At 48.6% G+C, this 56,073-nt stretch overlaps 3 protein-coding genes across 6 annotated transcripts; 1 reads left to right on the forward strand and 2 right to left on the reverse strand.

The window, feature by feature from the left end:
- The first annotated feature begins 15,099 nt into the window (after positions 1–15,099).
- On the forward strand, positions 15,100–39,447 carry POMGNT1 (protein O-linked mannose N-acetylglucosaminyltransferase 1 (beta 1,2-)). Of its 4 annotated transcripts, XM_007463951.1 has the most exons (23): positions 15,100–15,207; positions 15,987–16,058; positions 30,558–30,728; positions 31,336–31,450; positions 31,586–31,704; positions 32,390–32,455; positions 32,546–32,659; positions 33,440–33,557; positions 33,742–33,840; positions 33,997–34,124; positions 34,776–34,846; positions 35,074–35,149; positions 35,345–35,428; positions 35,518–35,559; positions 35,772–35,830; positions 36,147–36,219; positions 36,302–36,430; positions 36,515–36,640; positions 37,531–37,595; positions 37,771–37,815; positions 38,174–38,309; positions 38,557–38,666; positions 38,766–39,445. In XM_007463951.1, the coding sequence occupies exons 3-23, from the start codon at positions 30,609–30,611 to the stop codon at positions 38,851–38,853; spliced, it is 1,983 nt and encodes a 660-aa protein (XP_007464013.1). In that variant the 5' UTR covers positions 15,100–15,207; positions 15,987–16,058; positions 30,558–30,608; the 3' UTR covers positions 38,854–39,445. The 4 variants fall into 4 exon arrangements, with proteins under 4 accessions (XP_007464013.1, XP_007464012.1, XP_007464014.1 ...); XM_007463950.1 differs by lacking the exons at positions 15,100–15,207; positions 15,987–16,058 and adding an exon at positions 29,981–30,091 and having other exon boundaries at positions 38,766–39,447; XM_007463952.1 differs by lacking the exons at positions 15,100–15,207; positions 15,987–16,058; positions 30,558–30,728 and adding an exon at positions 30,919–31,106 and having other exon boundaries at positions 38,766–38,881; positions 39,145–39,447.
- LURAP1 (leucine rich adaptor protein 1) lies at positions 15,433–26,779 on the reverse strand. The gene is made up of 2 exons (XM_007463954.1): positions 26,496–26,779; positions 15,433–16,064 (listed from the first exon to the last, which is right to left on the reverse strand). Exons 1-2 carry the CDS (start codon positions 26,691–26,693, stop codon positions 15,543–15,545), a joined length of 720 nt encoding a protein of 239 aa, XP_007464016.1. The 5' UTR covers positions 26,694–26,779; the 3' UTR covers positions 15,433–15,542.
- A 2,637-nt stretch (positions 39,448–42,084) lies between the features above and the next one.
- Positions 42,085–45,962, reverse strand: TSPAN1 (tetraspanin 1). The gene is made up of 7 exons (XM_007463955.1): positions 45,819–45,962; positions 43,220–43,426; positions 42,933–43,007; positions 42,736–42,834; positions 42,501–42,656; positions 42,320–42,403; positions 42,085–42,132 (listed from the first exon to the last, which is right to left on the reverse strand). The coding sequence occupies exons 1-7, from the start codon at positions 45,960–45,962 to the stop codon at positions 42,085–42,087; spliced, it is 813 nt and encodes a 270-aa protein (XP_007464017.1).
- Between the last annotated feature and the right edge of the window lie 10,111 nt (positions 45,963–56,073).

Genomic DNA, 56,073 nt, shown 5'->3' on the forward strand with positions numbered 1-56,073 from the left:
GCCCGTACCACACACACACACACACACACACACACACACACACACACACAAAAGCAACAGCTAGAAGGTGAAAGAACTGGGTGAGGATATCAGCTTTTGCCTGCTGGAGAGAGGATTTGGAGTTGAAGTCTAGCCAAGCTAGCTTCCTGCAAGAACAAAAACCATTCTTCAAAGGAACATAACAGAATCTAGAATCCTGGGACATATCATTCTTAATGTCCAGTATCTAACAAAAATAGTGGGCAAGTGAAGAAACAGGAAATGTTATAAGTCAGTCAACAAAATCCCTAAGATGACTCAGATGTTAATTTAATTCAGCTGTTATTAAGTTTCAAAGACATAAAGGAAATGTATGCAAACGAAATACCACTACATAGCTACTAAAATAGCTAAAATTAAAAAGACAGACAATATGTTAAGTGTTGGTGAGGATGTAGAGCAACTGGCACTCATATACATTGTTGGTTGGAGTGTAAAATGGTATAAGCATTTTCAGAAAAGTGTTGGTAGTTTCTTGTAAAATTATACTTACCACATGACCCATCCACTCCACTCCTATATTTATCCAAGAGAGCTTTTATTTGAGAAACAAATGTTTACAAAATAGCCTGTACATGAATGTTCACAGAATCTTAATTCATAAGAGCCCCAAACTGAAAACAATACAAATGTACATCAATAAGTGAATGGATTAACAAATTGTGGTATATTCATACAGTGGAATACTACTCAGCAATTACAAGTAACAAACTTTTTTTTAAAGTTTTTTTTTTTAATCTTTATTTATTTGGCGGCGTCGGGTCTTAGTTGCGGCAGGCGGGCTTCCTAATTGCGCCTCACAGGCTCCTTAGTTGCAGCTCGCCAGCTCCTTAGTTGTGGCATGCAAACTCTTAGTTGCGGCATGCATGTGGGATCTAGTTCCCGTACCACAGATTGAACCTGGGCCCCCTGCATTGAGAGTGTGGGGTCTTAACCACTGTGCCACCAGGGAAGTCCCAGTAACAAACTTCTGATCCATAAAATATGTATGAACCTCAAAAACATGATGCTGAACAATAAAAGCCACACATAAAAAAGTACATGTTGTATTATCCTACTTACATGAAATTCTAAAACAAAATACTAATCTTCATTGATACAAAGCAGATCTATGGTTGCTTGGGGCCAGGGCAGTAGAGAGACTGACTGCAAAGGGTCATGAGAAAAATTTTTGAGGTGATGAAAATGTTCTATGTATTGATTGTAATGATGATTACATGAATGTATACATTTTCAAAACTCATCAAACTGTAACTTAAAATGGCTTCATTTTCTTATATGCAAATTCTATCTCAATAAAGTTTATTTTAATTAAAAAAAACAAAATAAAGACAATTTCAGATCAATAAAAACAGAAAATCATCACCACCAGATCTGTACTACAAGAAATGCTAAGGAAAGTTCTTCAGACTAAAGGAAAATGACACCAAATCCACAGGAAGGGAGATCACCAAAAATAATAAATATGTCGGTATTGTAGGTGGAATAATGACCCATTAAAGACATCCCTGACCTAAACTCCAGAATCTATGAATATGATAGGTTACAAAGGAGAATTAAGATTGAAGATGGAATTAAGGTTGCTGATCAGCTGACCTTCAGATGGAGAGATTATCCTGGATTGTGTGACCCAATGTAGTCACAGATGTCCTTATAAGTGGAGAAAGGAGGCAGAAGAGAGCAGATGGCCTCTAGAAGCTGGAAAATGCAAGGAAACAGATTCTGCCCTAGAGCCTCCAGAAGAGAATGCAACCCTTCTGGCACCTTGATGTTAGCCTAATGAGACCCATTTCAGACCTCTGACCTCCAAAACTGTAAATTAATAAGCTTGTGTTGTTTTACACCACTAAGTTTGGTAACAAATTTGTGTTGTTTTATACCATTAAATTTGGTAATTTGTTACAGTGGCCATAGGAAACTAATACTGTTGGTTATTATAAAAGTCTGGCTTGGGGCTTCCCTGGTGGCGCAGTGGTTGAGAGTCCGCCTGACGATGCAGGGGACACGGGTTCGTGCTCCGGTCCGGGAGGATCCCACATGCCGCGGAGTGGCTGGGCCCGTGAGCCATGGCCACTGGACCTGCGCGTCCAGAGCCTGTGCTCCGTGACAGGAGAGGCCACAACAGTGAGAGGCCTGCATATCACACACACACACAAAAAAAGTCTGGCTTAAGAATTTTTTTTTCTTCTCTTAATTTCTTTAACATGCATATGACATGTTAAAACAAACATTATAGGGCTTCCCTGGTGGCGCAGTGGTTAAGAATCCGCCTGCCAATGCAGGGGACACGGCCTCAAGCCCTGGTCCAGGAATATCCCACATGCCTCAGAGCAACTAAGCCCATGTGCCACAACTACTGAGCCTGCGCTCTAAGAGCCCGCGAGCCACAACTACTGAAGCCCGCGCACCTAGAGCCCGTGCTCCGCAACGAGAGAAGCCACCACAATGAGAAGCCCACACACCGCAACAAAGAGTAACACCCCACTCACCACAACTAGAGAAAGCCCACACACAGCAACAAAGACCCAACGCAGCCAAAAATAAATAAAAATATAATAAATTAATTAAAAACAAACATTATAAACTATATTCTGGGGTTTATGACATATATAGGTATAGTACAGCTGACAACAGTAGCTCAAAGGATTGGGCCAGAGGGGAAAAATGGAACTATACTGTTGCAAGATTCCTGTATTTTATGTGAAGCAGTACAATACTTGTTCTATCATCAGTGAGGAAGGGTGTTAAAATCTCCAACTATGATTGTGGGCTTGGTTTTTTTTAGTTCTGCCAATTTTTTCTTCATGTAATTTGAAAGCTCATTTTATTAGGTACATACGCATTTTAAATTTTTTCTTTTTTTGCCACACCAGGTGGCTTGCAAGATCTTAGTTCCCTGACCAGGGATCAAACCCAGGCCCTGGGCAGTGGAAGTGTAGAGTCCAAACCACTGGACCACCAGTGAATTCCCATACACATTTAAAAATTTTAAGTCATCATGTATTGATCATTTTATGATTATAAAATGTCCCTCTTTTTCTCTGGTAATACTCCTTGTCTTGAAGTTTATTTTGCCTGATATTAATTTCCAACATTCCTTGGATCAGTCATTGCATGCTATATTTTTCCCAAACTTTTACTTTCAACTTATTTTTATCTTTGTATTTAAGTACATCTGTTGTGGAGAGCAACAGTTGGATCTTGTTTTTTTATTCAGATTTGACAGCCTCTGTTTTTTAATTGCAGTATTTAGTGCACTAAATTAATGTAATTAATTATGTATGTAATTAATAATGTAGTTAATGTAATTTTGATAAGTTTGGACTTAAGACTGCCATTTGCTATTTATTTTCTATTTGTTTCATCTATTGATAGACCAAGTGGATAAAAGTTCACCAAGGAGATAGAAGACTTGACCAATACTATCAACCACCTTAACCCAACTGATATTTATAAAACATTATACCTAACAACGGCAGAATGCATGTTATTTTCAAGGGGACATGGAACATTCATCTAGATAAGCCATCTTCTGGGCTATAAAGCAAATCTCAATAATTTTAAAAAATTGAATTCATACAGAGTATATTACCTGGAATTAGAGATCAATAAAAATAAGCTCTCTATAAAGCCCCAAATATTTGGTAGTTAAGCAATATACTCCTAATTAATTTATGGGCCAAAGAAGAAATAGCAAAGGAAATCATAAAACATATTTAACTGAATAATAAAATACAACATAAAAAAATGTATGAGATGTAGGTAAAGCAGTGCTTAGAGAGAAATGTACAGCTTATATTATTAAAAAATAGAGGCTTAAAATCAATGATCTAAGTTTCCACCCAAGAAGCTAGAGAAAGATGAGCAAATTAAAGTAGAAGGAATAAAATAATAAATATTAGAGTAAAATTTGATAAAATAGAAAACAAATAATAGAGAAAATTAATAAGGCCAAAATTTGGTTCTTTAAAAAGATTAACAGGGCTTCCCTGGTGGCACAGTGGTTGAGAGTCTGTCTGCCGATGCAGGGGACACAGGTTCGTGCCCCGGTCCGGGAAGATACCACATGCCGTGGAGCGGCTGGGCCCGTGAGCCATGGCCACTGAGCCTGCGCGTCTGGAGCCTGTGCTCCGCAGCGGGAGAGGCCACAACAGTGAGAGGCCCGCGTACCACAAAAACAAACAAACAAACAAACAAAACTGCAACCTACTATTTGAAAATAAACTAAAAGACACTAAGAAAATGATATATGAATGAACAACATAAATCCCAATTAGAAAAACTCAGCACTTGAAGAACCTAGGAGCAGGACAGGGGTAAAGACGCAGACGTAGAGAATGGACTTGAGGATACGGGGAGGGAGAAGGGTAAGCTGGGATGAAGTGAGAGACTGGCACGGACATATATACACTACCAAATGTAAAACCGATAGCTAGTGGGAAGCAGCTGCATAGCACAGGGAGATCAGCTTGGTGCTTTGTGACCACCTAGAGGGGTGAGATAAGGAGGATGGGAGGGAGACCCAAGAGGGAGGCGATATGGGGATATATGTATATGTATAGCTGGTTCACTTTGTTATAAAGCAGAAACTAACACACCATTGTAAAGCAATTATACTCCAATAAAGATGTTAAAACAAGGGCTTTCCTGGTGGTGCAGTGGTTGGGAGTCTGCCTGCCAATACAGGGGACACCGGTTTGAGCCCTGGTCTGGGAAGATCCCACATGCCGCGGAGCAACTAAGCCCATGCGCCACAACTACTGAGCCTGTGCTCTAGAGCCTGCGAGCCACAACTCCTGAGCCCACGTGCCACAACTGCTGAAGCCCGTGTGCCTAGAGCCCGTGCTCCACATCAGGAGAAGCCACCGTAACGAGAAGTCTGTGCACCACAACGAAGAGTGGCCCCCGCTTGCCGCAGCTAGAGAAAGCCTGCACACAGCAACAAAGACCCAACTCAGCCATAAATTAATTAATTAATTAATTTAAAATAAAAGATGTTAAAAAAAAAAAGAAAAGAAAAACTCAGCACTATCTCAGGCAAATAACATTCAAATCTTCTTTTTTTAAAAAAATATTTATCTATTATTGGCTGTGTTGGGTCTTCGTTGTGGTGCACGGGCTTCTCATTGCGGCTTCTCTTGTTGTGGAGCACAGGCTCTAGGCATGTGGGCTTCAGTAGTTGTGGCACGTGGACTCAGTAGTTATGGCTCGTGGGCTCTAGAGCACAGGCTCAGTAGTTGTGGCACACAGGCTTAGTTGCTCCTCAGCATGTGGGATCTTCCCAGACCAGGGCTTGAATCCGTGTGCCCTGCATTGGCAGGTGGATTCTTAACCACTGCGTCGCCAGGGAAGTCCCCGTTGAAATCTTTTGACCTGAATCTCTTGCCTCACCCAGCATACTAAAAAATTGACGGTGGTCCTAGTGCCTTTCCTATCAAATCTAAAATTTGATCTGCCTTCAATCTTAAAATTTCTTTACTTTGGTGCCCCCACTTTAAGCAAGCCAGTATGCTTTTTTTTAATCCCACCATTCCTTGCTTCCAAGGCCATTTTATATATCCTATGATGTCCCTACCCTCTTGGCCAATTGTTCCTAGCCAAATGCACAAATCAGGTCTCCCTGAGAAATTCTTTCCAAACTTAGCCCCCATCCCATTCAGATGATATATTTATTTGTTTTCAAATGTATGTGTATCTTGTTTTCAGCACCAAACTGTATATTCCTAAGATACGTTGGCATCTGCTCAGGGGCTCCCTATACTGGACTCAAGAAAAAAATCAGTTATTATCTAAGCCAGGGGATTCCAATCAACTGGTCAAGTTTAAGACATGATTAGTTGAAGCTACTGATGGTCACACTCTTGAAAATACGTCTCTCTTTAATACATTTCCCTAGTTCTTGCACATGAGCTCTCATTTATTCCTCCTATAGAACCATTTATTTGTGATATATTAGTATAACTGTGTGCTCAAATAAGTTTGGAAAACAATACTTGCTCTATATCATGTCCTTTTTAAAATGTTGATAAATAACAATATATGTTTCATATAATAAAAAAAAGAAAAACTCAGAAATGAGGTGACAGGTCTCAGGAAAGAATTAGAAATGAAAGAAAAAAATCATTTTAGAAATGAAGACCAAACTAGAAAGTACTCAACAGCAAATAAACACAATAGATAATGCCTTAAATAAATAAAATGGAAAACAAAAAATTTTAAATCAAAAAGAAATGAAGAAAGGTAAAAAGGATTTGAAACACAATGACCAATACTGAAAATAAGTGCAAAGTCTGGTGCAAAGAAGACTAAAATATAGATAGATAGACAGTTAGATAGATAGAGAGAGAGATAGAGTCCCTGAAGAAGAAGAAAAAAAAACCAAGGGAACAGAACAAACACTAAAAACTATTGAAGAAAATTTTCCTGAAATAAAGAAAAATTTGAAGCTACACATTCAAAGATCATACTTCAAAGCTGAGAATATAGTCCCCAAATGACCAGCACCAAGACATTCTAATAAAATGACTGAACTTTAAAGAAAAAAATACTTTGGGCATCTAAAAAAATACACAACACATGACTTAGAAGGGAAGATTAGATTATCATTAGACTTTTCAAATACTTTATGAATGAAGTAACATATTTAAGAGACTCAAGAAAGTAAAGTGTGAACCTAGCAAAAGACTTAATAAGTATAAAGGGCACAAACTTATCAACATGTAAGATCTCAGAGAATACTGTTCCCAAGGGCTTTTCCTGGGGAATCTAGTACAAAACCAACTTCAGACAACCAAAATGAGTAGAGTGACTTAAGGACTGGAGGTGAATATTATAAGGTTACTTGTAGAACTAAAACTACATAGGGGCTAAGAAGAAAAAAGAGTATAGCATATTATGACTATATGCCCTGACAATGTAGATTCACTACAAAGTTGTTTAGTGAGGTGGAGAATGGCAAGTGCATTTGCAAAATACTTTTTTAATGTTTTCAGTAATCATATTGGTGGTAGTATTAATATTGTTATTCTGAGAGTGCTTTGTGTATGAGATAAAAGAAATAAGTAATTATGGAATATCCTATCATCTCCTGTGTCCTTAAAAACTAAGATTCTCAGTATGGAAGAAAGGAGCCAGAGAAGAGATTAAGTAAAAGTTCTTGAGTCTTTCATTTGAATTGAAAGCATCAATATGTACTCCTGAATTATTTTAGTGTGTGTATGTGTGTGTACTATATATATAGTCTATCCACTGAATCTGTAGTTCTGTCCACTGAAAAGGCCTGGCGGTGGTCTTGAAATATAATTTCTTACTTAAAAAACTGAAGGCTTCTTAGAGAAAAGGTTGATTGCAGTCTGGTGCAAGAAGTATAGAAGATGACCCAGGAATATTTTGTCAAACCAAACAGAAGGAAAGCTATCAAAGATTACTAGAGTTGGGACCTCTCTGGTGGCACAGTGGTTAAGAATCTGCCTGCCAATGCAGGGGACATGGGTTCGAGCCCTGGTCTGGGAAGATCCCACATGCCGTGGAGCAACTAAGCCCGTGCGCCTCAACTACTGAGCCTGTGCACTAGAGCCCACAAGCCACAACTACTGAGCCCACGTGCTACAACTACTGAAGCCCGCTCGCCTGGAGCCCATGCTCCGCAACAAGAGAAGCCACCGCAATTAGAAGCCCATGCACCGCAACAAGGAGTAGCCCCTGCTCGCCACAACTAGAGAAAGCCCAAAAGCCCATGCACAGCAAAGAAGACCCAACGCAGCAAAAAAAAAAAAAAAAAGAAAAAGAAAGATTACTAGAGTCACGTCAAAAGAACCAAGGAGCCAGTTTAATGAGACTCCACTGGCCAAAGTTGGGGCACTTGGCAGTTCAATAATGACAACAATTCTAATTGATGATTGAAACCCATCAAATATATAGAAATCCATAGGTTCATAATGATATATATTTTTTTCATAGTGGTATTTTTTAAAGTGGTCAACTTTGGAGGATGATAGGGATTCAATTCATTATCTTCAAAACTGGTGAAAAAAGAATCAAACATTTATTCTGCCTTTCCTATGTGAACCATACCCTCAGAAACCAAATAGTAGATAAGAGGATGTTTCTCTTTATGAAAGTATTTCAATGAATAAATAAAATTGTAGAATTAATGGCATCCTCAACGAATAAATGGCCACTGACAATAAACATCAACACCTGAAAAAAATTGTAAGCATAGAGACTGTATTTATATGCTTCTTAGAGTCTTGCCAAAGTGATCAAATCTGAGTCTGATTCAGCCTCTGGATCCAGCTGCCAATTTGCAGGAAATATTGAGAACACAGGAACATTCAGAACTGCATTATGAGTACGTAATCAGCAAAATCCAGACTGTGGTAAACTCTACACTTCAAATGGCCCAGGTTGTTCAACAAATAAATTGTAAGGAATTAAGAAAGGGATGAAGGGGGGACTTTAAATTAAGAGACTTAAAAAGACATCAAATGTACTAAGTGAAGTCAGACAGAGAAAGACAAATATCATATGATATCACTCATTTAGAATCTAATTTTTAAAAAAATGACACAAGTGAACTTATTTATAAAACAGAAACAGACTTACAGATATTGAAAACAAACTTATGGTTACCAAAGGGGAGACGTGTGGGGGAGGGGTAAATCAGGAGCTTGGGATTAACATATACATACTATGCTGGTTGTCTAAGATAGACAACTAACAAAGACCCACTGTATAGGACAGGGAACTCAGTATTCTGTGATCAGCTATATGAGAAGAGAATCTGAAAAAGAATAAATATATGTATATGGATAACTGAATCACTTTGCTGTACACCTGAAACTAACACAACATTGTAAATCAACTACACTCCAATAAAATAAAATAAAATAAAAAGACATCAAATGTTTTCAAGTGGACAAGACTATAGTATCTAAGGATGTCCCTTTGGATGATAAAGATATAAAATAAAATACAAAGAAGTGAATACTGTAATCAGGAAATGGTTGCTTATCAGCAGAGGAAGGGGATTATAATTGGGATGGGGCACATGGGCAGGACTTCTGGGTGGGTTCTAGTTCTTAACATGGCAGTAGTTATAGGAGTGTTTGCCTTAGAATAATTCATTAAGCTTTACATTTGTTTGGTGTGTTTTCTACACTTGTGCTTTATTTTACAATGAAAACTTTTTAAAAGAATAGCAAGGTGCTCTCTTCGGCAACACATACACTAAAATTGGAACGATACAGAGAAGATTAGCATGGCCCCTGCACAAGGATGACACGCAAATTTGTGAAGCGTTCCATATTTTTTGATGATCCATGTACAAAAAAAAAAAAAACAGCAAGGCAGTATTATGAACAAATTCATGCCAATAAATTCAATAACTTAATTGAAACAAATTCTTTGAAAAACACAACTTACCAAAACTAACTCAAAATGAAATTAAAAGTTGGAATAGCTCTATATGTATCACAGAAATTTAATTTTTTTATCAAAAACCTCCCCCACAAGGAAAACTCCAAGCCCGTATTATTTCACCGATGAATTCTATCAAATACTGAACAATGCTACCAATCTTACACAGATGCTTTCAGAAGACAAAGAAGGAGGAAACACTTCCTAACTTCTTTTAAGAGGCCAGCATAATCCTGATACTAAATTAAAAAAAATTTTATCAGAAAATTGAATAGTTATATTTTATTATATTGAGGAATTACTAATTTTAGGTGCCATAATGGTAATAAAATTCCTTATCTTTTAGAGGTACAAACTAAAACATTACAAATGAACTGGAATCATATCTAGTTTTGCTTCAAAATAACCTTGGTTAGGGGGAGAGTAGCTGAAGGAATAAGTAAACCAGGATTGGCTAGAGTTGATAATTACTGAAGCTGGGTGATGGATGCATGGAAATTCATGATACTATCTTCTCTACTATTGTTTACACTCAAGATTTTTTATAATATAAAACAAAAATAACTACAAATGATTAAAAGACATTAAATAAATAAAAGCTATAAGTTCACAACAATAATTTAAAGAGAAAGCGAAACAAAAAATCATTGAACACCAATTTGCTAGGACATCAACTTACTACTTTGAAAGGGATAAATAAGGGAAGAGATTTATCTTGCCATTCTGGTCTGAACTTTATTTCAGGGTAACCAGATGGTCCTGGAGGATGTGAAAATGTTTTTCTGTACGAAATTAGAACTAATAAAAGAAAAAATAATAGCATTAGGAAATCATCATTTTGTAATTGCTAGTGAAATAACCGATTAATAAAATGGTCATTAATGTATGGTAAAACAATTTGGTGAAAAGTTGACAGGGAACTTTATGATGCAGGATCAGTCTATCACCACCTGAAAATGGAAGAAGCCTGGGACCTGAAATGGGCAGTGAAGGAGAGCCGTACAACCAAGAATACCTGTGCTCCTGTGTAAGTGAAAAATAAATCTTTATTGTGTTAAATTACTGTAATATGGGGCAATTCATTATAAAGGCTGGCTTACTATTTATATATATTAAAACACATAAGCACATAATTATTTATATCTTCAAAGATACATACATATCCAAACACATACTGAACACATTAACGTGTATGCCTGGGTCAGGGAGAGGAATGACAATAGGGATCAGGGATTAAAAAAAGATCAAACAAAAAGAGACTTAGTATCAACAGATGATGAGAGTTCACCGTGCTCTGAGGAGCATGGTTTAACTATTAAGGAATAAAAAGTTAATAATTTAAAAGAGGGCTTCCCTGGTGGCGCAGTGGTTGAGAGTCCATCTGCCAATGCAGGGGACACGGGTTCATGCCCCAGTCTGGGAAGATCCCACAAGGCCATGGCCGCTGAGCCTGCGCGTCCGGAGCCTGTTGCTCCGCAACGGGAGAGGCCACAACAGTGAGAGGCCTGCGTACCGCAAAAAAACCCCAGAAAAACAAAATAAAAGAGAGACAACTAATCTACCCTTTCTAGAGAGAGCCCAGGCTAGTTAGCTGGTAATTATCTTCTACCTTGAGGTGGAGCACAGAATGGTCGTGGAGAGGAGGCAGTGTTGAAGATAGAGCCTGTTAAAACCCTCCATCATGTTCACCAGGGACGTCTCAGGCCTGAAAAGTTCCCTAAACTAAGAATTTCTCCCAAGTCTGACCTTCACTCTCAGCTCTCCTTGGTAGTGAAGATGCAGGAGGCACTTGCCATTCTCTAGACATGGGGCCTGGGCCTGGCTAGCTCCCCTTGGCACCACCTCTCACTCCAGGCCGAAGGAGGCTAGACAAAGCATAGAGGCTCCTTCTGGGTGTGGATGCATCCTCCTGTCCACCCTCCATCTCTGCTTGTGGAAGGCTGAATAGTGGTCCTTCCTCCAAAGATGTTCAAGTCCTAATCCCCAGAATCTGAGAATATTTTACCTTATATGGCAAAAAGGACTTGGAAGATATGGTTAAATTAGGGATCTTGAGATGGGGAGATGATCCTGGATTATCCCAGTGGGCCCAATGTAAGCACAAGGATATGTGATCACAAAGTAATCCTCCTAAGAGGAGACAGAATTAGAGAAAGATGTAAGAATGGAAGCAGAGGTCAGAGAGGAGAAATACTATGCTGCTAGCTTTGAAGATGGAGGAAGGGGCCATGAGCCAAGGAATGCAAATGGCCTCCAAAAGCTAGAAAAGGCAAATAAATGGGTTGCCCCCTAGTCTCCAGAAGAGACTCCAGAAGAGGCCTGCCAACACCTTAACTTTTAACTTAACCCAATGAAATTGATTTCGGACTTGGGACCTCCAGAACTGTAAGATAACACATTTGTGTTGTTTTAAGCCATTAAGTTTGTCACAGCAGCAATAGGAAACGTGTACACTGGCCCTGCTGCTGGGCAGCATAACCTGTTCTCCTAGAAGTGTAAGGTCTGTGAGAGAGGGGAGTGGGGAATCAGAGAAGACTTCCTGGAAGCCCCTGAAGTCAGACTGACATAGGTTCCTACCATAGTTCACTTACAATCTGTTAATAATGCATTGTTTACAGTGTTGCTAAGAATTAAATGGAATAATACTTTAAATTATCTATTACTACCTAATTAACCACTTTTTAAATTATAAGTCACATCTCTTCGTGGGTTTACATTCATTCCTCCATTCATTCAACAGGTGTCACTGAACATCCAGTATGTGCCTGGCACCATGCACAGAGTGAGCCTGCATCCAATGCAAGATCCAAGCGTTTCTCACCTAAGCTGCCACTGAGCTTCCAGTCAGTCCAGTGCTCAAGTTCACCACCCCATCCTAAATGCAGGCTCTTACACTTGCCCATTCACATGGTCTCATCTCCTTGGTGGACTCATCCCAGCCAGCACCACCCCTTATACTCCCAGGCACTGTTTCTGCAGCTGCCAAGAGCTCTGTCATCTCTGCCTTTACCCCGAGCCCTGACAAGTCCCCAGCCCACTTGGAGGATAGTATGCTCCCTCTGCTCATATCTTCAAGCCTCCATTTTCATCCCATTCTCTTTTGTCTCTCTGCATCTCTCTCCCTTTTCACCCTTTTCTTCTTTGAGCTCCTAAACAGGTCCTCCTCATAACCCGGAAAGGTCTAAACTAACAGGAGAGCTAAGCCTTAAACAGTCAGTCCAGAGGCAGGTAGGAGGGACCAAGAATGTGTGCTTACCAGGGTTCCTGGGCCTCTCTAGTAGTGAAATGGAGTCTAAGGTATTGAGACGGGATGTCCAGGCTACCAGGAGTTCCCAGGCAGCCCCGCTCACCCACCTCTGCAACCCCTCAATACCCTCAGATGCCAGTCCAACTGAGCTGTAATCCCCTGACTTTGGAGCTCCCCAACTCCACAGGACCCAACTGGATTTCTTTATCTCTCATCTCCCACCCCTATCCCCTGCTTCTCACGTCCAGGTCTGGAATGTTGAATTCTGCCCCCATGATGTCTGGGCCTACTCACCCTACCTTCCCAGAAAAATAGTTGGTCCAAGATTGATCTTCCTTATATCTGTGGTCCATATTAATGCACCCTTTACCCAATCCTGGTCCAAGGGTCTCTTTCCTCAGAGCCTGTGGCTCTTTCTCTAAATACCGAGCTGCCTCTCTAGGGTGGGGTAAGAACCTATTAAAACAGGGAGAAAATTGCTTTCAGATCCTTTGGGCTTGGGTGGTGACAGGGTGTGGGGGGGAAACAGTCTGGCCAAGTGATGGAATTGTGGATGGACAGGCAGGCAGGCAGGCGGGCGATCTGGGTTCTTTAACCTGAGCATTGTCACAGATTTACCACGGGTGACACTGGTAAAGTCTCTGCCTTCTGTAGGCCTGTCTCTCTAACCTGTCTGTGCAATGAGAGGGCTGGTCTTCTTTAAGGCTATATTTGAGCCTGAAGGTTTCACCCAGCTATTCCAGCAATGGTGCATAATGGTCACAAGAGGGCGGACAACCTCTTCAGCTCAGAAGTTTATAGATTAAATGAATAAGCAAGCTTTGAAAAGGAATACAAGAGTTCCAAGTGGAAAGGTAGTTACCCGTAAGTCACCACAAAATGGCAACAGAGTCAGGGTATTGGGAAAGGGTATTTGAATTCCCAGCCTGAGGGGAGGTCAGGAGCCCCAAGACCTAGAGGGGTAAGGAGAGGGCTGTGGGCAGCAAATAAGAGACTTACGGATATTCTTTAGAGATTTCAATCACTTTGAGAGGAGAGGGGGAAATGTACTGCCCCAAAAGGATTGGGGTGGGGGGTTGCAGAACCAGACTTGAGGAGTTTAGGGGAACTGGAGATAATCAACTTGGCTTCCGTCCCTTCCTCAGCATAGAATGAAAAGTAGAGAAATTGCAGGAGTTATTCCAGGATTTGAGGAAGACTCCTTCAACTCATGAGGGCACAGCAAATAGGCAAGTCTCACCTGACATCCTTTTTTCTCCTTTTTGCCTTCCAATAATCTAGTTTCAGGGCCCAGGAAAGACAGGGACCAACATAGGGGCAGTTACCTGGGGTTCAAAGGGTTAACCTCCAATAATTCATACTCTGACATCAGCCACAGCCTTTGTCCCCACCCTCTCTCTGGGCCTGTCCCCTCCCTGAGCCCCAGGTTGGCAGGTTCCCTGAGTCCCTCCTTTGGTGTAATTCACTAGGGCCCTGGGACCCAGGCCCAGAGCCAGTGCCCTGCTCCCTCAGCAGGTCCGGGGAGTCTAAAGCTTGCTCTAACGGAGGAAGGAAAGCAGCTTTTCCCTCCTACTCTCCCCCCTCCCAGGATGTGGGCCCTAGGACCAAAGAGCCTCTGTCTTTCTCTGCCACACCCCCCATTGTAACCTAGACAAGGGGATTCCTTGTGTCCTGGCCTCAGGCTGGCATCCTAGTAACCAAATGGTGGAAGGTCTGGGGCAGGATGGGGGCAGGGGAATCACAAGATCTGGGAAGATACCTCCCCCTTTTGGAGATCCTGGCGCACCCCAAGCTTCTCCTCCCTCTGGCTCCCATCAGCGTCGGAGAGAGAAAGCTGAGGGACTCATTTGCATATAAAAGGTCTGAGGCCCAAAGTGGAAACCGAGAAGGTGTGGAGACACAAAGGCTGAACCTCCTGGCCGACAGAGTTGGAGCCAGAATACAAGAATGGGGGCAACCCAGGGACAGAGTAAGACAGGGGACTGCGGCAGGGCAGGCCAAGCAGAGTTTTGAGAGCTGTAGGTGGAGGCTCCTGCCAGTTTCCTCCCTAAAAGCACAGATATAGGAATGCTGGCAGCAGACAGGTGTGTGGTCAGAGAGGGAGAGAGAATCCCTAGGATAAAATGAGAACTCCCTGTTTAAATACTAAGAACCTCTCTGAGAAGAAGTACAAACATCTGACTGAGAAACCTTCCTGCGAGGAGGGTGGCATGTTCCCATTCACAAGAAGTAATGGTAGGGAGAATAAATGATATGGTCTCACTTAGCAGCAGGGGCTCAGACACCCCTATACTGACCTATCATCACTAAAAGACTGGTACAGAAAGGCTAATCCGTCCCGGCAGGAAATGACACCACTCACCAGACAGGAAGGGGTGGCTCTACCAACCCCAAAGGCTTCTGGGAGGACCAATCCATGGAGGGTTGGCCTTGAATGTCCATGTCCCTCCACAATCCTCCATCTTGGCCAAGAGGGGAGCCAAGGCTCCTAGATGTTGGGTGAGGCAATTATACCCCCATCTCTTCATCAGTGATCTCACAGGGATGCTAAACCATCAAATCCCAGTTGGGAGGAAAGGGGAAGAGATACCATCACACCTGGAGCCACAGGTCAAGCCTCTAGAGTCAACGTATCCATGAAAATAGCTCTAGGGACCCAATAATTGAAGGAAAAAGGCAGAGCCTACCCAGGGACCAGAGAGATGGTGAGGCCAGATTTCCATGGTAACTGATTTCAATGCAGCCTCTTCCTAATCCCAGATTGAGGGAGAATAAATTTGAGGGAGACCAGGGCCTAGCGATGAAAGAGCCATAGGAGTACAAAAGGGTGGAAGAGTTGTTACAGGAAGGTCACATCATCCTGGCACTGGCCCCAGTACCAGTGGGTCTCAAAGCCCAGCTTGGTACTCTCATCCTCTGGTGGCTCAGGAGGTCCACCTTGAAGCCCCTCCCCTGGGGGCTTCCACACAGCCCTCAAGCTTCCTAGCCTGGTGGCTGTCAGGTCCACCTCAGTCCTGGCCCTCTCCCCACTGGGTATAGCCTTTGCCCAGTCCATCTCGGGACGGGGAGCCCCGGGGGGGCCCTGTTCATCCAGCTCGCTGGGGGCCACTGTGTCCAGGAAGCTGCCAATGGAGACACTGTCCAGTCGGTCAGTGGAGCTGGTGTCTGGCAGGCTGTCCCAGCTGCCTCGCCTTGAACGGCCTGGGCTCCCGCCTGTCAGGCTATATTGGCTGCTGGTGAGGCTGCTGCAGTGGCTGGTCAACGTCCCCCGCTCCTCCAACAGCCAGCGCACTGCCTCAATGCCCTCGTTCAAGGTCACCAGCTGCTGTAGGATCTTCACATCGATGGCTCGCAGGTAAGCCTAGGGGAGTGGGAGAAGGAATCAGTTCCAGGTTCTGGGCCACGGGTTTCCCTAATGTTTCTAGAGGCCTCTACCTTGTGATCCAACCAACTATGCTTCACTTTCAAGAAGCATGGAAATAGAATGGTTTGGAGTGTAGGCTTTAGAAGCAGAGAGACTGCCATTTAAAATCCCAGCTCTACAACTGATTAGCTATATGACTGTGGGCAACTTTCTTACCTTCTTTGAGCCTGGGTTTCCTTGTTTGTGAAATAGGGTAGGTCACTCACCTCACAGGGTGGCTGGGAGAATTTTGTGATGTTGTTTTATAGGCACTGAGCACTGTGCCTGGTACAGAGTAAAATCTCAGTAAGTGTTAAGTATTAAAATCCAATCCTACTGAGATTTGAACTTCACAGATAGGGTATTAACTATTGAACCAGTCCAGATTCACCAGTAAGACTCAGAAGCAGTCATCTAAAGAGTAGCCTCCTGGGGCCTTCCTGGTGGTGCAGTGGTTGAGAGTCCGCCTGCCGATGCAGGGTACACGGGTTTGTGCCCCGGTCCGGGAAGATCTCACATGCTGCAGAGTGGCTAGGCCCGTGAGCCATGGCCGCTGAGCCTGCGTGTCCGGAGCCTGTGCTCTGCAACAGGAGAGGCCACATGGTGAGAGGCCCGCGTACTGCAAAAAAAAAAAAAAAATCCCCTGTTCAAAGAGTAGCCTGATAGGCAGCCAAGTGTTAATTGGGAAGTAGACTGGGCCAAAATGAGGCAGGAGCTGGGGGTGTAAAGAAGGCACTAACCTGGTCCTCCTTCAGGATGTTGGTAGCAGCTGCTGTGGAAGGGAAGGGTTGGCTAGAGCTTCAAAGGGTCAGAATCTCACTGGCTGGGGATTCGGGGCTTCCCTCTACTATACACCAGTCTCCTTGTCTGCACTGGGAGTAAATTTGACTTACTGGGTAATCTCTAGGGTCCCTTCTAGCTCAGATGCACTGAGTTATCTTCCCCAAGCACAAGTGTGAACTTGTCCCTCCTTTGCTCAAGACCCTTTTCAGGCTTTGCACTGCTCTTAGAGAGTAAAATCTAAGCACTTTAGCAGCAGGTATTCAAAAGCCTGTCATAATACAGCTCTTGCCCATCCCTCTAACTTCACCTCTAGCATACTTCTGTGGGAACCCCAGGTCCTGCCACACACAACTTTTAAAATTTCATTTTATTTAGCTTTACTTTTTTTTTTGGCCGCACTGTGCAGCATGTGGGATCACAGCTCCCAGACCAGAGACCAAACCTGCAGCCTCTGTAGTGGAAGCATAGAGTGTCAACCACTGGACCGCCAAGGAAGTCCTAGGTTTACATTTTTTTTTTTTAATATTTATTTATTTATTTGGTTGCACCAGGTCTTAGTTGCAGCAGGCAGGCTCCTTAGTTGTGGCTCATGGGCTCCTTAGTTGTGGCTCGCTAGCTCCTTAGTTGCGGCTTGCCAGCTCCTTAGCTGCAGCATGCAGGCTCCTTAGTTGTGGCATGCAAACTCTTAGTTGCGCCATGCATGTGGGATCTAGCTCCCTGACCAGGAATCGAACCTGGGCCCCCTGCATTGGGAGTGCGGAGTCCTATCCATTGCGCCACCAGGGAACTCCCTACCTTTACTTTTAATAAAAGTTATAGATGTACATAGATTAAAGAAGCAAACAGTTCTCAAAGATTTATTATGAAAAGTAACAGTTCCCCCATTCTAGTCCTAAATCCCACTTTCCAAAGACAGCTACTATCACTTTTTTAGCTGTTTATTTTGGTACTTACCTTCTAATTCCCAATAACTACTTTTTTTTTTTTTTTTTTGCAGTACGCGGGCCTCTCACTATTGTGGCCTCTCCCATTGCGGAGCACAGGCTCTGGACGCGCAGGCTCAGCGGCCATGGCTCACGGGCCCAGCTGCTCCGTGGCATGTGGGATCTTCCCGGACCGGGGCACAAACCCGTGTCCCCTGCATTGGCAGGCGGACTCTCAACCACTGCGCCACCAGGGAAGCCCTACTTATTGATTTTTAAGTTTTAGGTATTTTCTATTGACTTCACACACAATAGAAGTTTAAGGATTTAACTCTTTCATCCTGTTCCCTACTTCTCTGCCATTTCATACCCTTCCCATCTCCCCACATGCCCAATATATGCAATAAAATTAATTATTCAGCATTTACCTTATTAGGATTTGGAAATGCTATTCACAGCTAAGCCATGTGGTTTACTATGGTTACTTTTCCTTTCTTACAACTTTAAGTTTTCCTTTTAAGATAATAATAATTATTATTATTACTACTGCTACTATTTTGCTTAGTTTGGTATATCATTATCAGTAAGTCATCCCTAAACTCTCTCCCAGTTGTCTGAATTTCCCTCTCAAGGCTTTTAAACACAACATATGTTCTATCTATTCCATCTTCTTAGAGGCAGCTCTTTAGGAGCCTTCTGATCTGCTCCAATCTGTCCCTGCTGCACAACTGTCCTCCAGATATCTCCCTTCACTATCACCTTGGGGATTCAACTTTGCCTCTCTCCTGAGTTGGATCCCTGTTTCCTGGATCCCAGATCTTCTTTATTGATTACTCCTTCATGTGTGTGGTGCTTTTCCTCCAGTAACTTCCTGATAAAGTCTGCATAGATTATACCTGCATAGGAGGTATATTTGTTGAAGCTTCACATGCTTTAAAATGTTATTTGCTCCTCACACTGTTGACTGTTTAGCTGAGTATAGAAATCTATGTTGAAAATAATTTTTCTTCAGAATTTAGATCATTGTTCCATTGTCTTCTAATTTTCAGTATTACACTTAAAAAGTCTGATGCCATTCTGATTTCTGATTCTTTGTATGTGACCACCTTCCCACTCTTTCTAGAAGTTCTTAGGATCTTCTCTTGGTGCCCAGTTTTCTAAATTATCACAGTAATTTGCCATGGTGTGATTCTGTTTTCATCCACTGAATTCATCACTTGTTGGGCTCTTTTAATCTGTAAACTCAGAACTTCAGTTCTGGAGATTTTCTTTAATTATTTCATTGATTATTTCTCCTCCAATATATGTTTTTTTGTTCTTTCTGGAAATACCATTATTTGGATAGAGGGCACCCTGAAAGGATCCTCTATTTTTTTTCTCTTCCATCTCTCCCTATATGTACTCTAGTTTGTGAAATATTTCAACATTATCAACCCTTCTATTGAGTTTTTCATTTTTTTCCTAACATGTTTTTATTTCCAAGAGTTGCTTCTAGTTCTCTGAATGTTTTTTTTTTTTGCGGTACGCAGGCCTCTCACTGTTGTGGCCTCTCCTGTTGCGGAGCAACAGGCTCCAGACGCACAGGCTCAGCGGCCATGGCTCACGGGCCCAGCCGCTCCGTGGCATGTGGGATCCCCCCGGGCCAAGGCACGAACCCGTGTCCCCTGCATCAGCAGGCAGACTCCCAACCACTGCGCCACCAGGGAAGCCATCTCTGAATGTTTTTTAAATAACTTCCTGGTTTTGTTCATGGCTGCAATATTATCTCATCTCTTTAAGGATATAATTAATGATTGTTTAAGTTCTTATCTCCCTGAATTATCTCCATTTTATTCAAGTCGCTTTTTTCTATTTGTATAGGTCTATATAGTTAAAGGGCTTCATCAGATGTCTTACAATCTTTAGCTGCTGCTTATACTTCAGAGTGGTCTCTGAAAAGCTGATTGGAAACTCTCTGTGCCTGAGGCTTGCCAGCTCTGAACCTCACTAAGGGTTATTTTGCTAGGATGTTTGATTGGGTAAGGCCTGTAGGTAGTACCTTGCGTGTGTGTGTGTGTTTTTTTTCCTTGGGTTCATCACATTCACTATATTATACCCATCCAGAGAGTATAATGTAAGCAGAGCTGCCAATGTTCTGGGAGCCAAGTAAGGGAAAGGCTGGGAGGGGTATTACATAGCATTTAGTATATTTTAATTTAATCCCTCTTGCTCTCAAACTTTGCTTGGTGTCTCCCAACCTGGAGACCTTTGGTTCTATTATTTTTTAAATATATATTACTTGATAAATGTTTATTGAATTATTCAGGAAATAACTGCTTTAGTCACACCTACAATGATAAGCCAGAAATCAGACCAACTTTGTACACTGAGAAAAATATAGGCACTGGAATTAAACAGACCTGGATTCAAGTTCCAGTTTTGCCATTAATGAGTCATATGAAATTGGAATATTTTTTTCCCTTTAAACCATCATTTCTTCAATGTAAAAAGAGGATACTATCTAATTTAAAGGTTTATTTTCAGAAATAGAAGGAGCATTAACAGGCATAGCGTACTGCCTGACAAGTATTCACTAATCAATAAATGGTAGCTATTTGGCTTTACATATTACTATGGTTAACTTATCTACTATGGCATAAGCACAGAAAATTTTGTACCTGAAATTATTTGTGTTTCTGGAAGAACATCACAACATTTGGAAGAATATTTGTTGACTTCAATTAAACAAATGATTATTGGGTACCTGGATTTTCTAATAATTACAAAGATAATGGAGAAACTCTCCCTGCTTAACAGAAGCTTACAGTTTCAGTAAGGAGATGTGGACATAAATAACTGAAGTACCACAGACTGCACAGACTACTAATGACACAGGATAAAAGAGATCATCTTCAATTATTTCATGCTGGGGACAAATTTATTAACAGTGAAACCATGTAGTCCCTGACCAAACTAAATGTATTAAACAAAAATTTTCATACTAAAAATGCTTCTCCTGCTTTATTTTCTCCCCCCTTCCTTTCCACTTTCCTCCTTCCTTCCCTCCTTCCCTCCCTCCCTCTCTTCCTTCCTGCCTTCCAGTCTTCTTCCCTTCCCCTTCCTCCCTTCCTTCTGTTCTATTCTTTCCAAAACTTACATTTCCAGTTTTCTGTGATGATAAAGGAGTTGTGGGCACTTGGTTGCCCAGTTGGGGAGGGATTCTTAGAGTATGATTCTTTTTTTTTTTTAGTATTTTATTTATTTAGTTTTTGGCTGCGTCAGGTGTTAGATGTGGCACACCAGGATCTTTGATTGCGGCGCAGGCTCTTCATTGCTGTGTGTGGGTTTCTCTCTAGCTGTGGCACGCAGGCTCCATAGCACATAGGCTCTCTAGTTGTGGTGCACGGGCTTAGTTGCCCCGCGGCATGTGGGATCTTAGTTCCCCGATCAGGGATTGAACCGGCATCCTCTGCATTGCAAGATGGATTCTTTTTTTTTTTTTAAGATGTTGGGGGTAGGAGTTTATTAATTAATTAATTAATTTTTGCTGTGTTGGGTCTTCGTTTCTGTGCAAGGGCTTTCTCTAGTTGTGGCAAGCGGGGGCCACTCTTCGTGGGGCGCAGGCCTCTCACTATCGCAGCCTCTCTTGTTGCAGAGCACAGGCTCCAGACGCGCAGGCTCAGTAGTTGTGGCTCACAGGCCTAGTTGCTCCGCGGCATGTGGGATCCTCCCAGACCAGGGCTTGAACCCGTGTCCCCTGCATTAGCAGGCAGATTCTCAACCACTGCACCACCAGGGAAGCCCCAAGATGGATTCTTAACCACTGGAACACCAGGGAAGTCCTAAGAATGATGCTTTTTTTAAAAAAATAAATTTTATTTATTTATTTTTGGCTGCATTGGGTCTTCGTTGCTGCATGCAGGCTTTCTCTAGTTGCGGCTAGTCGGGGCTACTCTTCGTTGCAGTGTGCAGGCTTCTCATTGTGGTGGCTCCTCTTGTTGCAGAGCATGGTCTCTAGGCATGTAGGCTTCAGCAGCTGTGGCTCATGGGCTCTAGAGTGCAGGTTCTGTAGCTGTGGCGCACAGCCTTAGCTGCTCTGCGGCATGTCGGATCTTCCCAGATCAGAGATCAAACCCATGTCCCCTGCACTGGCAGGTGGATTCTTAACCACTCTGCCACCAGGGAAGTCCCTTTTTTTTTTAAGATTTTTTATTGTTTATTTAATTTATTTTTGGCTGCATCGGGTCTTCAGTTGCAGCATGCAGGCTCTTTGTTGCGGCGTGCAAGGTTCTCTCTAGTTGTGGCACGTGGGTTTTCTCTCTCTAGTTGTGGTGTGTGGGCTCCAGAGTGCGTGGGCTCTGTAGTTTGCAGCATGTGGGCTCTCTCGTTGAGGTGCGCGAGCTCAGTAGTCGTGGTGCACGGGCTTAGTTGCCCCGCGGCATGTGGGATCTTAGTTCCCTGAGCAGGGATTGAACCTACATCCCCTGCATTGTAAGGCGGATTCTTTACCACTGGACCACCAGGGAAGTCCCCTGAGTATGATTCTTTTTTTTTTTTTCCCAATTTTATATCACTAATATAAATGAAAACCAGTATTTTTTTTTAAATTTATTTATTTTTGGCTGTGTTAGGGCTTCGTTGCTGCACGTGGGCTTTCTCGGGTTGCGGTGAGTGGGGGCTACTCTTAGTTGTGGTGTGTGGGCTTCTCATTGCGGTGGCTTCTCTTGTTGTGGAGCACAGGTTCTAGGCACACGGGCTCAGTAGCTGTGGCTCATGGGCCCTAGAGCACAGGCTCAGTAGGTGCAGCACGTGGGACCTTCCTGGACCAGGGCTCAAACCCTTGTCCCCTGCATTGGCAGGCGGATTCCCAACCACTGCACCACCAGGGAAGCCCCCAAGTATGATTCGTAAACAGACATTCATCAACCCTTTTGTGTTCAGCTCTATTTGCACCCTCAGATCTAGAAATATCTGAGACCAACTCCTGAGACCTTTGAGGTGCAAAATGGGTTGCTTTTCAACTTTCCTCATTGCTGGCTTGGAATTCAGCTTTTTTCAAGTCTACTAAGTTAGTTACTACTCTTCCTTCTGCTTTCAGCTTCCAAAATTTTGTTCCTATCATATTCTCTCCTGTTCTTGTCATAATGGCTTCACAGCTTTAAAAATAATCTTTCTATTGGCTTTTAGTGGAGTTTCAGGGGGGAATGGAGGTAAATGCATGTGTTTAATGTGCCATCTTGAACTGGAATTCCCACTGACTTTATTCAAGGCACAACTCAAATGCCACCTCCTCTAGGAAGTCTTCTCTACACTTCCTTAAGGTGGAATTAAGCCATTCAGTCATGGAACAATATTTATTGAGTGTTTCCTTTAGGCATGGCATTGTGTAGATAAAGCAAGAAAAGACACCACTTCTTGCCCTCAGAGAGTTCACAGTCTAGTAGGTTAAGATAAGACAATGACACAAGCACTTAAAATTCAGTGCAGAAAATGCCAGGGGATGCAAATGCTGCACAGAGAGCTGTGGGTACCTAGAGGACCATAACCAGAGGAGTAAGGAAATGCTTCCTAGAATAAAGGACATGAGCTGAGACTTGAAGATCAAGTGGGACTTAGCCAGACAAAGCCATGGAGAGTCATTCCAACCAGAAGAAACAGCTTGTCTTCTCCAGTTCAGTTGTGCCTTTCCAGAGCACAAATCTGACCATGTCACTCTATAATGAAGACTCTTCCAGGAAGTCCTCCCTGAGTTCCAACAGCACCTGTGCCAGAGTGGCTAGTCTGTCTCTCTCTTCCCTAACCCAGACTATGAGCTCCCTGAGAGCAGCAGGTCCTGCCCAGTTCGTTTATGGTGCTTAGCCTAGGATTGGGTAGGTCAGATTCAGTTCTATGATTCTCTTGCCTTTACTATCCTTGGTCCCTCTGCTGGTCCCAGGGTTCAGGGGGCTGGGTTTTATCATGTTGGTGGCAAATGAGTCTGAGGACCAGATTCTATAGTCCTGTGACAGTGGGATTCCCTGACTGTGACAGCATCACTGCCCAGAATAGAAGAAAGCAAGGCTTTTTTGCCAGAAAAAGAAACAGTCATTTCACACCATCTCTTTGGAAACAGAAAGGGGATAAACAGCTCAGGAGAGATGCAGCCTCAGAGGCCACTCCAACCCAGTTCTCTTCCCAGGGGGATTCAGATTCCCCATTCTTCCCCTTAACATGTACACATCAAACCCTCTGACCAGCCCTAAGATCACAAGTATGGCTCACTCATGGCTCAATCTAAATCAAGCCCTGGGATAAAAGCCTACAGATCTCAGTCCTAGCTCCCTGGTTTTAGAATGAGATTCCCAGACTATTGTTACCCCTCTCTCCCCTCGCCCCCTGCCCCAGGAGGTAGAAAAACTGAGGCCATGAGAGTCAGGGCTCTGCTCAAGATCACAAAATTATTCAGGAGCAGGGCCAGGACTTGAACCCATGCCTTCTCTCTCCTTGCCTAAAGCTTTTTCTCAAACTGCTCTGTGGGGGTGGGTTGTCATAGCAACAGTTCTCTGGGTGGGAGGATTAAGTAGGGGAAGTTGCCATTGTTTCCCCTTCCCACAAATCCTGGAGTCTATCTGGTTCAGTCAACTTTTGGGGAGGGAGTAGTAGGGGAGGGAGAGGCCTAGAGGCAGTGATGACCTTGGCCTCAAGGGCAGGCCTGCCCCCTCCCTTCAGGAAAGCTGAGTGAGGGACAGTTGGACAGCACTTAGAGGGCTTGGACTAGTTCTGCCACAAGCGGCTCCAGGGGGACCCCCCTGCCCCACCCTTGTCCCCCTGGGTGCCACCCAGTGTGTAGGGCAGAGTACCTCTGCTGAGGAGGGAGAAAGGAATGGAGTAGGAATCCGTGGGGCACATAGGGAGCCTCTCCCTATGCTGGACCCCAGAAGGCTCCCTCCCTTGAGTTCTTCGTGGGCAGCCTTGGGTCCCAAGCCAGGCTAGGTCAGGAATGCAGAGAGACCCAATCAAAATTAAAATGTACCCCTTCAAGTTTACAAACAGGTAATCTGCACCAAAGAGAGAAAAGAGTTAGAGCCAGAGAGACTAGGCACGGCTCCTCCCAGTATGAGCTCAGGCAAGCCCCTTAACACCTGCAAGCATGTTTGCTCTGTGAAATGGGAAAATAATGACTGCTTTTCTCACTCCAGTGACAGGAAAGGCATTTAATGCATCTGGCACAAAGCAGCTCTCAACGGTGAAGATGTAAAGTGTAGGCAAATCACCTGGGTTCAAAGCCTGGCTCTGCTTTGTACTTTCTGTATGACTTGGGCAGTTACTTAAACTCTCTGTGCCTCAGTTTCTTCATCTATAAAATATCACGTACCTAATAAATCTCTGTGAGGACTAAGAGAATATCTTGTAAAATGTTCATCATGATACCTGGCACATGCACTTGGTGAAAGTTAGTTTCCAAAGCAAGACATTCTAAGTTAGCTCTTTCTGGGCCCTGAGCTAAAGTTTGTACAGTGAGGCAAAGCCAGACCCCTCCCTTAGGTGGGCACAGTTACAGCCCTACTCTGGAGAATTTGGCAATAGCTTCCAATCTTCAAGGCCAAGTGCACATATGGCATTCAAATCCTTCCCCCAGGGAGCCTTTCCTGATTGCTTTGCCCACAAATCTCTCCTCCCAGCCTCTCAGGCTGTCAGGTAGCGCCCATGACCTCCCTCCCAAAGGCACCCCCTCCATACACACACACACACACACACACACACACACACACACACCTCAGCCTGGCACAGAGCTGGGCACAGTGGGGCTCCAGGAAGACCTGTTAGCTGGCACACTCACTGTGGGCTCCTGGTTCTGTGCCAGAAAGTGGCTGGCAATTCCTCAGTTCCCTAGAATTGGCCACAAAGTGGTGGCAGGTGTAAATCACCCCCTTCAACAGAACCAGGGCCCTAGGGAGCCTGGGAGGCCCCAACTGCCCTTTTGGCTCTGAATCTAGACCAGCAGCAACAGGGAAGGGGTTGGGTGCCTGTTTTCTCCTCTTCTCCCCAAGGAAGTGCAGATGAGATGCAAATATCCAGTGTACTTGGGGGTTGGTAGGAAGGAGACTGAGTCTGCAGTGATGGGACCAACACTGCAGGTGCTGCTACTCTGTGTCTGCTAAGGTTCTAGGAACTTTCAAATATTTTAAGTGGGTGTGGGGGAACGTTGGGGAAAGAGGATGTTTTTAGTGGCCCTAGCCCAGGCAGTTTTCACCCAAATCTCTTCTGTGCTGAGTGTTGTGGTGGATACTGGAGCCCCTGAGGAACAAACCCTGGGCCCAGTTTGCAAGAGGAGAAAAAACTGGTTGCCCTATAATGGTGGCTGGGGGCAGAGGTGGCCCCAAAGTGAGGGGACAGGGGGAAGATTTGTGCTGTGCTAGGTTCTCAGTGCTTCCCAATCCTCACCTCTCCCCTCCCAATTATTTGGCAAAAAAAAAAAAACAACTGAAAAAACCCTGAGCCTCCCACCCTGAGTGCTCGGGGCCCATCAATACTCCACTCACCCTTCGTGGGGAATGCAATTAATGGACCCCAGGGCTTAAAGATTGATCTGATAGGAATCCTGAGGACTTAGGCAGGGAATTTTAACTCCCTCCTCTCCAGCCCAACTCTGGGGACGCGAGTCCATCCCTTCCGGCCCCATGCTGGAGACTCCGTGCCCCTGGCCCGTGTAGCCCACACTCACCAGCTCCATCCTCAGCGCCATGATCTTGTCCCCCAGGCTGTGGCCCGTGCTAGGCGCCCCCGGGAGCAGCAGGGCGCCAGAGGTTCCCGGCTCCCACTCGCCTCGCAGCCCGCGGAGCAGCCCTTCAGGGGTCTTCCTGCCCACCTTGCCCTCCACGTCTCGCAGGTCAGGCGTCTGGGACTCCGCAGTCCCCTCCATGCGGGCCTAAGCCTGAACAAGGTTGGGCGACCGGACGCCGGGATCCCGCTCCCAGGGGTCCTCCTTTCACAGCAGCTAGTGCAGAGCGGAACCGGTGGGTCCCCGCCCGCGCTGTGTGGGGGCGGGAGGAGGGCGCCGTAACACTCAGAAAAGCCGCGCAGAGGGGTGTGTGTGTGTGTGTGTGTGTGTGTGTGTGTGTGTGTGTGTGTGTGTGTGTGTGTGTGTACATTAGAGTGCTGCGCACACATCTCTAGCTCCGGAATGGGTGAGGCTGGGCGATGCTAGATATGCAACTGAAAGAGCTCGGCGCCTGCTCCTGACTCTGGCACTTAGTCCAGCCAGGCACTCAGCAGGCGCCCAATGAATGTTTGCTGAATGACGTTAAGCATCCTCAGTTAGGGATGTGGGATTTTAAGGAACATTGGTAACAGAACTACAGAGGGTTTTGGAAGGCTTCCAGGAGTAGAGGAGCTGGATCTAAAACAGTGCTTGAATTTAGCTAGCCACTGATACACACACACATCCAGTGTAGCCACTAACTTTAGACTAAAGGAGCAACCAGTATTGAAGCTGAAGAGGGCTACATCATGCTTGATCTTGTAAACTGATGCTTCTTAAACTTGACTGCGCATACCTGAATTATCTGCGAATCGTTAAAATGCAGATTACAATTCTGTAACTCTGGGGTGGGGCCTGAGATTCTGCATTTCTAACAAGCTCCCTGCTGATGGCCATGCTGCTGGTCCAGGGACCACACTTTGAGTAACAAGGTTATAAAAGATGGTTCTAAGGTGCTGGGATTTTATTCTATGGGCAGTGATGATCCCTAAAAAACATTTTATGCTTTGGCTTGATTTTGGTTTTTTTTTTCTTTTTTTTTGCGGTACGCGGGCCTCTCACTGTTGTGGCCTCTCCCGTTGCGGAGCACAGGCTCCGGACGCACAGGCTCAGCGGCCATGGCTCACGGGCCTAGCCGCTCCGCGGCATGTGGGATCTTCCCGGACCGGGGCACAAACCCGTGTACCCTGTATCGGCAGGCAGACTCCCAACCACTGCGCCACCAGGGAAGCCCCTTGATTTTGGTTTTTAATCCAAGTAATTCCAACCCATGTTTACAGAAGGATTTATAATGAAAAGATAGTTACCGCAACCTATTCTTTCCCACCTCTAGTCCCACTCCCCAGAGACAACCACTTTCAGCTATTTTTTCCTGGTGTTTATACTCATAACTCCACAATAGACTTATACCACTATGTCTTAATTTTAAACATTGTCTACTGACTTCCTATTATGATAAATAAGATCTACCTCACACTCTGTACTTCCTTCTTCCATTGGCCCTATACATTTCTATCATTATTTTTTAGCTTGTTACCTTTGTAATTTTAAGTAACATACTTTTCCTTAGTATGCCTTGAACCATGGAAGGGTTTTAAATCAGAGATTTACAAAACAGATTTGCCTTTTTGAAAAAATACTCTGGATTTTGCAAGGAGAAAGAATTAAAGGGGTAAAAATCTGGAGTCATGGAGACCAGCTAGAAGACAAGAAACTAAAATGGCCTGGACAGTGGCTGGTGGTAAGGTTGGAAAAGAATTAGACCTGAATGGAGGAGGACCCTTTAGGAGGTAAGATTGACAAGACTTGGTGACCAGTAACATTCATTTGTTTATACTGGCATTTGATAAATATTTGTCCAGAAAACGAATGATTTCAATAAATATTTTAGAGAATCTCCTATATTCTAGCTGTTGTATGTGGTACAAAGAATACAATGGTGAGCAAACAGACCTGGACTGGTTGCTGGAGAGAGACAAGGAATCGAGGGTGACTCCCAGCTGTTTGATCTGATGCCATTCATGAAGGAAGGGAACACAAGAAGAGGACTGGGAGTGAGAAGAGTTGATTCTAGCAGGAGTTATGTTGAATTGGAGGGACCTATGAGAATGTCCAGCCGGTAGATGAACACAGGTCCGCATGGAGCTCAGGAGAAAGGCTAAGTCTGCAGATATGAGTTTAGGAATCTAGATGGTCAGAGAGCTCATGAGAGTGGATGAGATCTTCTGTGGAGAGTGAGCTTGAGGAGAGAAGAGGGTCAGGGAGGAACCCTGCGGGACACCTTTCTAAAATGCCTTTTAAAAATGTGTTGGGATTTTTTCTATTCTAACACATACTTATTAGGAGAAATCACTGATTGCCTCAACTACTGAGACAAGCACTGTTAACATTTTGGGGATACCATCCCACCATTTCAGGAAGCAGATGGAATATGAGAGCTCAAAAAAAATATAACCTATCTTCTGGCTTCTTCTGTCTCCCTTTCATCTGTTATCCACAGAACAGTAAATGTTCTCTTAAATTGGATTATGTTGCTTCCCTGCCTAAAACTGTGCCATGGCTACCCACTCACTTCAAATAAGCATCACCATCACCTAGAAACTTTTTCGAAATGCAGTATTCTGCTCTGCCCCAGACTCCTGAATAAAAAACTCTAAGAATGGGGCCCAGAAATCTGTTTTAACAAGCCCTCCAAGTGATTCTGATGCAAGCTAAAGTTTGAGAACCACTGTGTTAAGCTAAGTGCTTCGCATGTGTTAAACTCTATAAGTGTTATTATTGTCAGTATAGTGAGGGGTTAAGAGTGGAATCTGGAGCCAGGCTGTCTGGGTTTGAATTCTAGCTTTACCAACTTCGTGATATTGGGCCTCATTTTCTTTGTCTTAAAAGATTGGGATAGTAACAGTATCTACCTCATGGAGTTGTTGTGGAATTAAATTAGTTAATATAGTAAGATGCTTACTTAGAACAGTGACTGCCATGGAGTGTCACATGAGGTCATACTCATTTCACAGAGAAGGGAACCTAGGCTGAGACGTGAAGTGACTTGCCCAAGGTCTAGGTGGGTGGTAGAACCAGGTTTTTAATTCCCCCGTAGTCTTCAGTGGCCTCGCATGCTCTAGACCTAGGTACAGCCTTTCCCAAGCAAAGGGAGGGGTATCTGGGTCCCAGGCCTGTAGCCCCTCTGACCCTGGCGTGCCCTGCGGTCTACTCCAAGGTTCTAGGACTCCGACCCCAATCGGGTTTGCCACCACGCAGTGTTGGGAGCGGGGAAGCTGCTCTCCCCCAGCCGCCCACCCGGCCAGCCAGGTGCAAGGCACCCGAGGCACCGAGCACTACCGGTACTCGCTGGGGGAAGACACCAGCCGCCGCCCTAAGCACCTCCCGCCGCCCTCTCACCCCGCGGCGGCGGCGGCGGCGGCGGCGGCGGAAGCGGGGAGGCGGGCCGCCCAGGCCGGGGCGGGGCCGCGAGCGGCATGGAGGAGGCGGAGGCCGCGGCGCGCCGGGCCGAGCAGTGCGGGCCCGAGCGGGGCCCGAGCGGGGCCCGGGCCCCCTGAGCCGTGAGTGTCTCTGGGCGGGGGTCCGGGAGGGGTGGCATGGCCGGGGCGGGTCCCCGAGTGCTGGGGCGGCCCAAGGCGCGGGAGGAGAAAAGCAGGGCCAGATAGGAGGGGGCGAGGGCGGAAGGGGGTGGAGAATGGGGGGGGTCGCTGCCCTTCGCTCACCCTAGGACTAGGAAGGCCTGGGGCTTGGTTCTTTTAGGGACTGATGAGCCTTGAGAGCCGATTATTTGGCCTCCAGCCTTGGGACAATGGGCAGTCCTGTCAGTTTTCCCAGCCCCAGGGGAGTTTCCAGGTGCTCTGACCCCTCTGAAGGTTTCCTTTCCAGAGAAGTTGAGCCACTTTTCCCAGGTCACACAGCATGGATGCTGCAAGGAAGAGTTACTGGGGGGTCCTGCTTCATCTCCCCAAGAAAGCATCAGACTTTGGGAGGAAAACTTTACCCCACGTGACCCTCTGGTCTCCTCAGATTCCTGAAGGCATGGGTTGGCCAGGACAGTGGTGACCCCCCCAATCCGTCATGGACGATTGGAAGCCAAGCCCCCTCATCAAGCCCTTTGGGGCTCGGAAAAAGCGGAGCTGGTATCTTACCTGGAAGTATAAACTGACCAACCAGCGGGCCCTGCGGAGATTCTGTCAGGTATAGAGGTGTCCCATACCTCCCAGGGGCTCCCTCCCAGCTTTACCCCAGCCTAGACTATGGGTACTGGGACCTACCTTGGCTGCCCCCACCCTGGAAAGAGGGTGGGAATCCTCTTTGTCTCATGTCCCTACCAGGTAGTGGGTTGGGTCCTGAGTTCTGGAATCAGAACCCAAGTACAACCTCTTAGGCTTCTGACAAGCCTGAAGTTGGATCAGGAAGGCTTTGCCCAGGACCCGCACCTGTCAGGCAGTCAGGGCTAGGACCCAGGTCTTCTGATCCCCAGCGTGGTTCTCTGGGACTGGCTCCATCTCTAGGAACTAATTGTGGAGGAACCAAGGGAATCAAGGCTCAAATGGAAGAATACAGGAGTTCTGTGTAGGGAGCGCCCTGATGAAGGGGGAAGGGTCAGGGGAGGGTCCTTGAAGGAGATGGTCGTGAAACCGAACCCAGGTCTTGGGGAGTAGAGCTGGTCAGACAGAGGGAAGAGAGGCAAAACCCAGGTTCTCCCTGTGTCATCACTTCAGACAGAGCCCTCCTTTCAGGAAGACCCGCGGTGATCTTTAGGGGGGTGCCCCTCTTTAGTTGTCCCCACCCCTCCCCTCAGACAGGAGCTGTGCTTTTCCTACTGGTGACCGTCATTGTCAACATCAAGTTGATCCTGGACACGCGGAGAGCAATCAGCGAGGCCAGTGAAGACCCGGAGCCAGAAAAAGACTATGGTAGGACCAGACTGAGGATGGGATTGGTGGTGGAGGGGGCGTCCCCTGGGATCCTGTGGCTGAAATGGTGGGCAGATCCCAAGGGGTGAGACGCTGCTGGAGGGACTATCTCCATGACCTGTCACACACCCACAGATGAGGCCCTGGGCCGACTGGAGTCCCCACGGCACAGAGGCAGTGGTCCCCGACGGGTCCTGGATGTGGAGGTATACTCAAGCCGCAGCAAAGTGTACGTGGCAGTGGACGGCACTACGGTGAGTGGACTGGTGTCTAGTGTACGGTCACTCCATTCTACTTACGCTGTGGTCCGCTGGCTCTGGGTCCACTGCCTGAGTGGGAACTGCAGCTCTGCCAGTTTCTAGCTGTGTGACTTCGGAGGCCTCAGTTCCTCATCTGTAGACTGGGACTAATGATTTCTGCTTGTCAGGATTAAATGTAAGGTATGTGAAATGTATTATATGTAGTGGGATATTATCAAAAGTGATCATTAGTATTAGTAGGCAGTTAATTCAGTGATTTATTTATTTCGTGGTCCCACTTATTTATTTATTTCCTGGTCCCTTCTTTGGCCTCGGCCTTGTCCTGGACACTGGGAACCTAGAGGTAGTCAGCCCTGGCCCTACTTTGAGGGGCTCCGTCTGTTAGACGGTGATACCTCCAGCATGAGGCAGAGATAGTCAAGGGCTCTAAGAGTCGTGAAAGCTGGCGGGGGGTCGGGAGGTGTTGTAGAAAGATGGGATCTCTTTTGATGGGGGTGCTGTGGAGGCTTCCTGGAAGAGATGGCCTTCAGGCTGGGTTGGAAGAGAACTGTGTGAACAGAAGCAGAGGAAGGAGGGGAGGTTTTGTTTCATGCAGCTGTTTTTTTTTTAAGTGCCCATAAGACAGAGAGACCTCAAATGCCAGAGTGAAGAGTTTGACCTTGTCTCTGCTACCCTGTAGGTACTGGAGGATGAGGCCCGGGAGCAGGGCCGGGGCATCCATGTCATCGTCCTCAACCAGGCCACGGTGAGGTTCTAGGGGTAGGGGACCTAGAGGGCCAAAGCTGAGCCCTCCTTGCTGGTGACACTAACTCATGAGAGGTGTGTCTCCTGCCAGGGCCATGTGATGGCAAAGCGGGTGTTTGACACGTACTCGCCTCATGAGGATGAGGCCATGGTGCTGTTCCTCAACATGGTGGCACCTGGCCGAGTGCTCATCTGCACCGTCAAGGTCAGTGACTCTGCCTTGGCCCCATTCCCAGCACCCCTAGCTCCAGCCCTGCTCATGGCCCTGGGTTCTGTGCCCCTAATATGGCATAGTGGCAAGAGCCTCTGGAGGAAGGTGACCAGGTTCCAATCCTATCCTTATCAATGGAGAGCAAGACAGAGTCCCTACCCTTGTGGAGTTTACACCAATAGGGCAAGAGCAACAAAAAGCAGCCAAATAAATCTACCATGTCAGGAAAAGATAACTTGTATGAAGAAGAAAATTAAGTAAGGGAGACAGGGTGATGGGGGTGCATTTTAGAAAGGGGAGGCCTCTGTAAGGACATGACCTGTGCACAGAAAGCTGGAGGAAGTGAGGAGTGAGCCATGTGAGTATCTGGAGGAAGAGCATTCTAGATAGAAAGAATGGCAAGTGCAAAGGCCCTGAATTGGTAAGGTGCTTGGTGTGGAACAGCCAGGCTGCCAGTGGAGCTGGAGCAGAATAAGGGAGGGGAGGGGAAGGATGGTGAGAAGAGGGCAGGGAGGTAGCAGGGGACAGAGGTGCAGACTGTGTGGGATCATGTTAAGGACTAATTAGCCTAGTGACCTTGGGTGATTCTCAGAATCTGTCTAAGCCTTTAATTATCTGTGAAATGATAGTAACCACAAAGGGTTGTCGTGATAGTTTAATGAGCTAATTTAAGTAAAAGGTTTTACATGGTGCTTGACATGTAGTTAGTGTTCCCTGAGGCTAGGTCTGCTGGAGCTGTGCCAGTCAGGCTGACCACCTTTTCTGGTCTCCCAGGATGAGGGCTCCTTCCACCTCAAGGACACAGCCAAGGCTCTGCTGAGGAGCCTAGGCAGCCAGGCCGGCCCTGCCCTGGGCTGGAGGGACACCTGGGCCTTCGTGGGACGAAAAGGAGGTGCCAGCACCGTAGGCCATCCACCCTGTAGTATTAAGGGGCTAAGAGGAGCAGAACTCCAGGAGATGGGGTGGGCTGGGGGTTGGTGGTGGTAGAGGCTGGATGAAAGTGGGCAGGGAGATGGGAAGAAGCTCCAGAACTGCAGCCTGGGCCCCCATCGCCCCTCATTTCTGCCCCCTGCCAGGTCCTGTCCTCGGGGAGAAACATTCTAAGTCACCTGCCCTCTCCTCCTGGGGGGATCCAGTCCTACTGAAGACAGATGTGCCGCTGAGCTCAGCTGAAGGTGCGGTTAGCGGGCGCTGGGCTCCAGGGCAGTGCCTGGGCTGGGGATAGGCATTTGGGTTCTCTTTATGGGGCTCTGTTCTTGACTGGGCGCCTGGTGTTCTCCAAACCACACTGGCCTCATGCCCTCATCCTGTTGACCTCATCCCTCCCTCAGAAGCGGAGTGCCACTGGGCAGACACAGAGCTGAACCGTCGCCGCCACCGCTTCTGCAGCAAAGTCGAGGGCTATGGGAGTGTGTGCAGCTGCAAGGACCCCACACCCATCGAGTTCAGCCCTGACCCAGTGAGTGGGGCCTTGGGCAGTGAGGCCCGGACTCCTTACCAGCTTGGCAAGGGGCCCCCGGAGAGGTCCAGGTTGGGCTTTCCCTAACCCAACCTGGGAGGGAACCAGGAGCCGAGGATTTATACTCCAAACCACACTGGCCTCATGCCCTCATCCTGTTGACCTCATCCCTCCCTCAGAAGCGGAGTGCCACTGGGCAGACACAGAGCTGAACCGTCGCCGCCACCGCTTCTGCAGCAAAGTCGAGGGCTATGGGAGTGTGTGCAGCTGCAAGGACCCCACACCCATCGAGTTCAGCCCTGACCCAGTGAGTGGGGCCTTGGGCAGTGAGGCCCGGACTCCTTACCAGCTTGGCAAGGGGCCCCAGGAGAGGTCCAGGTTGGGCTTTCCCTACCCCAACCTGGGAGGGAACCAGGAGCTGAGGATTTATACTGAGCTCTGAAAGATGGGGCGTCTTGGTTGCAGGGAAGGAGCAGGCCATGTGAGCAAAGGCCTAGAGTTGGAGTTGGGCTGAGTGTGTGGAGGGGCCAGGACAGGGAAGACCCTCTGCCTTTTCCCTTGAGTCTCCCTCTCCCTCAAGACTCTTCCCCAGGTGGGGATCCCAGTTTGAAGAGAGAGTGAGGCAAGAGCTGAACACTATTTCTCCCTCAGCTCCCAGACAACAAGGTCTTCAATGTGCCTGTGGCTGTCATTGCGGGGAACCGGCCCAATTACCTGTACCGGTAAGCCTGGGAGGGGGCTGTATCCAGCACTGAACAGGAGGGTGCTCAGTGGTGGGAACCCAAGGCTCATGTACCTGCAGGGGGAACTCTTGAGGTGGGCGGAACGGAAACGTTCTAGGTGCATTCACCTTTGGGGGTGAACGTGGAGAATCTGGGCCCCCCTGTAAGCACAGGGGAGTCCTGATTTGGGGGGACAAAGAGGCCTAATCCAGCCCTGGGCTCCCCAGGATGCTGCGCTCTCTACTCTCAGCCCAGGGGGTGTCTCCCCAGATGATAACAGTTTTCATCGACGGCTACTATGAGGTGAGTGGGGCTTGGGGGCTTTGGGTGGAGCAGAGCGCAGGGTTGCTGGTGCTGAGTAGCAATGATCACAGAGGACTGGCAAGGGAGACAGCCCGGGCAAGGGCCGTGAAATGTGCAGGGCTTGGCGTGTCAGAGCCTGCAGAGGTGGGCAGGGGGCGGGCGGCTCACATGATGACCAGCGGCCATGCCCCTTAGGAGCCGATGGATGTGGTGGCGCTGTTTGGTCTGAGAGGCATCCAGCACACTCCCATCAGCATCAAGAACGCCCGTGTGTCTCAGGTACCACCTAGGCAAGGATGGAAGGGGTGGACACCTGGCCCCACTGTCCACCCCAAAGCTCATGTGCCCTATTCCTACTCCCCACCCAGCACTACAAGGCCAGCCTCACTGCCACTTTCAACCTGTTTCCGGTGAGTAGTTAAAGACAACACTCTTGGACCTAGAGAGGGGAAACATGGGCATAAGTCTGGTCTTATTATATAGCAAGCTCTTCCTCTCTCTGGGTCTCATCCTCCTGATGTGGAAAATGGGGGTAGTGCTGCCTGAGAAGTGGGATGGAGGTGGAAGAGACAGGGGATGAGAAAGTCCCCCTTGGGATCATGTTGTCCCCCACCCCCTACAGGAAGCCAGGTTTGCTGTGGTTCTGGAGGAGGACCTGGACATCGCTGTGGATTTTTTCAGGTGAGGGAACTGTCCCTCCATGCAGCCCCAAGCTGTGTAGGGCCTCTGTGCTTGACTGGGTCTCCAGGGAGGAAGGCAGTGAGGGGTCTTGGAAAGCTTTCCAGAGGAAGCAAGCTCCAAAGTGGGGAAAAAGCCTGAGCAAAGGTAGGCTGGTGGGGGTTGGGGCTGGAGTAGAGAGTAGAAAGGATGAATGGAGACAGTGGGGCTTTGGGGGAAGGAGGCATGACTCCTGAGTCCCATCTCCAGTTCTTCCAGCATCACTGTGTGACTGGGTTTGTCCTTGCCCCTCCCTGAACCCCTGGACCCTGCCTCTCAGTTTCCTGAGCCAATCCATCCATCTGCTGGAGGAGGACGACAGCCTGTACTGTATCTCTGCCTGGAATGACCAGGTAGGCTGAGTGGCCAGGGGTCAGCTGCAGAGTTGGTAGAGGCCCCGAGCTAATACCTCCCATCACGGCCCCCTGTCCCCAGGGGTATGAACACACGGCTGAGGACCCAGCACTGCTGTACCGCGTGGAGACCATGCCTGGGCTGGGATGGGTGCTCAGGAAGTCCTTGTACAAGGAGGAGCTTGAGCCCAAGTGGCCCACACCGGAAAAGGTACCCTGGCAGGGTAGGGTGAGTGGGCTGAAGTCCCCTACCAGCTCGGAACCTCGTAACTCTCAGAGTCTTCCACACCCCCAGCTCTGGGACTGGGATATGTGGATGCGGATGCCGGAACAACGCCGAGGCCGAGAGTGCATCATCCCTGACATTTCCCGATCCTACCACTTTGGCATCGTTGGCCTCAACATGAATGGCTACTTCCATGTGAGTGGGAGGCAGGGGTGTTGGGGCATAGGGCACAGTGTGGTAAAAGGGGGCAAGAACATGGACCCCAGCTCTGCCACTCACTAGCCATGTAGCCTTAGGGAAATTACTTACCTTCTTTTGCCTCAGTTTCTTTATTTGTAAAATGAGGATAAAAATACTCCTACCTCATAGGGTTGTGAGATTATGAAGTTTAAATGAGTTAATATGTATAATATGCTTTGGACTGTAAACATTATATAAGGATTAGTTGGTATTATTTTTATCATTACTATTCTTAGCACTAAACTGTGGGTGTGGGGAGGATATTTCGGCTGCCATGCACTCTTCCAGCCCAGGAAACTCTGCCCTCTCCTGTTCTTGCAAGTGAACAGAGAGGGCCCCAGGTCCCCACCCCTTCATTGCTGTGTCCAAAGGGCCACTCCCCAGTTATAGCCAGGGAGCCCTTGAGACAACCCAGTGTAAAGAATGGAGAGTTTCCAGCTTGGAACCTCCTAGAAGCCAGGAGGGCCTTCAGAGGCTGATTACTACAAGACCCCCACTCATCTCCGAGAGGGACAGGGAGTGACCTCATGCCCCTCACGCTTAGTACCTTAGTCATAGCAGTTTTCTCCCTCCCAGTCCAGCCTGTCCCTTTGCAGGGGCCGTTTCTGGCTTCTGTGGCCCTAGAACAGCAGGCCCAGGGAAAGCCACTGGGGACAAGGACTCGCTTAGGGGTCAGTAGCTTGAGATGCCAGTATGAGCATGAGCTCTCTGGCAATGGTGGAGCCAGAGGGACCTTTATAGATCTAGGACTTCATTTGTGGGTCTCGTGGATATGTGGTGGGTCAGCGGGCAGGTGTGGGCCAGACAGCGTAATGCCCTGATTTTCACCTTCACATCCATTCCAGGAGGCCTACTTCAAGAAGCACAAGTTCAACACGGTTCCAGGTGTCCAGCTGAGGAACGTGGACAGGTGGGGGCTGGGGACGGCCAAGGGGAGGATATTTAGGTGCCTTGATAACCAGTGCCTGACAGGCCCTACTAGCCCTGCGGTCTGTGTGTTTACCCCAGTCCTGCTGCCCCCCAATCTCCATGTCATCCCTTGAGGGGCTACTCCCTCCCCTGACCCATTTCTCCCTCTCCTTTAGTCTGAAGAAAGAAGCGTATGAAGTGGAAGTTCACAGGCTGCTCAGGTATGGCCTAGGGCAGTGGGGTATGAGGCAGGGGGTAAGAAGTCAATACTGGGAGTCTTGGCCCCATAATTTGTGGGGCCCACTGCAAAATGAAAACCAGGGTCCTTTGTTCAAACATTATTAAGTGGGACTTCCCTGGCAGTCCGGTGGTTAAGACTCCACACTCCCAATGCAGGGGGCACGGGTTTGATCCCTGGTTGGGGAACTAAGATCTCATGTGCCGCGGCCAAAAAACGCCAAAAAACAAATGTTAAGAATTCCAAGATGGCCGTAGTAGAGCATTAAAAGCACAGGGCCTGTGTGACACACTCATGAGGTGGGCCCCTTCTTGGCCTTTCTCCCCCACTCCCTGCTGCAGTGAAGCTGAGGTTCTGGACCACAGCAAGAACCCTTGTGAAGACTCTTTCCTGCCAGACACAGAGGGCCACACCTATGTGGCCTTTATCCGAATGGAGAAGGATGATGACTTCACCACCTGGACCCGGCTTGCCAAGGTGCCTCAACACCACACCTACCCCAGGAATACCCCTCCCCGAGATACAAGGAGCCTTTCTGGAATCGTCCACCTCAGAGCCTTCTCTTCATACTCTCAGAGCCTCTCTTCTAAGCCCCTTTACAAATCCATATTCTTGAAGATGCTGCCTCCTGCAAACTGAGGAGGCTTCTGAGGAGAGGGGGGTGGCCAAGGGCCCTCCCCACAGCTCTCCGACTCTTGCCTTTGCCCCACCCCACCCCCACCAGTGCCTCCATATCTGGGACCTGGATGTGCGTGGCAACCACCGGGGCCTGTGGAGATTGTTTCGGAAGAGGAACCACTTTCTGGTGGTGGGGGTCCCAGCCTCCCCCTACTCGTGAGTGACTCTATTCTGTCCTTGGAAATGGAAGACTAGTGGGGTTAGGGGACGTAGCTAACGACCTCCTCCCTATTCGTTTTCCTGTTATCTTCCCAGAATGAAGAAGCCGCCATCAATCACCCCAATTTTCTTGGAGCCACCCCCAAAGGAGGAGGGAGCCCCAGGAGCTGCAGAACAGACATGAGACCTCCTCCAGGACCCTGTAGGGCTGGGTACTGTGTACCCCCAGGCAGGCTAGCCCTTCACCCAATCCTGTAGGATTTTGTAGACACTCTCAGGGGCTGGGGCTGGTTTGTTTTTAACATGAGACTTAATTACTAACTCCCAGGGGAGGGTTCCCCTGCTCCAACATCCCTGTTCCTGAGTTGGAGGTCTATTTATTTACTTCCTTGTCGGGAAAGGGCAGGATGGTACCTGGGAATCTTTGGGATCCCTGGGCAGCTGATCCTACCCTTTGTATACTCCCTCCTCCCAGGCCTGGCTTAGAATCTAACCTATTTATTGACTGTCCTGAGGGCCTTGGAAACCGGCAGAAGCCTGTAGGGCCTTGATTTTTTTTTTTGGACTGGGGTGCTGCCCTGAGGGTGGGGCAGGCTCTTACTCAGGAAACTGCTGTGCCCAACCCATGGACAGGCCCAGCAGGGGCCCACCTGCTGATGCAGACTCACTCAGAGACCCTCAGACACTGAACCAGGCCTCTTCTCAGCCTCCTCTTTGTCCAGATTTCCAAAGCTGGATGAGGTGGTCATTGATTAAAAAAGGAGAAAAGCTCTGGGGATTGTCTTCTGACTCTGTGTGTGTGTGTGTGTGTGTGTGTGTGTGTGTGTGTGTGAGAGAGAGAGAGAGTGAGAGAGACAGAGACAGAGACAGAGACAGAGAAAGAGAGAGAGATGGGTGGGAGAGAGGATGGTCATGATGGATGATGAGTTTTCTTTACTGTCCTCCACAGGTTTATCTTCCATTTGGGGCCATTTGGCCAGCAGGGGATGCCCAAGTCTCAAACTCCAATATTTTTACCCTAGAACAACAGAGCCTGACCTTTGCCCCACCCTACTTGGGGCTGAGCTCAGAGCGGCCACTCTATACCCCATTCCCACTGCTTAATTAACCATCAGGCTGTTTTCTGCCTAGCTCATGTCTGGGCCAGGGCACCTGTCCCAAAAAATGGAGCAAGAGAGAGCAAAAAGGGATACCTGGGGATGGGGGGATGACAGAGAGCAGGTGAGTATAGTGGAGGTGGGAAGGAAGTGGATGAGACAGAGCTGAATGGGCATCATTCAGGAAGTGAGGACTGGGCTGCAGGTGGAGACACAGGAACAAGGATGTCTGTGGTCCTTAGGGTACTTTGTATGTAGACTTCATATCTGGGCATTTTTCTGGAGAAAAGCCATCATTTTCATCAGATCACCCAACCAGTGATCCAAAGAAGTCAGGAAGATCTAAGTTAGCCACGCTAGCACGAGAAGATGGATGAGATTGTCCAGAGGAAGTGGTTGAGATAGCCCAAGGCAGAGGGCATGACATTTAAGGAATCTGTGAAGGACTTAGGTTCAATAGAGTAAGTGTAGGACACTTGGAGAAGGGGCCTGCATGCAGAGCCCTTGCAAAGTGAGCCTCATGAGCTCCTTATATAGAACCTTGGCCAGGGAGGCAGGAGCTGGCTGGAACTCTGCCCTGTCACCAGCTCTCTGCCCTTGCCTCTCCAAGCGGTGCCTGGAGCCCCCCTCGGCGATGGCACAGGTGGTATGTGGCTTCAGTGTTTGCTGGAGGTAGAGATAGCGCTTGATTCAGTGTTTGCTGGCGGTAGAGATAGCGCTTGAGGTGCCACAGCAGCCAGGTGGAGGAACAATTAGCTCATAATGAGGTGGAGGAGGCCCACCCAGGGCAGACAAATCCCTTGCAGCCTCTATATAGGTGCCTGGGGGTGGGGTAGTGTGAGAGGCATAGAAAGGTGGAAAGGTGGGAGGGGGCTAAGTGCTCTACCTGCCCATCCTCCCAGCAGGCTGCTGATCTGGGCCTCACAGACCAACTCTCAGGCACTGCATTGCACTGGCTAGGTCGCAGTTCCTTTTTGGATTCACGAGGGGTGATGGATCTGGGTTGCCCTAGTAAAACCTGGGAAGAGGAATCCAGGGCTCAGAGGCAAGCAAGGAGGACTGGTTTGCCAGGCTGGGCTTTGCTTGGTAGTAGACACCATATCCTCTGGCCACAGCCTCCCACCCTAGTGCTATGTCTCCTGCAGCAGCAGTCAGATCTATGTCTGGGACATTCTGGCCTAAAAGTAAATCATGTTCCCGTGTCAGCCAGGATCCCACCCGGCTCTGGAGTCAGATGTCCTGGACCCACATCCAGGCTCAGCTCTTCATGGGAGGTTGTGGGCCTGGAACAAGTCACTTGGCCTTTCTAGGCCCAGTTTCTGGAACATGGGGGTGGTTAAGACTCGATAAGAGATCAAATCTATAGACCCCTGGGCAACCAAGATGGAGAGTAAATGAAATTCTTTATGAAATCCCCAAAGCAGTGACAGGTGGGGGCTGTGCCTGCATGAGAAGGGTAGGCAGCTTGGGTCCCCTGATGGGGGCTTCTGGAGGGCTTCCCAGAGCCTAAGGAATGACCCTCTTCCGTCACCCTGGCAATATTTCTGCTCTCCCTGCCCCGACTTGGGCACAAGCTTTTTATTTTCATAGCTTTCCAGCCCAGTGCTCCTACCCAGGAGAGGGCAGTTTCAGGCCAAAGTCCTCCCACATTATGGCCCAGCCCCTGCTTCCTCCCTCAGTGTCCTCTTGGCCATCCTTGTTAGGCTCCCTCCCAGGCCTGGCATCCGAATGGAGGTGAGAAATAGTCACCCACCTCCGTGCTGCTTCCATCCTGCTACTTTTCTAGGAGCCCTTCTGAGTCAATAGCCCCACAGGAACTTGAGGCCAGCTGAGGCATGATGGGTCCCTCTCTTGAAGGATATACAAAAAGAGTCCACATGGAAACATTTTAATGGGTTTTTGAGTTCTGAAGTGCTTTCTACACATCTGCCTGGTGACTGCTGGTTTTGCGTATGCTCATGTTATCAGTGCAGTGCCTTTAATCCCCCCTGTGGAGTACTGGGGTCACCAAGAGCACCCCACCCCCTGGCCTGAGAGGGTATCAAGGGTTTAAGAAACAGACTGGAGGAATGGGCGAGAGGATCGGCTACGTTAGAGGCTCTGAAAGCCGTGGACCCCAACACCACCAATGGAAGGACAAGTCTGGCACAGGTTCAAGGGGGTGGTGCCTATTTGGCCCCAGGCCCAATCCAGCCCAACTCCAGCCCAAGTGACACTGTTAGATCCTGTCCTCACGCTGATCACTGCCTCTTGGCAGTGCTGGGGTGCCTCCTCCCAGTTCCTGTATGGCAGCAGCAGTGGCGGAGGCAGAAGCTGACTTATTTCAGATTGCAGTACAGGTACATGGACACAATCATGGCAGCCAGCTGATGAGAAAGGAACAGGCAGAGAGGAAGAAACATGATCAGGGTCCTTAAGCTTTAGTCCCCTGGCCCCCAGACATTCGACATGAAGCTTTGTTAGAAGTCTCTCTCTTCCAGAAAGGCCTCAGACATGGGTCAGGCAGCCCTGAGCCCATGGGGATATCCTGCCCCAACCTCCTCCCCTCCTTACCTCTAAGCCCCCAATTCCAGCTGCCACACCACCCACGGTAACTGCATTGGTTCTGATGTCGTACAGAAGCTGATCGAAGCAACCCTTGGAGGGGAGAGAGCATCTATAGTCAGCAGCTGCCCCCACTCATTCAGCACTCCGAGGCCATTAAAGCAGCCCAACCTCCCAGGCCAACCTATACCTCTACTTTCTGGTACTGGGCCTCGACACTAGTGCAGGGTTCCACAAATGTGCCATTGTCATGATCAAAGCAACAGTATGGGGGAAAGACGTTGTTCTCTTTTACATAGGGAGAGTCCTCAAAATCTGTGTAGTTGTTGAAGCCACAGCACTTGAGCTGAAGATGAGGAAAAGAGATGGTCAGTGGGGCCTTGCTTATTTCTCCTCTCCCCAAAATCTCCCCCAGCCCACCTTACCCCTTCCATGGTGGAGTTCCACACTTGGGTGAAGTCTTTTTGGGAACCGTACTCTTTCTTGATGGTGGGCACTACCATCAACGTCAGGAAGTTCTCAGCCTGGGTGGGGAAGGTCAGTGTTTAGGGCCTGGTAGGGAGGGTGGCCATTTGCAGTGCTTTGCCCAGTTGCCCTCCCTTGCCCCATCCCCGCTCCTCACCACTGTGGTGTACACCAAGGCAACCACGGCAGCTGCAACCTCAGCAACGAAGATGACGAGGAGGATGAAGAAGAACTGAGTGGAGAACAGGGATCTTGAGTTTTAGGGAGAGACAGTCCCTCATGCATTCCTTGCCCTAACCCACCCCCACATGAAAACAAGTCAGGGGCCTCACTGGCTGAGGCCCCTGGAGTCCAGAGCAGGGCTTGGGGATCCCCAGGGCCTGGTGTCAAGGGTGAGGGACCCTGGGTCTCGGTTACGGGCCTGTGGAGCTGGGTTTGACACACCATGATGAGGGCACACTTGTTCTCAGTCTGGGCACCATAGCAGCCCAGGAAACCAAGAGTGAGGAGCACAGCGCCAGCTGCGATGAGGAGGTAGCCCACGTTGACAAACTGCATGGCACTGGATGATAGTGGCCCGAAGATCTTCATGAAGGATGGTCCGTCGACTGACACCCAGATGCCCACTGCCAACAGGGCCACACCACACAGCTGGAGACAGAGAGGCAGACCTTGAAACAGTGCCATCAAGCAGCTCCCTACCACACAATTGAGTTAGGGAGATGGGAGACGAGAAACTTCCCCTTTATTGACTATGGAGTCTAAAAACTCATCCTGTAGGGAGGAAAAACATCCTTTAGAGCCAGAAAGATGGGAGCTGGAACATCCATAGCCAGCACCAGGCTGCACACCTAGGCAGATATAAATGGAATCAGGGATTCCAGAAATAGCTGAAGGGTGGGGGGAGGGGCAAGGCTTTCCCTCACTGTTGCCAGGGTCATGCCGCATAGCTAGGGGTGAAAAAAGTAGGTGAACATCCCCCCCAGCAGCTTCCCCCTCCCCCCCGGCCCCCCTCTCCATTCCCCGCTCCAGGTGCCTGGAACAACTGTCCTCTGATAGGTGGAAACAGGGGAGTGGGAGCCTTAAGCAGGCTCCACAGTCGCCATAGCAACAGAGGCATAGCTGAGGTTTACACCTGCTCCCAACATTGGAGAGGGCGGTGGTGAGAAGGGATACCCACCCCAAGGCCCCATTTGGCTCCCCTCCATTTGGTCCCCTCCAGAACCAGCGTAGACCTCTCCTTGCCACCCAAGTGGAAACTGAGGCACCAGAGAGGAAGCACAGCCAGAGCTCTTAGAGGCTCTCTGGCTCAACCCCCAGCTCAGAGGGAATCCTGAAGCCTACACTGGGGAGGAGGGCACTGCCCAGTTCCCACAGCTTAGAGCAAAGCCTTGCTGATCCAGAGCTTCAGTGGATAAATCAGCCTGACGCTGCCTAGGTAGGTGTCCAGTCCCTACTTTCCGGCTATGGAAACTGAGGCTAGAACCAGGGGTGAGGTGGCAGATTGTGGGTGGATCCCAGGCATGTTTGCCCAAGGACAGAAAGCTGGGCTTTTAGCCTACAGGGTCAAATTTCAAGGAGTCTGAGGCCTGCCCTGCCCAGTCTGGCGAGGCAAGGGCAACAGAATCAGAAACCAAACCAGATTTGCCTTTAACCCCCTTGGGCCAGAGCCCCTGCTCTCCAAATTCCTGCAATCCTGTTGCCTTCTTCAGATACATGGATAAAGTCTAGTTCCCTGAAACCAGAGGAAGCCCAAGGCACAGACCACATCGGAGTCAGAGTTTACTCACCCCCCAGCCCAATTCCTCCAAATTCATCTATACTTCATGTCTCCATTTCCTCCCCTTTTACTCACTCTAACCCACTCTCATGTGGCTCCAAGGTCTCTGGTGACATGTGCTTAGTCATGGGTGGGTCCTCTTTGACCTCCCTGATACCTCGCTCGCTCTCCTGGTTTGCTTCCTGCTGCTCTTTCTTCATTTGCTTCCTGGTGGCCATTTCCCTGTTTATCCCTTGTAAGCTGAGTTTCCTGGAGTTCACTCTCCCTGAGTGCTCTCACCCCTCCCATGGCTTCAACAACCACCTATGGGCACATGACTTTCAAATATACTGAGCTGCAACCCCACTGGGTACACAGCTGCCTGTGAGATATCCCCCAGGTTGTTCTTGCCAGAGACGTGGTCATCAACTCCAAGATGATGTCTCCCTTGCCCTTTCTTCCATTCCTTAGCCACCATCCAAGGGCTTTGTCCTTTGTCCATTTTGTCCATTTCTGCCCATCTCTAGGGTTCATGCCTCATTGCTCAGCTTCCTCAAACATGCCCTATATAATCTGTTCCTGGTTTTCTGAACAATATCTGATTTCATTGCTTTTGGGCCTTCCTGCATACTTTACCAGCCCCCTCACTCAGTGCAAATTCCTAGCCTCAGCTATTTCCTCCTAGAAGTCTTCTCTGACCAGGCAGGGTTCAAGCCCCTCCTATGGGCCCCTGTGCTAAGACCACATATACTATGTTGAAACTGTCTGCGTATCTGGCCTGCTGGACCTGAGATCCCCAAGGGCAGAGAAAGGGCTTGCTTACCTGTCACCCCAGCACTCAGCACAGAGTCTTAGGCAATGCGTTTGTTGAATGAATAAGGGCTGCTTGCAAGCTGACACTCTGCTCCGATGTCTCTGGACCTTCTGTGCTTTTGGTTCCCCATCATACAGAGGCCACTGAATTTCCTTCCACACTAGGTGACCTTGGGCAAACCCCTTCCCCTCACTGGGGCCCCAGCCTGTTAGCCTACTCTGCCCTGCTGTAAGCCTGCCTGAGCTGAAGCTTCCTGGAAGGGAGAGGATGCCCCTAGCCTTCTCCACCCCAACTGTGTGGCAGCCAGGCTGCTACTGGGACCAGGACTCAGCATCTGGGGAGACCTGCACCTCCTCAACGTGCAGGAAGAGTCTGGGCGTAGCAGTCGTCTCTTCCCCAGTTCGGGCTCTGCTCAGGTTAAGACCTACTCCTATAGGGAGCCCCAAAGAGCCCATAACCCCCACACTTACAAAGATGAGCATATTGAAGAGGATCATCATGGTCTTAATGAATCTGAAGCACTGCATGGTGGCTCCTGGGAGGCAGATGCGTGTGTTAGGACCTTGCTCCCTGCCCCCACCCCCAACCTGGGCTGACATACCAGACTCCAGCATCCTGGACTCATATAATCACCAAGCTTTTCCTGCATCTGGACTCTGACACCTCAGGACTTTCCCCAATTCCCATCCTGATGCTCCTATCCCTCTGTACTGCCCAGGCCCTCTACCAACACCTGGCACTCTGAAATCCTAACAACCCAGGTTCCTCTACTGGCACCCCAAGCCTGACTCCCACGCTACAGTGTCACTCCATGCCCTTCCCTGGCACCTGTGTATCTTGGGCTTTCCACTCCCCCCGAAACCAATCCTAGACTCTTCCAAGACCCTCCCCATGGCCCTTCCAGCTCCCCAAACCTGTTTCCAGATTGATTTCACTTCACGGGATAGTCTCTATCCTATGCCATCACCTGTTCAGGGTTCTTGGTAGTGGGTTCTGAAAGAGGGATCTGCTGAGGCTCCAGAGGGAACTGCAGCTCTGAGGCTCCAGAGGGAACTGCAGCTCCGGGCAACTGCCACTGAGTGGGCAGGCGGGGAGACGGAGCTGGCTCTCACACAGCACTGCTCACCTGTGGGCGGGGCAGGTGCTTTAAAGGCCTCCTTCTGCCCGCCTGCCTACCCCACCCGCAGCCGGTCCGCCTCCTCCAGCACCTGCTGCCCCCCTGCTGCCTGGCGCTCCGTCCTCACAGCCCCAGCCGCCTCGAGGCACGCACATCTGCCCAAGCTGTATATTCACACACACACACACAAACACCTAGTGCTCTCGAATGCACACTCACACACACACACACTCTGAACTGTGTGGACTGACCCAGCAACGATCAACAGAGCAACATCCGAAGTACATACTCTCTCTCTCTCTCTCTCTCTCTCTCTCTCTCTCACACACACACACACACACACACACACACACACACACACGCGCGCGCGCGCGCGCAGGCAAGCCCACACATGCTTTCAAGGCAACGGCCAAGGCTTGGAGTTTTCTGCCCCCTCCCCTGAGTGGCAAACGACTCCTAATCTTCTAGTCTTTTTCTCTCCACAAAACTTCAACCCCACACCACCCTTTTTCTCTCCTCAGTCCCCTCAGCACTCTGCAAACACCCCTTCCATTCCTGCCAGCAGGGGGCACCATGGTCCCACAAAAGCACTGCCCCCGTTCCTCCCCCGACCCCTCCCCACCAAGTTCTACAGCTCGGTAATCCCCATCATCGTCAATCCTTCCGGGGCTGCTGGTCCTGGAGGTCGAGGTGCTGGGAAACTTCTGGCTTTTAAGTCACTCAGACCAAGTGCTCGAATCCTGGTTCTGTTGCTTATTAGCTGTGTGACCCTAGGGGCATTTCTTAGACTTGGGTTTAAGCCTCTGTTTCCTGGTCTGTATAACAGAATAGTTATGGGGTTTTCAAGTGAGATTTAAAATGAGATTTTTCTTCCCATTCTGGGACATAAGGGAATGGCCACAGAGTGAAAAGTTCAGAATAAGGAGAGTCACAGCCAGAGGGGGTGTGGGATGGAAGATTTTTAAATTTGTTTTGTTTTTATAATGGGAGGAGGCAGTTGAAGAGACAGGAGAGAGAGGAAGGCTGTTAACACTAACATTTATACATATCATCTTTTAAATGCATAACTTATATAGTAACACATGCTTTCAAGGCAACGGCCAAGGCTTGGAGTTTTCTGCCCCCTCCCCTGAGTGGCAAACGACTCCTAATCTTCTAGTCTTTTTCTCTCCACAAAACTTCAACCCCACACCACCCTTTTTCTCTCCTCAGTCCCCTCAGCACTCTGCAAACACCCCTTCCATTCCTGCCAGCAGGGGGCACCATGGTCCCACAAAAGCACTGCCCCCGTTCCTCCCCCGACCCCTCCCCACCAAGTTCTACAGCTCGGTAATCCCCATCATCGTCAATCCTTCCGGGGCTGCTGGTCCTGGAGGTCGAGGTGCTGGGAAACTTCTGGCTTTTAAGTCACTCAGACCAAGTGCTCGAATCCTGGTTCTGTTGCTTATTAGCTGTGTGACCCTAGGGGCATTTCTTAGACTTGGGTTTAAGCCTCTGTTTCCTGGTCTGTATAACAGAATAGTTATGGGGTTTTCAAGTGAGATTTAAAATGAGATTTTTCTTCCCATTCTGGGACATAAGGGAATGGCCACAGAGTGAAAAGTTCAGAATAAGGAGAGTCACAGCCAGAGGGGGTGTGGGATGGAAGATTTTTAAATTTGTTTTGTTTTTATAATGGGAGGAGGCAGTTGAAGAGACAGGAGAGAGAGGAAGGCTGTTAACACTAACATTTATACATATCATCTTTTAAATGCATAACTTATATAGTAAGTCTTTTTTCTCCTTTCACAACAATCTTATGAGATAAGACTCTCTTTTCGTCTGCTTTTTAAATATGGGGAAAGAGAGGCACAGAAGGTTAAGTGCACATTTCTGAATGAATGAATGGTTGCAGAATAGCAGGAGTTAAACGTCTGGGCTTTGGGCCTTGCCCATCCCAGATTTGAATCCCTGCCTGCCTCTAATTGTGTGAGCCTAACTGAGCCTCAGTTTCCTTGTACAGTTGATCTTCATTATTCATGGATTTCATATCTGTGAATTTACCCACTCACTAAAAATGATTTAAAACTCCAAACCAATACTCACAGCACTTTTGTGGTCATTCATGGACATGCGCAGAGCTGCAAAAAATTTGAGTTGTCTACCATGCTTGTTCTCAGCTGAGGTTGAACAAGGGGATGCTCTGCCTTCTTGTTTCAGCTCTCACAATGTAAACAAGTGTTCTTTTTGCAGCCTATTTAGTGTCTGTCATGTTTTTTGCATTTTTGTGCTTTTTGTTGGTGACTTTGCTATTAAAGACTCCCTCCAGCGTAGTGCTGAAGTGCTCTCTAGTGTTCCGAAGTGCAAGAAGGCTGTGATGTGCCTTATGAAGAAAATACATGTTAGATAAACTTCATTCAGGCAAACGCTGGCCATTTGTTAGCCGTGAGTTCAATGTTATTGACATCAATATATTTTAAATGAAGTGGCTTTAACAGAAACACAAATAAACTAGGTTATTGTTCAGTTGACAAAATGTTGTGACCAGAGGTTAGTATGAATCTAATCCTGTATTTCTCCTGGGAGCATTGGCTCAGTATTTGCTAATACAGTGTTTGTGGTGACTTTATTAGGGCTAACTACCACGAATAACAAGAATTGACTGTATATGAAATAGGAATCTCCTTGTAGGGTTGTTGTGGGATTAGATGAGATTATGTTTGTAAAGGACTTGGCACTGTGTTTGGCACATAGTAAGTACTCAATAAACATTGTTAATGTTGTTAATGTGGATGAGTGAGAAAATGAGGGAGGGATTTTTTTACTCAGAGGTCTTTTTTTTCCAAGGGGCCAAGCTGAGGTTTTCTGGCTCTTTGGCTGGACCCATGGAGAGAATTGTGAGGGAGCCTGACCCCTAAGGGAGGGGCTGGGGATCAGGACCTGTAATAAAGAGCATCACTCTTACACAGACCCTGTATGTCGTAGAGGCCTCAGCTGCCCTGGCCAGTAGCACCATCAGGCACATGACAGAAGTTCCCTGTGCCCATGGGGCCTTATCAGCTTGTCTGTGCCCCTCAGCCCCAGGGCTTGTTATTTATTTATTTATTTATTATTTATTTTTGACTGCGTTGGGTCTTCGTTGCTGCACAGTTGTGGCGAGCGGGGGCCACTCCCCGTTGCGGTGTGTGGGCCTCTCACTGCGGTGGCCTCTCCTGCTGCGGAGCTCGGGCTCTAGGCACACGGGCTCCAGCAGCTGTGGCATATGGGCTCAGTAGTTGTGGCTCACAGGCTCTAGGCACGCGGGCTTCAGTAGTTGTGGCACACGGGCCCAGCTGCTCCACGGCATGTGGGATCCTCCCCGACCAGGGCTTGAACCCGTGTCCCCTGCATTGGCAGGAGGACTCCCAACCACTGCGCCACCAGGGAAGCCCGGCTCCGGGGCTTAATTTCCCCCTACCAGAGGCCAGGTATGGGCTGGCCTCAGCTCCGATTTCCCAGGATGTTTAAGTGTAGCCACAGAAAGTACCAGCAGAAATCCCAAGGCCCAGCTGCCACCACCGCAGCCACCAATCTTACCACCATGGCCACAGATATCAACGACACCCACACTGCCACCACCAGGGTGTGGATCCTTCCACTGCAAGGTTAGCCGAGGGCCATGAGCCAGGGTGAGGGGTGGGAAAAACGGGGCCACCCAAGTTTTCCCCACATTAGCTCTGTGCAGGCACTGTAGGGGACACACCTTCTGTGAATTATCACCCCAAAGGTATGGCGGGGTCTTGATGGCAGGCATCCCAAAGGCTGACAGCCTTAACGGAGGATGTATTGGCTGGAAGTGGAGGGCCTGGGGAATTGGGAGAATCTAAGAGCAGTGGAGCTTCCAGAACTTCTGCCTTCCTCACACTCTTCCCTCTCCTTCCTCTCCTCAGTACTCAGACAACTTTGTCAACCTGGCAGCTTTCCGATCCTCTAGAAATGCCCAGAAACTAGTTCAGAAGCTTGGCTGGCTCTGGACCTGCATCTCCTAAGGGCCACGGTGGTAAACAGCAGACAAGTAACAATCCTTTCTGCTCCAACTCTTTACTCCACTCCAAGGTGTTTCCAGCTGACTATGTAGGGTATGAGGGCAGGGTTGGGACTGAATGCTCCCAGGGATAGGCTTCAGCGACAGCAGCAGGCCTCACAGTAAGACAGTGGAAGGACAGAACAAGGTCAGCAACACACACCGTCTTTGGCCTCAGCTTTTGATCTGCCCTACGAGGTGGGGGAACTTCCTGCCTTGCACTCCCATCTGCACAGGGAAAAGGATCTCCGGAAACATCTTGGAAGGTATAAGAAGCCAGATCCTTGGAGAGGGAGGTAGAGGCACAGATCAGAAAAGGATAGCATGAAAGACAGATTTCACTGCTCCAGTGTAAACCATGAGTGCCTGAGTGAGAGGTGTATGTGGCTCTGTGTGCCTGTTATGGTCAGTGTTTGTGAGACCAAGAGAATGGGGATCTAAGCAGACATGTGGCTGAATGTGCCTTCACAAAGAATGTGCCTCTATTGCCAGCTGTGTGTGTCAAGTTGTGTTTGTGAGCATATGAGCGGGTTGGAGAGAGAGGCATCATCTCCACGAAGAGGAATGAAGGTCAGGAGGCGGGTGCGGGCAGCCAGAAGGGGGAGAGTGTCAGCTTCTGAGGGGGGGTGTGCCATCTTCAGCCCCACAGCCATTCTCTGAGGTTGCTATTTTCCAGGACGAACAGCTTAGCTGGGGTGTTTGGGGGTGGGGTGAGACTGAGTTAGAGTCCAGGAAGTGGGACTCAGGCCTGGGGATTTTCCACTTGGATTTCCGCATGTGCGCCCACGTGTCATCGGGTGTAACTGGGTTTACGTGGGGTGTGTCTCCATGGAGTTGTGTCTCAGTGGCAGGAAACATTGTGAGGGACTGTGTCTCTAAGGTGTCACTTTATGCACAAGTTAGTGTGTGTCCCAATGTCCTGAGGTCTGGCTCCAGTTCCAGGGCTCCCTTCCTTGAGGGTTGGGGGTGGGAGTGAGCACTGAGACCTTTGGCCTGGCCCCCTGGGAAGCCTGTGAGGAGAAAATGAATTCTGTCTGCTTTCATCCACTCCAAGGCTTGCCAGAGACCGGGACCCTGAGAGGAGGAGGGGGGCAGAGAATTCACTGACACATCATGCCCAGACAGCACTGGCGGAGGATGAGGCTTCTCAGCGTTTAGGCGGAAGGTGCTGAACCCCAGTCAGAGCTGGAAGCTAGCTAGGCTAGTGCCCAAGGCCCACAGGGGGGCCCACACATATAAAGACACATGACAGGAACACATGCAGACATGTAAATACAACTGGACTCACAGATACACAATGCAACAAATTCACACATGCATACAATTACATGCCTATAAACAGATATATGCACTGACACAAATGCATATAAACCTCTCCACATGACATATGTAACAACACATACACATGCCTACAAATGAGCACACACACACACAAACATGCATGCTCCTAGACACAGCACACAAGCGTATAGGCAGACACTTGCAATCACACTCATGCAAGCCCAGGTACACACACACATACATGCAAACACACTCGCCAGACTTCCCTGCCCCTGCGGCCCTGGGACCCAGAAGAGCCTCCCTCCCCTATATGAGTGTATGTGTGTGTTTCTGTGAAAGCGCAGGCATGCATGCATGCCCACACTTGTGTCTGTGTGTATCTGGGTCTGTGAGAGTGTGTGTGCATTTGTGTGTGTGTGAGTGAGCGGGGTGCTGAGCTGTGGGAACCCGATGACATCAGCTCTTCTGGCTATTTTTAGCTCCCTCTGCAATGATGGCTGCTTCACTGCCCCTCCCCCTCCCGGGTTCCCATCTCTCCTCCCCCTTCAGGCTCCCAGAGGCAGCCGCAGCCAGTGGGCACCCACCACCCCAGTCTAGGTGACCCCCCCCGTTGACCGAATACAGTTCATTCTCTCTCATCCCAGCCATAGCTCCCTGGAAGCTGAGAACACCGGGCTCCCAGGCCAGAGGAGGAGGCTTGGGCTGTCTGGCAGCCCAGAGAAGGGGCCTGGGTTAGGTGAGCTGACCTGGCCGGTCTCCAGCCCCTAGGGCGCCTCTCCTTCTGCTTTTCAATCTGAAACTGTGTCTTGGTCAGTAGTGCCTGCTGTGTGCCAGGGAGGATGCCAAGTTCTGGGGACAGAGCAGTGAACATGACAGTGGGCGTTCTTCCTGGCTGGAGTTATGGCTCGGTGGGAGACAGACATGAAACAGAGCACACAGGCACCGCACTGGACCGCGGCGAGGGCTCTGAAAATTGGTAACGAGGGGATTTAGTCTGGGATGATGGTCTCTGTGTCTCACAGAGGTGAACTGAGGGAACCAGAGGGGCACTCCCTTTACCTTGCACCTCGCACCCCAACAACCACACCTCCAGAATCCCGCGGAGTACTGCTTCCGTCTCACACCCCACTCTCTGCTCCCAGCACTGCAGCAGCCCACCATCCAAGTGGTGGCCCACTGCTATTTGTGTCTCTTTTTTCTTTGGAGCTTCCCCGCAGTCGATCCCCAGGAAGCAGTCCAGTGTTTCCCATCTATAGATGAGAAAACTGAGGACCAGAGAGGGGTCGTGCTGGACCACATCCCTCAATGCCCAGGGAGCAGCCCAGGCGAGATGGCAGGCAGGTGGAGAAGGAAGTGGTGGTGGCACTGGTGTAGAAGGAGCAGGGATGAGGTCAGGAGGTGGGAGAGGGGAGGACCACAGCCTGAGGGGCTCGTGCCTGGAGGAGGGCTTCCTGCTCTACCCAGCCAGGGCAACTGCTGGAAAATTGGGTTTGGCAGCTTCAGCTAAGCCTCAGGGCTGGAGGAGTGGTCCAGACCACACCTGGGAGGTGGCCTGGAGGTGGGCCCATCCTCTAGCGTGGAGTCTGGCCAAATGGTCTCATCGCGGGAGCATTTTATAATACTGGGGCCCTTTGGAGTATGTGGAAAATAGCTCTGGGCTGAAGTCAGGAGCCCAGAGTTTCAGTCATTGTTTTGCCCCAGACCCCGGTGTGATCCTTAGAAAGTCCTGCCCCCTTTCTTGGCCTCAGTGGGCCCTTCCGGGAAGGAGCTCTAGAGGATCAGTTTCCCCACCCCCAACTCCTGCCTCTGTGTTTTCCTGGGAGTCTGACTTAGGCACAGCAACACAAAGCCAGTGGGTAGGGGCTGACCAGACAGCCTCTAGGGCGCCAGGCTGGAGGTCCCTTGTCACCAATGGATCAATGGCCGGAAGCCCAGCTCCAGCCCCACAATGCAATACCGGTCACCCCACCCTTACCAGTGCCCTCACCCCCACCCCCACTTCCGGCTTCTGTTCCTTCCTCACCTTCAGGGAAAGCTGCAGGGCTCCCTAGGGAATCTCCCATATCTCCTCCACTGGCTCCCTGCCCTGTGCTTAACCCTCCCCCTCTGCCCATTTGGCCAGGCCAAGTCTCCCAGTCAACTTTCTTTTCCTGGACCCGCAGGCAGTCCAGGGAGGAAAGGAAGCTGGGTGGGAGGGCTGTAAAGGAGGCTGCTTTTCCTGCTGCCCTCAGATACTGGAGCCTAAGTAAGGGGCTTTGGGGAGGCAGGTGGACTGAATGCATGGGCCTAAGACTGGGCTGCCCTGGGCATATCCCACCCCGGGCAGCCCCAGGGGAGGTAGGAGTGCTACCCTTCACCTATCCAGCCATCTTCTTCCTCTGCCTTCAGTGAATTCATAGAAAATAGCCTAGAGCTGAGACTTGCATCCTCTGGAGAACAAACACAGAAATCCAGGCCAAGTGAATCCTGACTGTTGTCACCACGTCAATGACAAATTCACGAAACACAAAAATCATAAAATTCTGGATGCATAGAATCCATAGTCACAGAATCTTAGCATCACAGAATTCTAGCATGGTGCAATCTGAGTTACAGAATCTTAGAAATACAGAATTCTGGCATCGCTGAGTCCCAGATGACAAGGTTAGCACATCCTTGAGATGGAAGTCTTGAGAAGTCAATTAGTAAAGGGTGGATGTCTAAACCAGGGGATTCCCCACTGGGGATGAGCACGGGAGTTCTCACATGAACAGGAAGGAGGAGGCAGAGCCTGGGACACATGAGCTTGGGTGAGGTACCACACCTGCAGTAAACCAGACAGAAGACAGACCTCTTTCATAAGGACACATTCCTGGTTCCTGAGGATGAGGGGAGTGGAGTGGCAGTGAGGAGAGAAGGGGAACTATATAAACAAATAAAATGTAACCTGAAGAAAAAATCATCAAGTAGCAAAATACATGGGCCCTAATGCGTCCAGCTTCCACAGGACTGGGGTTAACATCAGCCCAGGACATTTTCAAAGGTTAGTAGGTTAGTAAGACTCTTTATCACATTAGAATGGTGACCCATGGCTGGCTTTTTTTTTTTGGTCAGAAAGGTACCAAACAGAAAAAAGTCTATATACTACACTTTTCTTGGGGCTGCTGGCAGGAGCAGCCTCTCTCCAAAGGGATGCTGAACCTGGAGCAACATGGTGTACACCAAAGCCAGCTTGTGGGGTGGGGTTCAGAGCCCCCAGCCAGGCCCTGGTAGGGGGCCTTGTGGAGGGCATCTGTCTGGGGTGGTGTCTGTTGGGGGGCGGGCATCTCTATGGAAGGAGCCAATTTGAAGCAGCACTTTGTATGGGAACCCTTGTCTGATTATGGGGTTGGTTACTCAGTAAACAACAGGGATATTTACTTAGTATTTCTGGGAAACTACTGCAAACTCAGGAACCCAGAAGGAGCAGCTCCAGAGAAAGGCAAATTCCAGGACCTGCTGCGCATGGGAAATGGGGCAATGTCAGCTGGAGATCCTCTTGCTCGGCTGCTTGTCATTGGATTCAGCTCAAAACCTCAGCCTCGACCTCTACCCACACCCCCATTTGCCTCCCTCTCCCTGCCTGCCTTCTGTTCTACCTACCTATACCTGCTGTGTGACCTTTGGCAAATGCTGTCCCCTCTCTAGGCCCCAAACCTCCTTTGCTTTTTTTTGAAGTCTATAATTGGGTCCTAAGTGAAGCTTTTAGTACTTTATAGTCCCGCTTTTGTCCAGATCAGTTTCAACTTCAGATATCTCCATTCTCAGTTTCCAGAGAAAGTGTCTGGAAGCATCAGGGGAGAATGCAGGGAATAGGGAATAGAAATAATGCTCACATTTGACGTGCTATATGTGTCAGTGCCCACGATGAGTGTTTTTATAAGTCTTATACAATGCCCACAACCACCCTGTATATATAAATCATTGCTCCCATTTTATAGATGAAGGAACTGAGGTTCAGGGAGGGTAAATAACATGCCTCAAATCATTCAGTAGGGAGCAACAGAAGCGGAATCTCAACCAGGTCTGTCTTAATTCTGAGTGCTGTAGTTTCAGATTAGCATTATTTCATGTGGCTTCAATAGGTAAAAGGAAAGCCCATGGATGGGAGTTTCAGGGAGAAGTGGGCTCTCTGGTTGGATCTGAAAGGTGATGAGTTGCACTTAGAAAAGTTTGCAGGGCTTCCCTGGTGGTGCAGTGGTTAAGAATCCTCCTGCCAAGGCAGGGGACACAGGTTCGAGCCCTGGTCCAGGAAGAACCCACATGC

This window comes from Lipotes vexillifer, unplaced genomic scaffold (assembly GCF_000442215.2).
Source record: "Lipotes vexillifer unplaced genomic scaffold, Lipotes_vexillifer_v1.1 scaffold13, whole genome shotgun sequence".
Lineage (NCBI taxonomy): Eukaryota > Metazoa > Chordata > Mammalia > Artiodactyla > Lipotidae > Lipotes > Lipotes vexillifer.

Coding starts and splice junctions, on each gene's coding strand:
- LURAP1 (XM_007463954.1), bottom strand. CDS start 26,693: ATGGAGGGGACTGCGGAGTCCCAGACGCCTGACCTGCGAGACGTGGAG. Junction 16,065..26,495: donor TGGCGCTGAGGATGGAGCTG/GTGAGTGTGGGC, acceptor CCACTCCCCTAG/GCTTACCTGCGAGCCATCGA.
- POMGNT1 (XM_007463951.1), top strand. CDS start 30,609: ATGGACGATTGGAAGCCAAGCCCCCTCATCAAGCCCTTTGGGGCTCGG. Junction 36,641..37,530: donor ACATGAATGGCTACTTCCAT/GTGAGTGGGAGG, acceptor CATCCATTCCAG/GAGGCCTACTTCAAGAAGCA. Junction 37,596..37,770: donor CAGCTGAGGAACGTGGACAG/GTGGGGGCTGGG, acceptor CCTCTCCTTTAG/TCTGAAGAAAGAAGCGTATG.
- TSPAN1 (XM_007463955.1), bottom strand. CDS start 45,962: ATGCTGGAGTCTGGTATGTCAGCCCAGGTTGGGGGTGGGGGCAGGGAG. Junction 43,008..43,219: donor ACAAGTGTGCCCTCATCATG/GTGTGTCAAACC, acceptor TTCTCCACTCAG/TTCTTCTTCATCCTCCTCGT. Junction 42,404..42,500: donor CCCAGTACCAGAAAGTAGAG/GTATAGGTTGGC, acceptor CTCCCCTCCAAG/GGTTGCTTCGATCAGCTTCT.